Below are 70,012 nucleotides of genomic sequence, written 5' to 3'. Positions count from 1 at the left end.
GAAAAGTGAGCTTCAGGGTGTAGGCCAGCGGGTGCTGATAGACTTTCTACTAGGCCTAAAGGCTAAAATCACAGACTCTGAGGCAAGGAAACTAGGGAGATCAGCCTTGCCCTGGATGCCTGGTCTATCCTTCCTTCTGTCTTCTTCCCATACCTGACAGCACACCTTGGCCTTTCGACACTATGAAAAGGGCTGAAATCTCCTCAACCCAAACAAGGGAGGTCCTCTGTAAGACAGTGAATGTGCTTGGCTAGAGGCAGGGAGGGGAGGCTACCCTGTCTGCCCTTACTTTCCAGACAATCAAGGGCAAAAGCAACAAAAGGGAATCATAAACAAGCAATGCCTTTTACATCTGTTTGTATAGGGTGACCACAGAACCACTGGCACAGCTCGTAAAGACTGGGGTGTCTACGTGCCCTCAGGTAGTATAGTAAAATGTTAAACTGAAAACAAATTAATCAGTAAGAAATTCAGTTATGGTATAACAGAAACAAGATAACCACCCATGAAGCTGTCATGGTGATGGGGCAGAGATATATGGAAAAGCCCATCACATAGTTTTAGACAAGGGAGAACCAGGAAGAGAAGGCACCACTTAGATGCCTCCCAAAAGGTTGCACAGTAACAAGAAGAGAAAAAATACCCTGAGAGTAAAAAGAATTCCTGCACTGAAGGGAAGCCTATAAGTTGGGGGAACTTTTGTGGGGACCACTGTGGAGACCAGCACATCCTCTGACATGTGGTCTTAGCCTCCAGACCCTCATCTCTCTCCATCTCCTGGGGCCCTAGGGTGTCCCCTGGAACACTCAAGTCACCTCTCTCAGTGGTGTGCTAGGACTTAACACCTTAGTTTCTTCTAAAGTCACTGCTATCACCACAGCTCTTCTTCCAAAGAAAACATGGGTTACTCTGACACTAGCCTGAGTGGCCCTGGCAGGGTGCCAGTTATGTTTCTCATTGATTTGATCAAATACCTGACAAGTAGCACCTTAAGGAAGGAAGGGTTTGCTTTGGCTCACAGTTGGAAGGGATACAGTCCATTATGGCCAGGAATGCTTGGTGGCAGGGATATGAGGCATCTGGTCACACTGCATACACAATCAGGAAGAAACTGGGCTAGAAAACTCGCAAGGATGGCCTCCACTGACCAGTTCTTCAAGTGGCCCACTTTCCCCAGTGATGCTCCATCAACTGAAGGCTCCACAACCTTCCCAAACAGCACTACCAGTTGGGGTCCACGTGTTCAAACACATGAGCCTATGGGGGATATTTCACATGCAAACCACAAGAGCTTGGGAACATGAATATGGGTTACCCTAAATTATATGCCCACTGTGGGAGCTATGAACTTATAGTCCCCAGAGCAGAAGACAGTCATAAACCAATGAATTTACCAAATACATTGGTCGGGACATATGTTGGTAAGGACATATGTTGTTAGAGACATATGTTGGTGGGGACTTATATTGGTAGGGACATATGTTGGTAGGGACTTATGCTGTAGGGACATATATTGGTAGGGACTTAGTTTGGTAGAGACATATGTTGGTAAGGACTTATGCTGGTAGAGACATATGTTGGTAAGGACATATGTTGTAGGGGCATATGTTGGTAGGGACATATGTTGGTAGGGACATATGCTGGTGGACATATGCTGGTAGCCAGACTAGTTAGTTATGCAGGGAAATCTCTGCTATAGGCTATAGGTGCTCTCTAAAGACATTCTTAGCTTTTAGGATGGTGGAATCCAGCAAGAGATCTGTAAAGCTAACATACTCTAAAGGTCTTTCCTGACGCCCGGGATGCTAGGTCGGACACTGGAGTGGGTCTAATCTTTGTTGTCAACATGGCACATTCGAAGAAGGAACCTCAGTTGAAGAACTGCCTCCATCAGATTGCCCTGCAGGCACTGTAGGGACACTGTCTTGACTGATGACTGATGTGGGAAGGGCTAGCACACTGTTGGGAGGTACCACCCTTAGGCAGGCAGTCCTATGTTTATAAAAGAGCAGGCTGAGCAAACCACGAAGAATAAGACTGTAAACACCGTCCTTCTGTGTTCCTGCCTGTTTCTGGCTTGAGGTCCTGCCCTGACTTCCCTCAGTGACTGTCATCAGATATGCAAGCCAAATAAACCCATTCTTCACCAAATTAGTTTGGTCAGTGCTTTATTACAGCAACAGAAACCAAGCTAGAACAGCTATTTAAGAGGATATAAGCATCCGGGATAGTTTGACCCAGGACCTGCAACACTTCTGACTCTCCATCAATTCTGTCTGCAGAATCATCAAACACCCACGTGGCTAATTCAGTGAACTCCAGTTTTCAGTGCAGAACTGAACTGCAGGAATGAACCTCATATTTACAAACATGAGCTCAACTAAAAGGAATCTCAAGGACTCTTACACCCGAAAGCACTAAGGTCAACAAATCCTGACGTGCCCAGACTACATGCTGCTTCCTGGCAGCTTCCTCAGAGCTTCCTGGCAGCCTGCCACTTCCCTCATCAGGACGACTGCCCTTCTGAATCATTCGGGACTTTTTCTGGTGTTCCTCATGTTTTTATCTGGCACCCAGTCTGAGCCTCAGTTCTACATGAAGTTGGGGGATGAACATTGTCCCAGCAGCTATTATATCCTGGGGGTGGGGGTGGGGGTGGGAGGCAGGAGTGCTGACATCACAGCCAAGGATGGACCCAGGCAGACAGGCAACTGGGCTGACTCAGCATCCTCACCGGCATCCTTGGGGCGCTGTATACCTTGTCCAGGGAGACGAATAGTACCAGAGGAAACAGACATGGAGCTTCCAAATACTGTGTTGCTGGCATAAAAATATAAACTCTGCTTTGAAAAAAAAAAAACAAGGAAGTAATTCATAACACAATAGTTATGGCCCAGGAACTTGGATTCAAATTCCCCGCATGCCTCACCACAGTGAAGGTTTCCTGAACTTTCATGGTCACAAAATTAGAACACCATGAATCAACATGTTTACACAGTGCACAGGCACAGTCATGAGGAAGGCTATCGCAGCAGTGGGGAGGTGGCTGTCACAGGACTTAGAGCTTGTCTTTGCCGCATTCTTGACCATTGTGTGTGTTAGAGGGTGGGTGTGTCAAGCTTAGGTTTACATTCCAAGGGATTTATGAAAGTCATGAGGAGTTGGGTGACACTCAGAGGTTGAAAGTATGTGTTTGTCTTTTCATGGGACTATGAATCGCACAAGATTGATCATTTTGGCTCTAGCTCTATGCTATAGATTTTATACTCTATATACTCTATAATCTATACTCTATATTTTATACTATATACTATATGCTATATAGCTCTTGATAATGCTAGTGTTCTACCAGCCAAGGCAGAGGCCGCTGACTGGTCCTTAGAGGAGGTACAGTTCCTTCTGAGGACTGTAGTTCAGTGTCACCTTGGCTTGTCCCTGTTACCTAACACCTATCCAGCCCTGCACAATTCTGCATATGTCTAGCAGGAGCTCCCAGGCTCCCACTCGGTAACAGTCACAAAGGCTCCCTGGTAGTCTGGTATACAGTTAGGGTTTTCTAGGGCCATAAGGCATTAGTGTGTTGTCTGACTCCATGGGGCAGGGGGTCCAGCTTTCTCCAGACAGCCTTCTGGGCCAGACCTTCCCCATTGTTTGCTCACTTTCTCTTCCTCCCTCCCTTCCTGTGTGTCAGGAGTCACGAAGGTCCATGTGCACATGGATGAACAGGGACAGGTATATCCCAAACTCTCAAACATGGAGAGAAGGAAGCTTACATAGTTCCCTCTATAGCGTCACTAGAGACATGCCCTACCACCTCCCAAGTACTGCAGACTGTTGGGTCTGCTTTGATGATGAACCAACAACCTATAAGCTGACCAACAAGGCCTGCCTAGCAGCACACCATCAGAGAAACTGAAGGCAGAAACCAAGCCCACCCACAGCTGCTGGGTGGCGACTGCTAGTGTGGCCAGCCTGCGGCCAGCCTTGGGGCTGGAGGATCTGCCCACCTCTGTCTGGCATTGGTGTCTGGGTCCACCTGACCTTCATCTTACAAAGACACCAGTCAGACAGCATTAGGACACACACACACACACACACACACACACACACACACACACACACACACACACCCTGTCCTCGTTTCACCTCAATTACCTTGGCAAAGCCCCTGTTTTCAAATAAGGTTGTATTTCATCCTGGGGCCTTGCTGTTTCTTTGTGGCATGCTCTTCGATGAACATGTGGCTGGATGTGTGGTGCAGGGGTCGGGGGTGAGTTAAAGCTTCCATGGGAGGCGGTGGCCCAGGGAGGTCACAGGCAGGTGGTGCTCACTTTCCCTGGGCTTGCCTCACATTCTTTTCATGTTTAGCCGATCCTCCCTCCTCTTCCATTCAGTGTAGGGTTGACCCTGACCTCAGCTCCTGGAAAAGGCCATGGGCCAAGGCCACATGGAGAGAATGAGGTCACACAAAGACAACTTGTAAACACTCACCATCCTCCCCAAAAGGGAGAGTGGACAGAGCCCACACTGGCCTGTGGGCGAGGCACCGTGTGCATGGCTGCTGGGTTGTCTATTACTGTGTGCTACTTGTTTATCATGTGATGGACCAACCTGCAGCTTGCAACATTCAGATTGGGTTAACGACCAAGTCTTTCCTGTTCTACAGCTAGCACCCATTACAGTTATTAGTGGGATGTGATGCCCATAGTCCCATTTAACCAGGTGACTAAACCGAGGCACACAGGACAACCATGGCCTGGGACTTGCTATGTAGGCCAGGCTGTCCTTAAACTCATCATCCTCCTGCCTCAGCTTTCCAAGTCTTAGGATCCCAGGTATATGCCACTATATCCCCAGCATTTAATCAACCAGGAACTCTCCATTAATAGTTTTCTGTTAGTTAAGGTGATCAAATTTTCACAATTTTGATCTGTCCCATTCTTTTCTAGCTATTCCATTTGAGGTTGTCTTTCAGAACATTAAGCATTAATGAAGTGGCATGTCTCTTCCCCCACCAACAGGAATAAAAGAATACCCACCAAGTGTTCTCTAGGCAGCATCTGAACACCAAATGCTACCCCTGCAAGCTGTGTGCCTATCCATCTAAAGTCCCACACTCAGTGTGAGATGAACTAAGTGGCAGGGTCTGTTCTAAACATTAGAAAAATGCTAACCAGGCCCAATGTGTGCTGAAGTATTACGCAGCCACAAAAAAGTAATTGAGCAATATTGGCAATACAGGTTTGCAAAGCAAAACTGGACCCGTGCAGGTGTAGAACGCAATTTCCTCACACAAGAACCAGAGAAGGAGGGAAGACACCAGCCTAAAGTAGCTGCCTGCAAATGGTGGGTGTATTTCCCTCTAAATTCTTTCCTACGTCTCCCAACTTTCTATAGCGAGCTAAGGTTTGCCTGTTGACACAGTCTGTCCTTCTAGCTCCAGCACTGTGGAAGGATGGGTGACCTTGTCTGAGACACACTTGAGCTGCACAGCCCTTCTCTCCATGGGTCCCAGCAGTTGTGTCCAAGGGCCAGTTGCAAAGCACCATGCGTTGAAATGTAAAAGCAAAAGTGCCCAAGTTGAGGCATCTACGAAGCCTAAAAACACTGTTCTGACTGCCCTGCTCCCCCGATCCCTGCCACATACCCACCCCCGCCACACACTCAGTGTCCTCCCAGTGGCATGATAGGGAAAGGAGTGGCTGCTGCCTGTTTTGGTTGGGTCATATCAGCTCCTTCACAGCCCCACAGGAGCCCAACACTGAGCCAAGCTGAGCCCCCTGGGAAAGGCTGGTGTTGGTGTGGGAGGTCATGTTGTATTGCTATCGTTTCAACAAGCTCACAGCTGCACCATAGGCAGTAGACTTTGCATGTCACAGGCCCCGTGTCTGTCTGTCTGTCTGTTTATATCTCATTCCTAGCTAGTCTCACAGCTGGTCAATCACTTGAGTGAGTAAGCCCTTGCTGGCCCCCACAAGGGAGACCTGAAGATCTGGTGGTAACATGTAAGGCTGTAGTAGTTTCCACTATTAAGAAAGATAGCCATTTTATGAGGGAACTGAGAACTCCTGAGCTGGCTTAAGGATAATCACACCACATCGGTGTTAGACCTGCTTGTGAGGCTGCCAGACCACTTCTTTGTTGTTGTTGTTGTTGTTGTTTCGCTTGGCTTGGGTTTTTGAGACAGGATCTGGGACTACTAACAGTACTGGCTGCTCTTCCAGAAGGTCTTGAGCTCAATTCCTAGCACCTACATGGCAGCTCACAAATGTCTATAACTCCAGATTCACGGGATCTGATGGTCTCCTCTGTTCTCTGTAATAACAGAAACACAAGCAAGCAAATCACCCAGACATAGAAAGTAAAATAATTTGTTTCTTAACATCAATAGGGAGTTAAGTATGGTGGCATAGGCCTTTAGTCCCAGTGTTCAAGAGACAGGTAGGTAAGCCTCTGTGACTTCATGGCTAGCCTGGTCTACATAGTCAGTTCCATGATAGTCATGGCTACATAGTGAGAGTTCCAGAAAATGAATGAATGACTGAGTGAATGAGGTCCATGGGGGACAGGTATAACCTTACCTTGTTGTGCATGCCACTGCCAGATGAATAGGCCCCGGGCACAACCATGTCCCAACAAAAGTTGTCCAGGATTCTTGTGTACTCTCTAATGACCAGTATAAATTCTTTGGGTCACTGAGTTCTGGCCCTAGAGCTGGCCCTAGAGCTGCCCCAAGCAGAAAGACACACGTCTCTGGCCTTATCACTCTGCACCCTCGCTACCGTGTCCAAGGGCAACTTCGTCTTCCAGACGTCTAAAGCCCTGAGACATCTCATTGCTTGGTTCTCTCCTTGTCTTGCCCTGAGCTGGCCCATCTCTTCTTACTCATGATCTGTGCACACACTGGTTACCTAGGAGCTCAGAGCACACCCTGAACAAGCAGAAAGGAAGTGCTCCCAGAGAAGATGGATGAGGCAGAACAACATCCTATGTCACACTCCTTTGACAGATGTACCAAGAGAAAGCCACCCTCACAGCAGCCCTGTTTGCTCCCTGAGAACACAGGGATGGTGCCTTTGGAGCTGCTGCTCACGATGTGCTGTGAAGAAAAGAAACCCAGTAGTTGTGCCCAGGATTGGTTTGAGGCAGCCTTGTCTGTAGGTTACGGCCGTGGGATGGTTTTGTAGACAAAGTCCCTTGTGTTTGTTTTGTTTTTGAGGTGTTGGTTTATGGTCTGTGGTTTTGTTGTGTTGTGGCACAATCATGTATTCATGGTACTTACAGTACAGTCAGTTCTCATTGCCAACACACTGATAACGGTCAGTTCCCGAACGCTGGGTTTCTCACTGGTGCTGAACCTGGTGCATGTTGGGACTAACCATCAGCTCATCTTCCTCAACCTAACCATGGAGCCCGTTACAGAGCTGTTTAGTCTGTGGTGTTAATTCTCTGAGTCATCATTTTGTCTGTCCCTCAAATAGATGTCATTTTGGTAAAATTTATCCAAAACACCAAAATAAACACCTCTAGCATGACAGCACTTGAAAGCTTCAAACACTCGTTTTAAGTAATCCAAACATAAGAACAAATGACCCAGCTCCCTGCAGTGTGCCTGATGTCCCACAGCTGGTGCGTAGGCATCCAACTTCCTCCTATTTCCTCAGAGTGCATTTAGCTGTCTTTCCTCACACATCTCTGCTCTCATAGACAGAGTACTAAGCCATGCTGGGTGCTTTAGCCTTGAACACTCAGAGGGCAGCAAGGCTTCTGAGTGGCCTCCTGACCACTCAGCAGCAGTGTATGGATGGGCTAAGAGTCTTGCTGTAGAGGAATTTTAAGCCAGCAACATGGCTGCTCTGTTCACATCCAAAGACCTTCTTGGTCTGTGTGATACACCCCCCAACACACCTCAATCACTTTAACTGGAATCCTTTAGTACACACCTTTAATCACAAACAATGATATCTAATTGAGGAGCAGACGAAGTGAAAATCAGAGAAAGATTTGAAAGAATGTGTCAGAAAGGAAATGCCCAACTCTTAGGAGAAAAGCTATTTAAAAGCAGTTCAGGGAGAGAGTTAGCTTGTCGGTGAGTTGGGAGTCAGGGCAGTGGGGTTGAGTTCATTTGTGGTCTCATTCAGTTCAGTGCAGGTCAGCAGAGGCAGCTGAGGTCAGAGAATAAGAAGGAGTCAGAAGATTAGAACAAACTGCCAAAGTTAGTTTGAGGCCAAGCAGAGCAATTCAGTGAGAAGCCCAGAGAAACCAGATTGAATCAGTCAGCTTGCAGAGGAGTTTGAGCCGGAATAGCTGACTTGAATCAGTCATCCAGAATGCAGAAAGAACCAGAAAGGGTGAGCATATTCAGCAGTAAGCCTCCAAGGCAACAATTGCACCTGGTGAATATGCAAGACCATAATGTGTGAAGAAGAAGAGAGATCCAGTGTACTGCAGGCACCTGCCCTTGCAGACATCAGCAGACACCATATTGGATGTGGCAGGGGAAGACGTCTGGTAAAATGAGAAGGCAGAGTTGCAGGGTAACCTCTGAATTTCAAGTTTTAGTCTGGATTTCAGAGACAAAAAAGATATCCTAGCAGGGACATATGGGGCTTTATAGCTTAGGAGGTTCATGTCAATGGCGTGTTTTTCTGGATCATGGGGTTCCTGAGAAAAGATCCTGTCAGACAGGGGTAAGAGCAGAGACAAGAGACATAATTTCAGACCTAACACACAACCTATTTGGAACATTACATATAGGGAGTGTATGTGTCTATGAATTAAATGTGGTAGCACATGTCCTCCACATTTAAGAGATGAAGGCAGAAAGATCAAGAGTTCAAGGTCATCCTCAGCTACACAGTGAATTCAAGGTTATCTTAAGCTACACAAGCCCTGTCTTTAAAGAAAGCACTATGGATTACTAGAAGCTGGGCTTAAGAATATGTTAGTTACTGGGAGAATGCTTCAAAATGAGGAGAAAGAACCTGCACAAACAAAGAGACCAATAATAGGAAGCTGTCAATCAGAAGATCAATGTGGGAGGGGCAGAAAGCCAGAATGGGAAAGAGTAGGGAGCAGGCTAGAGAGAGGGGAAGGAAACAAGAGAACATGGAGGAAAGAGACTCAGTCCTGCTCTCCAGGCATTTGGTGAGGCGTGAGCCCTCTCAGGAAGGGCCTTGGACTTGCAGAGGTGTGGAGGTATCTATGCAGCTTGACTGCAACCGTTGGTTTATTTAATTAGAGCAATCATTTCAGGCAGCATCAAGGAGCCCTATTGGAGCTCCATACACACTGCCTGCTTGGAGGGGGCTGCTCACCTCGACCCTGAAGGCTATTTTTATCCTCCTGATCTCAGTGTGATTAGGCAATTTAGCATGGGAAGCAGATCAGCTTCAGATGCTCTTTAACCACTAGGGAAGGGCTTGCAGGCATGAGCTAGGAGTGAGTGCAGTGTGCCAGCAAAGAACACAGGAGAGTGCTGGGAGACTCTGCTCTGCCCCCAGAGGGGACTGGGTCAGAGCAGGGTCCACAGAGGAGGGGGGGACAGTTCTGTGCTGCCCTCAAAGCCACCTGTCCTATTCTGTGACTGTGTATGACAAGATACTGGAAAACCGAGTTTATCCATGTCTGACCAATCACCTCTTCTCTTACCTTAATCCGTGAAAGGTGCTCTCTGCTTTTCTAGCCTTAAACCAAAAGCCCCACCCTGTGTGGTAGTGGCCTTGGCCTTGATTGATTGACTCCGGGTCTTATCCCAGATTGGCCTTGAACTCAGTGTAGAGTCAAGGATGACCTTGAACTTTTGATCCTCTTGCCTTTACCTCCGGAGTGCTGGGATTCTAGGCATGAACCACATCCATGCTTGTTTTCTTGTTTTAGTATTTTAGTATTTTTTAACTGTGTGTGTGTGTGTGTGCGTGTGTGTGTGTGTGTGTGTGTTTGTTCTCTCCTTTCAGCATATGGGCCATAAGAATTGAAATTATGTCAGGTTTAGTAGCCAGTACCTTTCCCTGCTAAGCCATTAATTGGCTGTTTGTTTGTTTGTTTGTTTGTTTGTTTGAGATGGGCTTACACTTCTTTAGGTTTGAGAATTTCATGCCTGCACTGTGCTTTAGTCATATCTACCCCTCACTCTCCAGTGCTGTTTTAGTGGGAAAGTATTAAGCCGGAGGGAGGAAAGTTCTTTCTTTCCTTTCTTCTTTCAAATTTCTGAAACTCAAGAACCAGCAACATTTATAAGTCACAAAACAAACCAGGTAAACTTGATATTCCCACTGATCCTGTGCTGGGGAAGAGCATTGGGTATAGGTGGGGAGGGGTGGAGATTAGGAAACAAAGGACAGAGGGTCAGAGCTCTCCCTGTGGGTGAGGCAGGCCCTGAGCCAGCCCAGGAGGGACAACAGTCCTGAGCCCAGCTGGGAATGGCTGGGTACAGGGAAGGCAGACATGACCCAGGACAGCATGATTCCAGACGCTCGCTTAGAATCCTAAGTAATGCCATCTTCTCAGTTGTTCTCCATGACAGACTGCAGCAAAGCAGGCCTCTGTTCTCCTGAAGGCAAGTGCCCAGTGCAAAAAGGGACACACAGACATAACTTGCCCATAATCTGTTCTTTCCTGTGCCTCATGTCTCATCCTCTGGTTATGTCTACTAAAGTTGACACCAAGGTTTCCCTCAAATCGGTGTGTGTGTGTGTGTGTGTGTGTGTGTGTGTGTATGAGTGTGTGTGAGTGTGTGTGTGAGTGTGTGTGTGAGTGTGTGAGTGTGTGTGTGTGCGATGGAGGGAGGAGTACATGTGGGTGTATGTATTTGTGTGTGTATGTGTGTGTGAGTGTGTGAGTGTGTGTGAGTGTGTGAATGTGTGTATGAGTGTGTGTATATGAGCGTGTATGAGTGTGTGTGAGTGTGTGAGAGAGAGTGAGTGTATGTAAGTGTGTGTGTGATGGGGAAAAGAGTACATGTGGGTGTATGTATTTGTGTGTGTGTGTGTGAGTGTGTGTATGAGTGTGTGTAAGTTTGGGGTATTTGGCAAATTGAGGAAGATGCAAGTCTCTGTGTTTTGCACCTGCTCTATGGAAATCCCCAATAAACTCATTTTACTCGTGGGAATGAACCTGAATGAACAATTCTGTGGGCTGTTAGAAACATTTGGGGTAGATGTTAATTCACATCACCCTGAAAAAGTCAGGCGACAGTTTCCTCAAGACAGTCTTCTTCCAGCAATATTTAGGGTCTACAGCCTCACAACACACATATGCACCTGCACACACACACACACACAGGCACACACACGCACGCACACGCACATGCACGCACGCACACACACACACACACACACACACACACACACACGCATCCACACCAGAAGCCTTTTACTGTGACGACACTCTGAGATCCAGTGGCTACTCTCTAGAGCCTATCCATTTGGCCAGAGTGTGCAGTCTGCATAGCCCCCAGAGTAGAGAGGCACATCCTATGCTTCTGTTTTCTGATCAGGAAAATGTTAATTAAAATATGAATTATGCCTTCTTTCTCACAGCATGGAGGTCATGAGAGCTCAATCCAATTGCATGGGCCAATTGTACACATTGGGCTAAGGGAGGAACGGGAGATGGCCCTTGTGTGAAATAATTAGAAAAAAAGCCTATCTATGAAAGAAAGAACCATGGACTCTTTTTTTTTTTTTTTACTATTGCCTGACTCTTTAATTTTGTATTTAGAAATAGAGGTCCATGTCTGGTGTGGTGGTGCATACTTTTGATCCCAGCAACTGAGGCAACTGAGTCTCTGTGAGTTCGAAGACAGCCTGGTTTGCAGAGCAAGTTCCAGGAAAGCCAGGGCTACAGAGACAGACCTTGGTTTGAATAGGTTTAGCCCCCGCAGACTCATGTGTTTAAATGCTTGGCCCACAGGGAGGGTCATTATTAGCAGGTCCTTGTTAGAATAGGTGTGGCCTTCTTGGAGGAAATGTGTCACTGTGGGAGTGGACTTTGAGGTCCTATGCTCAAGTTCCACCCAGTACTTGAGAGTGACACTTCACGGTTGCCTTCAGATCAAGATGCAGGACTCTTAAGTGCCTTCTCCAGCACCATGTCTGCCTGGACCCTGCCATGCTTTCTGTCATGATGATAATGGACTGCAAGCCAGCCCCAATTAAATGTTTGCCTTTAAGAGAATTATCTTGGTCATGGTGTCTCTTTGCAACAATGGACACCCAAACTATGACACCCTGTCTCGAAAAAAACAAAAGAAGAGAAGGAAGAAAGAAGAGGAGGAGGAAGAAAAAGGGAGGGGGGAGAAAGAGAGAGAGAGAGAGAGAGAGAGAGAGAGAGAGAGAGAGAGAGAGAGGCAGCAGTCCAGAAAACCAAAAGCTCAATACAGGGCATGTGCTTAAGATATCTGGAAAGCTAAACAACAGAATGAGCTTCTGTGAGCCCACGAGTGCAATGTCTGTGTCATATCCAGAAGGCAGCATTTCCCAGCCCTCTACCCTCCAGCTCTCACCTTCTGTAGGGTCTGAACTATGAGGCCAGGGAGTTGGGGGGAGGGGTACCTGGGGCTAGAGTGGGGTCAAGGGAGACAGACAAGAGCAGGAGTGGAAACAAGGTGTGTCCATATCCTGGAAATCTTACCTGGCACACGTAGCCCTGTGCCCTCACTGTCCCCATCCTCCAACAAGAGGTCATGTAGCCTGGTAGCCAGGTTAAACTTCCTCTCTCCTTATAAGGTCGTGTCTGGCAGCACCTGGAATTTCTTCTTACACAATGAAGAATCCCCAGCACACTGGCCTGGCCAATGATATACACTCTCACTGACAGCCCCTACCCAAACCCCAAAGGTTTAAATGGCTTTTGTTCCCCCATTAAACAAGCAGTCTCACTGAAGCTGTCTCCTGAGAGTCTGTTTTCATTGCACAATGACAAATGCCTGTGTCTTCTGCTGCTCCGGCCATTCCTGTCTCCCTTTGCCTCCCAGGATACACCCGTTGCAATTGCAGTCGATCAAGTGATCAGGCAGGGGAAATGAAGCCTGAATTGCAACGGGGTGGGGGTGGGAGTGGGGGGTGGGGGGGAAACTAAGGCTGTATATGAACATAATATTACCCCTGACCAAGGGGAATTATTATTAATAGTGTTAACACCTGCATTCAAGAGATTTTCTTTTTAGAAATCACTTCACTCTAATTAATGCACACACAGCTTGTTTAACGACAACACTCGAACATCCATATGGCCCAAACCCTGTGCCGAGGCAAACAACCAGAAGGATCAACCTGAAACTATGGAGCTCCACTAAGTTTCGCATCTGTATTCTTAACTGTGCTGTTGATTTTTATTATGGTTCATGGTGCCTTATTATCTAAAGAGTTTGATTCAATTATTAATTATGGAAAAAGATAAGAGTACAACAGATGAAGCTGGAAGCTCTCTATCTTTCGTGACTCATCAGTACTCTAGATCCTCCCTCGTCAGCTGGTACTACACTGCCCTGATCTCATTTCTCACTTAGATACTGTGCTTCCACACACCTGTCTACATGTATATGTAATAGGCCAGGATGCATGTATGACAAACGATGTTGTTTCCTCTTTCTGAGTTTGAGTCACCTCACCCAAGTATACTACTTTCTAAGTCCACCTACTTTCCTGAAAATTGCATAATTTCCCTTATAGCTAGATAATATTCTGTATATGTAACACATGCTCATCATCTTTCATCTCTTGCTAGGCATAAATATTTATTTTGTGAGGAAGTTGTACAGGAGGGGATGTAGAGACTGCTCTTGGTTGCCTTCTTGACTGGGTTACCAGATGTCCAGCACTAGACGAATGAATGTGTTTCTGTATGGCTGTGAGGACCGATCTGCAAGGCAGTGGCTATGTGAAGAGTTTGCCTGACTGTGGGCAGCAACATCCACCAAGCTGGTAGCTGGTACAAAGAAGCTGGAAGAAGGCAGTGTGCCCACTCGCAAACCCTTCTCTCCCCTGAGTGTTTACTGCTGTCAGCCACCTGACTCCAGGTTCTTTGTCCGTAAACACCAGTGACTCCTGGAAGCTTTCAGACTTTCCGGGCAGTATTAGAACTGCTGAGGCTGTCCCTCAGCCTCCAAGGCCTGGCTTTCCTTCTGTGTCTGCTCCTGTATTGAACTTACACTCTCTGCCTCCAAGCAGAAACCACACAGCTCTGAGGTGGGACAATGTCCCAGTGGAAGGGCATCCTGAGGCACGGGAGCTCAAGGACCTTACATCTCTGAGGTGGGACAGTGTCCCAGTGGAAAGGCATCCTGAGACATGGGAGCCCAGGGACCACACACAGCTCTGAGAGGAAGCCTCCTCAGCAGAGGGGCTGCAGCTCCCAGGGTAGGGGATCCCCAGACGAGCTCAGAAGCTCGGGAGCCTCGGCCTCGCTCCTTCTCTTTGCTGCTTCTCTTCTCCTCTTCATTGCTTCTTGATGGCTTCTTCCTAAAAGAGAGTCACACCAGGCAGAAACCCTCATGAAGGAGATTTATTGGAGGGTCCAGGGTGTGGAGGGATGAATCCAGGGATGGCTGCCCTCTGCTCCTGGGAGTGGACAGTGGGGAACTGGACAAGGGGGCAGGGCTTCTATAGGACTTCTGAAGAGTGCAGCTTCTCAGGGCAGAGATTTCCAGAGTGACTTCAAGTGATTTCAAGTCCTGGGTTTGGGGGCACTTAGGGATTGCTGGAGTTTCCTGTTTAGGGATTGGTAGGTTTTTGTGCTCAGGGATTGGTGGGCTTTCCTGCCTAGGGATTGGTGGGTTTTCCTGCCTAGGGATTGTCCTAGGGTTTTACTGCTGTGAACAGACACCTAGACCAAGGCAACTCTTATAAGAACAATATTTAGGGGCTGGCTTACAGGTTCAGAGGTTCAGTCCACTATCATAAGGCAGGAGCATGGCAGCATGCAGGAAAGTATGGTATAGGAGGAGCTGGGAGTTCTACATCTTCATCTGAAGGCTGCTAGGGGAGACTGACATCTAAGAAGCTAGCATAAGGGTCTTAAAGCCCACACCCACAGTGAGACATCTACTCCAACAGGGCCACACCTACTCCAACAGGGCCACATCTGAACGTCTTGACTCTACCTCCAAGGTGCTAGCATTATAGATGGGCCCTCACCACAACACCAGAGTGATTTGTTTGTTTGTTTGTTTTGCTGGAGACCCTTTTCTTGGCAGTTTTGTGGTCAGCCAGTGCCATGCTCGTGGGGCTGAAACATTTAGAGATGCACCTTATTAGTGAGCACCTGTCTTGGATTAGCTTTTCCTAGGACAGGAGCCAGTTGGTGGCAGAAGACTGACTCTTGAGTCCTGCCCAAGGGTTGCAGGCCTCAGTGGGCCATGCCAAAGCCTCTGATTGCAGACGCTTTTCAGTCTTGACAGGTATCAGGTGTTAGCTTAGATCCTTCATTGGTGAAAGTGCCAGAGGCCACTTGAGATGACCATGTTCTGCAAGAGAGAGAGAGAGAGAGAGAGAGAGAGAGAGAGAGAGAGAGAGAGAGAGAGCATGAGAATAAAGTCACCTGGGAAAACAACTCCAGTTGTGGGACAAAGATGCCTCAGAAGCTGTCCCAGAGATGTATCAACTCTCTATGAAGGAAGAACCCTAGAAGCCACAGGGACCAGGCTTGGTGGGCAAGGTTTGTGGCCTGGAGACTAAAGCTGAGATCATAAAACATATTCTCTGTGGGGCCTCTGGACATGCAATTGTGTGTCACCATAGAGTCTGGGTGGTGTCTAATTAAAGGACATGTTCCACTCACAGAAAGGCAGGAGCCTGGGAGGCCAGTGGTGTCCGTGAACCTCAGTGACCTCATAACCCATCATTAGCTTGGCCCAGAAGCACGGTCTGTCTTCTTGAAGGCATCCACCTTCCTGCTCACAGAAGCAGGTACTCAGCCAGAAGGAAAAAACAAAAAACAAAAAACAGTTCCTCCTCTCACGCAGAAGACGGCAAACAAGCTCTCATGCAACAACCTATATTTTAAATTTTGAGTAGACACACACGACTGTATGTGTTTATAAGGAACGATGTGGTATTCTGATTGGTTTATCAGTCGGGCACTGACTGAACAAGGCAACTAGCATACCCTACTCTCAGCTGTCTCCACAGTGACATGAGTGGGCATGTGCCCCACTGGCAAGCTCTGAATAGCAAGGAACCAGGCTAAAGGCTGAATCTTGAAGCTATGGGGCTAGGAGGCTGCTAAAGGTGGCTCCTTGTCAGTCCTCACTGGCGCTGTCCTGTGATACGCCAGACACACAGTCATGCCAGCCACTTAGATGCTGGCTTTCCACTTCACTATTTGACTATCTCTAAGGTGACACTTCAGCCTCTATATCCAAGGTTTATTTTCTGACTTGGCTGGCTTGGATTTTAGAGACAAGATCTCACCATACAGCTCAGACTGGCCTGAAGTTCACAATCCTCTTCTTTTAGGTGTGCACCACCTTACCCAGGTCAACGTTGAGGCTGTGGTTTCTGAGGTACAACCTGGGAATCCCAGTTTTAGCAAGTTTCTAGGAATTTCTAACATGGGTTGTTGGAAACTACTATCAAGCTAGGACAGGACAGTCTAAAAACATCTTGTTAATGATTAAACTGGGACAACAACCATGAGGGGGAGGTATAGCAAGCCACACACAGGGTGACATTCTTCAGAGGATCAAGAGAGGGTTGATACTGGCCACTCCTCCGTGACCTTGAGTCACACCAATCCTAAAGCATCCCAGGAGTGTGAGGAACACCTGTGCTCTACAATTCAGACTGAAGAGCAAGCTCAAGTCTTTTTCCTGTGCCTTGGATTATTTTCAAGTGCATGAGTTGGCTCCAACAGACTAATTCTCTTCAAGGTCAAGGTTCATAACTCTCCTTTTTATTGTTGGCCTATCTTCTTCCAAAAGGAATGTAAGGGGCTGTGGAGAAGGTTAGTCAGTAAAGTGCTTGCTGTTCAAGCATGAGAACCTATGTTTGATCTTCCCAGAACCCACACAATATATGTGGGTTTGGTGGGACACACTGTAATCTCCGTACTGGAGAGTCAGAGATAGGCAGTTACTAGGGGACTTGCTGATAAGCTACCTAGATAAGTTGGCAAGCTCCAGGTTCAATGAGAGAGGCTGTCTTAAGAAATAAGGTAGGGCTAGAGAGATGGCTCAGTGGTTAAGAGCACTGACTGCTCTTCCAGAGGTCCTGAGTTCAAATCCCAGCAACCACATGGTGGCTCACAACCATCTGTAATGAGATCTGATGCCCTCTTCTGGTGTGTCTGCAGACAGCTACAGTGTACTTATACATAATAAATAAATAAAAGGGAAAAACAGAAATAAGGTAGAGGGGTGGGAGAGATGGCTTAGGGGTTAAGAGCACTGATTGCTTTTCCAGAGGTCCTGAGTTCAAATCCCAGCGACCACATGGTGACTCACAACCATCTGTAATGAGATCTGATGCCCTCTTCTGGTGTGTCTAAAGACAGCTACAGTGTACTTATATATAATAAATAGATAAATATTCAAAAAAAGAAAGAAGGTGGAGAATGATTGAGAAAGACACTTAACAATGACCTCGACCTCCAAATGCACACACACAGGAAAGCAGACCTTGCAAATTCATGGGCATAGCATGGGAGTGCACATACCCGTGAGCACATTCATGCACACACTGCAGGAGCAGAAGTGGCGTGGCGCTGCATTCACAGCATCTCCTAGCGTTCTGTAGTCCTGCCTCATTCTCTCACAAGCACAGCCAACAGCCTCTAATATTCAGACCTCATGCCCTCCTCAGTAAGAAAAAACAGATTTCTAAAATTTGTTCATGGCTATGTAGAACAAAGATTCTACATCTCATTTCTCAGGCAGCAAATTGAGGCTACATCCATGTTCAGGACATTGTATGAAAACAGGCTCAGCTCAGGGGCACTCAGGAAGTGTACCAGAAGGAATGACCATTCTTTCCTTTCCTAGAATAGTAACCTAATGGCTGTCACTCTGATAGCCAGTGTATCAAAGGGTGTATACTTCCCTCTCTCCACTGACTATTACCAGATAAATCATAGCAGGGTAAAGTTTCCCGTAGTCTACTGAATAACAGGCCCAAAGTGCAGGAGCTGGAGGGTGCTGGGAACTCTGCCAAAGAACCCCCTACAGGTAAAAAGTAAGGCTTCCTTACAGGTTTGCATGTATAGGAGGAAACATATATACACCAGGTCTGCTAGTACTTCAAATCTCAGGCAGTGCTGGGGTTCTTTGCGTTTATCCTCTGAAGATAAATGGGTGATATGCTATCCAAAACAGAGCGTTAGTTGCCGAGACGGGAAGGAAGCGAGTGAGGAGTTACCGTGAAGGGGCATAACATTCAGTTGGCACATGAAGTTGTGGTCTGCTCTGTCACAGCTGGGGTGCTTTAGAAACACACCTGGATGTGGTAAGATGGCTCGGTGTGTTATGTGCATTTTACAATAGTTGAAATAAAACTTCAGAATTGGACTTTTCCTCTCTGCATTTGCCCCTTGTCTACCCAGACTCTGATGGTGGAAGGTCTCTGTGCTGTTGAGGTCTAGCCAGAGCCCGTAGCCCTGTCTCAGCCCCTTCCCCAGCTCTGGTCTGGTCCTAAGTCTTGAACCGCCTATGGCTCCACCCCTGTTCCCTCAGAAGTGTGGATCTTTTTCATGTGACTTAAAAGACATTTATGAGGCTTCAGGGATCTAAAGGGCTGTTTAAACTTAAAAGCCAATCTTAGTAATGAGCTTTAAGAAAGCACATTAATTCTTAAAGCCAAGGTGGGGCTAGGGCAGAAAGGCTAACCCCAGGGCCCGAGGGACCAGTGAGGAGGGGTGAAGGAGCGGTGCTGTGTAAGGCTCGTTCTTGTATGTAATGATCATTTGATGAGCACTTAGTGTGTGCCAGGAGTAAGCATCAGGGCCCCTGACTCCTGGTGTCCACAGCATTGACACAGAGGACACCCTCAGCGTGCCTCCGGGGCTGTGTCTCCTGAGAGATGATGCCCCTTTGTGGTTAGACATCCTTGAAGCTGCAGATAGGTTGTCTCCGCTGCCTCAGAAACTCAGGTGCCAGGACATCCTCTGCACATCCCCCGTGGGGACCTGACCCCATCACAGTTCACTTGCTCTGTGCTTTGGACACCCACCCCACCCTGTTTGGTGGCCCAACTAAAGATTATGGGAAGAAGTATACTATCGAGGAGACGTGGGCCATCGAAAAGGTCATCTTGCACCATGAATATCTGTAATAATGTCTCTAAAATTCACCACACAGAACCACTAGGGTATCCTTCCTCACCCCTTCCATCTTGGGGTTGCCCACCCCAATCTCTCTTCATATTTGTTGGGTTTCAAATCTCGGCCCATGCCCGGACAGAACACGCCAAGCCGCCACGGTTCCACGTGGAGAGGTTTAATAAGAGAAGAGCAGAAGAGAAGAAAGGCGGGCCATGGGCACGTGGAGGGGGGGATGGGGAAGGGGACAAGAGCAGGGAAGAACAAAGAGCAAGAGGGCTTAAGAGGGGAGAAAGAGAAAGAAGAAGAAGAGGAGGGAGCAGTCCCTTTTATAGCGTCAGGCACAGCTGGCTGTTGCCAGGCAACTGTGGGGCGGAGCATACTTGGCTGTTCCCAGTTAGCTGTGGGGGTGGAGCTTAGACAGAATACCAACAGTATTTGTTTTGCTAAATAAAAAGCTGTCTGTGAGGGGCTGGAGAGACTGTAGGAAGTATGTGCTCAGTGGTGAAGAGTGCAGTCTCTCGCAGGGGCCGGAGTCTGGTTCTCAGCACGCTTGTCAGGCTACACAACTACCTATACCTGCGGCTCTGGGGATCCAAGCCCTCCTCTAGCCCTCCTCTGGCTTCCATGGCTACCCACATACACATGCAGATACACACGCAACTGAAAATAAAATGAACCTTAAAAACGGCTTGCATTTTCAATTGAATGTTTAAAATGTGTTTATAATGTGTATGTGGGGGGCAGGGAGTGAGACAGTCAGGAGAGGGCATTAGAGTTCCTAAAACCAGAGTTAACAGAAAGTTATGAGCAACCACATGGGTGCTAGGATCCAGATCCTAGCCCTAAAAGAGCAGCGATGAATGTCTTTAACCACTGAGCCGTCTCTCCAGCCCCTTAATTGAATTCTTTTTGAGACGACAAATCTCGAGGATGCTAAACTATTGTCTTCTCAGATCGCGGATCTCTGAATAAAGAGCAGTTTTAAGACTCGATTCTGTCCCTGTTCATTCCCTTCTACAAGTGACAGGCAGCAGAGGCTGATCGCACTGCGGGACACAGCCGCGGCCCGTTTCTGCAGGAGTCTATTATGCCAGCTCTGTCCCAGGCACCCATCTGGATGGACTTAGGCAAAGTCCTGACATGAAATTGGGCTAAAGGTTAAATAGCGCACAACTCTCAGCTGATTAGAAACACAAGAGAGCAATGTAGGACAGGAAGTGGGCTCTGGGGAGGTGACGTCATCTCATCCAGAACCAGGTGACAGGAAAGTAAAAATGGGAAAGGCAGCTTTAGAGAGGATTGACCAAGCAGGCAGGCAAGGCTGCCGCTCCAGGTCTGGGAGGTCATCTTGGTGGGAGGGGGTAAGGGTGTGGCCACATTTGACCTGGCTACTCTGCCAAGCAGAGCGTGAGGCTGAGCAGAGGCAGGGACATGAGATAAGAGTGGATGTCACAACTGGTCAAGGGTCAGCATGGGGAGGAACGTGGAATATGTCCCTGAACTTGTTACTGTTCTTAGCACTGGCAAACACCAGACAAAAGCCACTAAAGGGAAGAAGGGCTTGTTTGGGCTCAACACTTGCGAACGCAGTCGTGAGGATCCTATCCAGGATGGTGCTGCCAGTTAGTTAGGGTGGGGTAACCACTTCAGTTTACCTAATCTAGAAACTCCCACAAAGTTGCTCAGAGCTTGGCTTCCGGGTGATTCTTGTTTGTTTGTTTTTGTTTTTTGAGACTGGGTCTCTCTATGTAGGATTGGCGGTAATGGAACTTTCTCTACAGACCAGGCCAACCTTGAACTCGTAGAGGTCCTCCTGTCTCTGCCCTCTCAGTGGTATGAGTAAAGAAAGGCCTGGCTCCATGGTGATTCCAATTCTGTCAAATTGACCATCAAGATTAACCATCAGTTCCCAAAGCACAGAGGGCCAGTTTGGCCCGTTGGTTTGGATGTCCAGAGTAAGCAAAATGGGAGGTACTTTTCAAGTGTTTGCCTGAGTGGCCGAATGTGAAAGCTATTTGCCTGAAGTCACTGCTCCCCATCTGTAGAATAACCCCCCCAAGATCCTCTGTGGAATATCCTAAGTCCCCCCAGGCTGTAACCATGAGGCACAGCGGATGGGTGGCTGTAATAGCACATCACTTCCCACAGCTCCAGAAGTCAAGAGGCAGGCACTGTGAGATGCTGGGTTTATCACCTCAAGGGTTGCAGGATGCCCTCAGAGGGTGGAGGCAGCACCTCTGTCTCCTTTACAAGGGTTCCAATTCCTTTCTGGGGGCTCCCACCTCAGGCCCATTTCCTCATATTCCCTTAAAAGGGTGAAGGGAAGTGACAGGGTAAGTGCCACTCTTGTGGCATAACGGCAGGTTCTATGTCAGGCTGGTTAAAGAAATGCTATACCCGAGTCCTCAGTGGCACCACGCGGGTCACAGGCCACCTGTTCAGGGAGTCTGCTAGGAGCTAGACCCTGCTTTAGTCTCCTGCCCCACCACTCTCTAAGCACTGGGGATCTCCCTTCTGTTCAAATTGGTCTGCTGCCAGCTTTCTAACACCCCTATGCACAGGACTCTATCCAACAGAGGCATTCCCCAGAACCTTCCAAGTGTCCGTGCTGTTAACAAGAACCAACTCCAAGTGGGTCAAATGTGGCCCCACAAACAGAGAGTAAGGGTCCCCTCTCCAGTGCCTCTCACCAGCATTTGTTAGCATTTGTTTTCTTGATGAACAGGCTGACGGGGGTAAGATGCAATCTCAATGTATTTTAATTCAAAGTTCCCTGATGGCTAAGATTCTGAACACTTTAAATAGTGTTCACTAAAGCTGGGAAGATGGCTCAACCACTTGTATTTTTTTGAGAAATACATTTATTTCCTAAACCATTTTTTATTGTATTGTATTACGGTTTCTGTTCCTGTGAAGAGACACTATAACCAAAGCAACTCTTCTAAAGGGAAACTCTTAGCTGTGGCTTAATTACAGTTCAGAGATTTAGTCCATTATCATCATATCAGGAACTATGGTGGCATGCAGGTTGACACTGTGCTGGAGAGGGAGTTGAGAGTTCTACATCTGGACCAGCAGGCATCAAGAAGAGAAAGTGACCTTGGGTCTGGCTTGAGCTTCTGAAACCTTAAAGCCCACCCACAGTGACACACTTCCTCTAACAAGGCCACACCTACTCCAACAAGGCCGCACTTCCCATGAGTGCCACTCCCCAAACCTATGGAGGCCGGCTTTCATTAACCTTTATGGGATGTTTGGTCAGTGCTTAGCTTCTGAAGTTCTCTGAACATTCTAGATACTAATTCCTCTGCTGAGGTAAAGTTCCCAAGGATTTTCTCCCAATCTTCAAGCTAGCTCTTCCCTCACTGGCAGCTAGCAGTACGAAAACATTCAGTTTCATGAACTCCATTTTGTTGGTTGTTGACTATCTCCTGAGCATGGAGTCCTAGTCAAAAGTCCTTGTCTACCCTGTCCCTTGATGTGCATTCCCTAGTTTGTCCTCTTGCTGCTTCAGGTCCTCTGTCAAGGTCTTTGATCCACTTGAGGATGGTTTTGTTGTGCAGTGTGACAGATAATGATCTAGGTTCACTCTTCTCTAAGTGGATGTCCAGTTCTCTAGACATGTGCTGAAGAGGCCATCCTTTCTCCTATGCATGCTCTTTTCATATTTGGCAAATCATGTGGATGTGGTCATGTGACCCCCCACGTCAGGGCCCTTTCTCTATTCTATTGACCCGTATGCCTGTTCTGTGCCAGTACCATGTTCTCATTCCTTGGCTCTGTAGTATTATTTGAAATCGGGTGTGGTGATAGCCCCCAAAGTGGTGATATCCCCCTAACCCCCATTCTTGCTCAGGACTGCTTTGGCTATCTGAGGTCTTCCATGCTCCTATATGTATTTTAAGGTTATTGCTTATATTCCTAAGAGGAATGCTACTAGAATTTCTATTTGAGATTGTGCTGTATCCACAGATTTCTTTCATTGGGGCAGTCATTTCCCCAGCTCCCAGGATACACAGAGGTGGGTTTATTTTATGGACACTAGCACACGTTCTCATTAGAGGTATGTTGTCCCCAGGTGTGACATAAATAAAGCTAATGGATAGGGTCACTTCAGCTTGTCTAATGGCTCAATGGGTCTGTCAAGGCCTCCTGGTCACTCATACTCTCCTGGAAGAGAAGGCTGAGTGGACCACCCCTCCTCTTAACTCACCATAAGTACAGGGAGGATGCCAGGAACCAGAGTCCCCACAGCCGTGAGGAGAACTTCCATATTCACCCACACTGATAGTGTCCATCATGAGCAGAGACAGCGGCCACTCTCAGGGTCCCAGGGTCCCAGGGTCCCAGGGTCATCCTCTTCCGTGGCCTTTGCTCCTGCTAAGGGGTGAGCTATGTACCCCTAAAGCTCACATACCACAGCATTAACCGTTAATACCTGGGAAGGTAGCCTTAATAAGTGACAGGCTATTACGGCCAATGTAAAAAGCTAGGAGGAGGACACCTAGGAGGAAGACAAGACCTAATTCCATGATTTCTGTCCCTGTAACAAGACAAGTGAATAAAAAGAGAACGTACAGGGAGAGAGAGAGACAGAGACAGAGAGACAGAGACAGAGAGAGACAGAGAGGAAGGAGAAATGTCATCTGCACACTAAGGTACATCAGCCATCATTACAGGTGGAGAGGCCTAATGGGCTAATCCTTTGAAATTGGGTCCATCCCTTTCACAGTCACAACTGAGACATTATTTACAGTGCTGATGCTGCCTTCTCTGCAGGACCAGGCAGCTCCCATGGTGAATTTCTGCCTGACTCCATCTCTCCCAACACCTACTACTAAGCAGGTAGCACAGGAGGAGGTGTGGAAAGGGAAGTGGGTGGGGACACAGATGGGGACATAGGATAGAGACGCTTATAGGAAAGGAAGGCTCTCCAGAGGTTCTACAGAGTGAACCCATGGGCACTAGGCATCTTAAGGAAGCAAGGGCAGCAGTGGAAGTCTTGGGACTTGTCAGTGAAACAGGCGGTGTCTCTAGGAAGTGCGGATTCAGCAAAGCAGACCTGAGACATCAAGGCTCATTCTTTCTTACTCTGGCCTCTGGTGCTTACTCTGTTAGCTGCTGTCCCAGGAGCTAGCTCAGAGAATGGAGAATAGATATTATATTCTGCTCTGCAGGTGACCACAGGCCAGCAGATCTTTGTCCCAGTAGATCTCTCAGTGGTTGGACACCCTCCGGATCCCCTTACCCCCACATGGTGCTGGCATTAGGTCTTGGCATTAGCTATCAGTGCTGAGACAGCCCAGCTGCCATTTCTCTTGGTTCAGCCCAGTCTTGTGACATTATGTGGGGTGACTCAGCCAGCTTTCCGGAATGGTACGCTCTTTCCAAGGGGTGTTGCCACTTTGCACTTGGGAGACACATCCAAGTTCTCAAAAACATCCTGTTTCTGAACTTGGCTCAAGAGAGGGAAAGCAGAGAAGACTGAAACCTGATCTCTGAGCAGCACTGGCTTCTGGGAGGAATCAGGGTCAGCCAGAGGGCAGGGAGGGAGAGTGGCCATGGAGGTATGTTTGACTAAGGGGCAGGTATCCAAGATGAGTGGCAGGTGTGAGAAGAGGGGCTCACATGCCACCTGCAAGAAGCATCTAGAAAACCGGAGCTGGGACTCAGAAGCCATCCAAGTCACAGAAGCTCCCCGACGTTGCCACACTGGCCTGTGGTGGTGACAGAAAGAAGCAGATACCATATCCAGTGGGCTTTCCTAGAGGACCCGGAAGGACAGAGCTGGTTCCTAAATGCTGCCTACTGTTTACATGGTGGGAAGGAGGTCAGGTTTCACAATCCTGTCTGAAAACACAAGCTCTCAAGTAAACTCGTGCTTGCGACACTGCACCTGAGGAGGGACGCTGCACCTGAGGAGGGACGCTTCTGTGGTGCTGCTGCCTCTCCCTTTCCCCTGCATGTCAACGTGCCAACTGCAGCAGCTGGAAGAATCTGCTGACGGCATTTGGGACGAGAGGGCATAGCAGAGCTGTGACAGTGAAGCCTGCTACGGGGTCAGGATTAATATTTTCTTCATTAATAATATCCTAATCTGCATGATTAATATGTCACTATCCATGAACACAGCCGACTAATGGTATAATTGCTGAACAGAAATGCCACCTGCTGAGCAAAGAGAATGAGATGAACAGTCAATAAACACACTTATATGAAGGAGGGATCGGTTTCCCCCTGAATGTCGCCAGCGTCCAAACAACTATTTGAGGAATGCAAGGAAGAGTATTCTCCAGGGCTCTATGGGAGGAGGAGCTCTGGGCTTACCTGCCACTCCTACACTGCCATTGGACAGATCTGAAAATTCCAGACAAGGCTGATGATAGTCCGCTGGTTGAGCTCCTTGCCTGGTTTCTCCAGCTGGCCCCAGGCCAAGAGGCGGGATGTTCCAGGCCACAGTGGTGCCACCCCATCAGCCCAGATCCACCTCTGTTGACTGCAAACCTCAGCTATTTTTGGCCTGCCAGCCTGTGTCAGGAAGTGCAACAGGATGACAGCACAGAGAGAGACTCCGTGGGATGTCTTCAGCTGCCTGCTGGACGACTGCTGACGTTAGAAACCTCTTGGGAGCACTAGGCACGGAGGTCCCCTGGAGTCTACACTCCATTTTTGACCTGAACTTCTGAATGAATCAGCTGCCTGCTCTGCTCATGGCCATCTTGTTCCAAACCATCGCTCTGCATTATTTACACAAGCTAAGACAGGTCCAGTGTCACCAGGAGATCTGATCTTACAGAGCCACCATCATGGGTGTTGCTCTCTGTCAACCATCCTGTTACTATGTGGTACATGAATGTCTGATATTACATAGCAGAAACTGTGTGCAGAGAGTCTGATTTTGGTAACCTGCACAGACACATGCACATACACATGCATGTAGACAGGGATTTCAGTATACTCATACTCTAACTATAATAACTACTTCATTGTATACATGTTATCAAAATATCGTGTGATCTTTGATGTTGTTTACTAAAACTATATTCAATAAAACACAAATACATTGGCATTCGTGGGAGTTGGAATGATCTTAGAAATACATTTTTAAAATTCAAAAGAAATAATAAAGTTAGTCTTTATTTTATTTTTGAAACAGGGTTTCTCTTTACAACAGCCCTGGCTCTCCTGTCCTGGAATTTGCTTATAGACCACGCTGGCCTGGAACTCACAGAGATCCTTTTGCCTCTGCCTCCCAAGTGCTGGGATTTAAAGTATGGGCCACCATGCCAGGCAAACTTAGTCTTCATACTATGCATTATTTGACCCAGGCTATCCCAAATGTTATCTCAGCAGATAGTTTCAGGTTTCCCAGTTACCTACTGGATATCGCTCATTAGTTTTCATCCTAAACCTTAGGATTTGGTGTACACACAGCAGACTAAATGGTGGTATCTCAAGTGCCCAGAGGTCACATTACTACATCACCCCTGACACACAGCTCTAGGCCTTGCCACTAGATATCATGGGTGGAATGTTTGTGTCAGCCTAATAAACCTCCATGCTGAAGCCCCGCGATGCTGAACTTAGGAAGTGAGACCTCTGAGTGGTAACTAGGGCCAAATCAGTCATAGGGTGGGGCCCTCATATTGCAATTAGTGCCCTTATTAGAGACAGACATCCTCCCTCTTCCCTCCCTACCCAGTACAGACTCAGAGGAGAGGGCCATCTACAAACCAGGAAGAAAGCCGTCACAGGGCTGTCCATGCTACTAGGAAATCTTGGTTTGGACATGAAGCCTCTCTACGCACAGGAGGCTAACTCCTGCTGTGTGAGCCCTTTGTCTATAGTATTTGTTTCCAAAGCCTGAGTTTAGGCACAGGCTCTGCTTGGCACAAACCCAGAAGAATGGGCATCTTTGATAAAGAGCCACAGCAGCAAAGACTGGGAGGTCAAGGACCTCAAAAGCCAAGCTCATCCTGCCTCCTTGCTCATGACTGGGGAGCAAGAGTCACTGGACTTGGTGCTGTGTGCAGAGACTGAAATGTTAGTTCACAGGCCTCTGTCGGTAGGCCAATTAACATGCGATGATGCCTGAACAAAGCTGAGATCATCACTGTAGGATTCAGACAGAAGGTAGGACCACTGCAACCCGAGGAGGGGAGGGACAGCAGTTTCAAAGGCTTCTGCCAACACGAGCACGCCTTTTCTCTAGGGCTGGACTGTTGTCCAGAGTTAGGTGTTTGCCTAATGTTCAACAGACTCTGAATTTGAGCCCCAGTGTTACACACAGAACTGTGCCATGCCAAAGGTCATTCTGGCCTCTGACCACATCTTTCGTGACTCCACTGTGGTTTCAATTGTCCCTGAGTCCCACACCAATGACCCTGTGCATTTTCAGTCATTACCTTTTTCCCATTGTTAGACATAAACAAATCAGAGTCGAAGACAGGAAAGGCTGAGGTCTGAGACTGCTGGAAAATTAATTGTTCATCGTTAGCGTCAAATGCCTCAAGACCAGAACTCTGCATGCTGGAAGGGAATCCCCAGACTGTTGTGCTTAGCCTGTGGCTCCAGCAGCCTCTACAGGACAGATGAAACTGTATCATAGGACCTCCACCCCCAACCCCCACACACCCAGGTATACTGTAAAAAACGAAAGCACTTGAGGACCTCAAGTCATCTAAAAAGCCTGAGAAGGTCAAGTGTCCTTAAATAAGCACTTCAGGTCCTGGGACCAACGGAACACAGTCAAAGGCATCTGGTGTTGCTATCTGTGTTTCCCTTTAAAACAGAAAGTCTGCGGTCCACAACAAGCACAAGAAGCGAGGGCTAAAGCTTCAGGCTGCACAGTGCCTAGATAAAAAGTGAGAGTCTCTGGGATGTTGAGGGAAGTGTGCATAGCCACAAAGGAGCTCGGTGAGAGGGAGACTGTGTGAGAGACGCCCTCTGTGCCTAGTGCAAGGTCTCTGGGGGACTTGGTCGACTTCAAGGCAAAGTTCAGCATTTGAGGATGGAAATGCATTCAGGAGCTTCTGCCAAGAGGCCAAATCACAAAGCAGTCTGCTCACAGTGCTGGAGTGAGGCTTGCCTGAGAGGGCAGGGCGGCCTGATGGTGAGCTTGCTGGGTGCTGCTCATCATTCACACAAGAGGTGTGAGTCATGGCTGTCTAGCGCTAAGGGACTCAACTAAACAGGGCACCAGGGGGCTGGGCACAGCTAAGCCAGGTCAGTGCCCACAGCCAGTCCTCATGGGCTCTTTCAGAAGCCTCACTCATTTGTCACCTCGGTCACGCCCCAGAGCCTAGCCTATACCTCCATCCACAAATGCACTCTTAGCTCCGTCTCCATCCACAGGGCCCCATGCCCAGCCTGGCTGAGTCTTAGAACTGTCCCCAGCCTTCCCAGGATCACTGGGTAGTTGGACGCAGCCTGGTCTCTGTAGCAGCCCTTGACCTTGCTCCCTGCGTTGGGAATGGCAGGCTCTTTGAAGGCAGGAGTGGCCCTAGAATGTAAGCATCTCTCCCGTGTGTAAGGGTTAGCTGGGCTGCACTTGGCTGCAGATCCAGCTCAGGATAAAATTTGAATAACTGGAGTTTTCTAAATAATGCAACCATTTTGACTTCAGTTTACACCAGATTCAGATTTTCTGAATATGAACTAATGCCATCATATCATGGGGAACTGACCTATGGCTTTATATAAAGCTAGCTTTTTTATGTGCTGTTTGGGTTTGGATTGTAGTTTTTTTAACATAGGTTTTCATGTAGCCTAGGGTGGCCTTTATCTCACTATATGGATAAAACTGGCTTCCAACTCCTCATCCTCCTGTCTCTATCTCCAGAAAGCTGGGATTATAAGCACAGGTTGGCCGGGTATGTGGCTTTCACTCATGTTCGAGAACTGAAGCCTAAATTTAGATAGATTTCCCTTAACCATCCTTTATATTTGTATGCACTGGTGAGCATTCACACAGATAGGGTCACAAACATAGTATCCAGTATCTGATGGGCCTACTAGACCCCTATAAAGAAGACACCCCACAGTCCAACTGCTCACCACCATAACAGTACTCATAACAGTACTATTTCTGCATTGGTGACAAAGTAAGACAGAGGGCAAGATACCCCCACTGTACCAGGAGTCATAGGCCCATCAGCAGGTTTCACAGGGATATACAAGACATCTCTCTCTCTCTCTCTCTCTCTCTCTCTCTCTCTCTCTCTCTCTGACACAGTGTCATCTGTCCTCATGCCATCGATCTTTCTAAAGTAGGGCCAGTCAGGACCAGGCAGAGGCAATGTGACCTACAACCTCCTCTGGCACCCTTGGCTTGGTTTGAGTTGGCTGGGCAGAGCTCTCATCTCTAGGGTAAGGAGCAGGCTCACCACTCCTTACTGTAGTCTCTCACAAACACGCTCAGGGCCCAGAAAACCACCTCTGTTCTAAGGAAGTGCCACTCACACATTTGAGGAAGCAGAATTGCCCAGTGGCACACATCCCAGCCTTTCTCCAGGACCCCGGCATTCTCCCAACCACCCAGCCTGCTTTAGCCTTTATGCTTAGAATATGTAGCCAGCCTTGGCCCCAAGAGAGACTGGTGGCAAGTTTCTGAGCCTTACGTCCTCCGGCAGGAGGCTAGCGGCCACATCTTGTCCTAGGAGTTTACAGACACTGACTAAAGGACCGGCAAGAATAGGAAGGTCTATATACTAAATGAAACCCCACGCTGTCCGCTGAGGCCCTTCCCGAGCTCAGAAGGACGGAGTTGAGCTTCCAATATAGTTAACACCCAATCCGCTCCTCCCCCCTAGCTGTCAGCCATGATGGAGCTGAGACCCAGTGAGGCTTATGGAGACAGCTCTGTATAGGACATGGTGCTGACCATCCTAGGAAGACCAGTACCCAGCCTGAACAGCCATTGGAGCTTAGCTTCATTTGTTCTGAACAACATGCCCTGTTTTGCTCTGTACAATGGTCTGCTGAGCCCTGGCCACTCCCTACTACATCCCCAAGAGCATATCTGCAGAGAAGAGCCCTTGATATGGCTCCTCCATCCCAGCCCAAGTCACAAGTGCTATCACATTTGCCTGCAGCCCAGCCTAAGGGGACTGTGACATTCAGGGAATCTTTCCTAGGCCCTTGTTTCTCCAGGCTCTAGAGCTGGAAGCAGAATGGAACTGTCCCTTCTGGTATCAGAGGGACCTTGGCCCATTCCTGCTCGTAGTCACATTCACACAGACAGCCTGGGCTTCCCCAGGCTGTAGCAAATCACTGCCTGACAGAGGCTGGGCGTTAGGGAGATATGAGTCACCAGGGAAGCACAGCTTATGTAAACAACAGTCACTCAAGTAATGATGTGCTCACCCACAGAAAAGTAGTGAGTGGATCTGTGAGTTTTTGTTTGTTTGAAACAGTGCCACTCTGGAGTCCTGACTGATCTGGAACTCATAGCAATCCTCCTGTCTCACTCTTCCAAAAGCTGGGATTATGAACATGCATTACCACACCAAGCTCAGTATGCTTTTGTTATTGTGTTCAAAATAGTGTCTCTGGTAGTCCAGACTGGTCTCCCACTCATTACGTAGTTAGGGATTCCCTTGAACTTTTGATGTCTGCTTCTGTCCCCCAAGGGCTGGGATTATAGGTGTAAACCCCTCACATTCAACTTATGACCTTGTCACATTTTTATATGTAGTGTATGTGTGCGTGCTATGCATGTATATACACATGTGTGTGCAGCACAGGTGTTGACACTGCGTGTCTTCCACCCATGTACTCATTTTACCTTCAGAGACAGGGACTCTCACTTAGCGTGGCTGGTCTTGCTTGCTGGCCGGGATCATCTGTCTCTGCCTTCCTCCCCAACACTGGGGTTTCAGATGTGCCCAACTGCGTCTAGCTTTTATGTGAGTATGGGAGACCCGAACTCCTGCCCTTGTATTTGTTGAGTAGACACTTTGCTGAATAAGCCATGACTCCCAGCCTTGAGTATGTGTAATCTTTTGTTGTTGTTGTTTGGTTTGGTTTGGGCTAAGTAGATTGTCTGTCTGTCTTAAAATGCACGTGTATCTGATACATGCAATTGAGAAACATTTTGTCAGGCTGCATTTTCATTTTATTTTAAATTTCTGCTTATGTTTTCAAAAGAAAATATCCATTTTTTAAATTAAAAATGTACCAAATTCAGACCTGCAACAGCTTCCCTTTTTCAAAAATTTGAAATTCCTCTCACTTATCTTTAAAACCACTTCAAAGATAAAGGCTACCCTGTTAAACATTTAAAATAAACCTAACGGCTTCATGGTTCTTGGGTTTTTAATATTATCTTTTTTAAAGCATCAGCAGCTGTGGTCTAGGAAACTAGGTCATGGTAACACACTGGCTCCATGGAAGTTCGCAACCTTCCAGGTCACCAGTACCCGGCTGGCACCATGGAAACTTCACCATCTTCTTTATAACAGAGAGCAGGGACTACAAGAGGGGCCGTGCTGCTTGGGTGTTCTGTGCCGGTCATCATATCAAGAAAACCAAGCTGGACCCCAGCACTTGACAGTCTTCGGCAGGAAGGGGTGGACACATTCCTGGGACCCAGGTCTTCCTGGTAGGAAGGTGCTGATGGCCTGAGATTGACAGCACTTGGGCCAGAATTGGTGAGTGACTATGTGACTGAGCCTGTAGTGTTGTGTGGTGTGGGGGGCAGATCTGGGGACAGTCTCTGGTCCTATCCAAGCCCATGGGCCACTCTTGAGGTTCCTCTCCCCTCCCACTCCCTGTTTTACCTCCATTTATGGCAAGCCTGTGACTCCAGCCTCCATCACCTCCTTCTGTGAGGAAAAGGGCCCTTGAGTCAGCTGGAGCTGCCTCTGGCACTGACGTCCAACAACCATGCATAAGACACTGGTCTCTGTCACCCGAGTGACTTCTTGTGGCTTCCTTACTGTAACAGAGCTAGGGAATGAGAAAGGTATCACATGGCCCTGTGACCCTTTGACCATTCCTAGGACCAAACCAAACCCAGAGGGGTGTAAAGAGAGAGTTGGGGGGGGCGGGGAAGGGGGCTGAGTTGTTCTCCAGAACCCATAACAGAAGGAAAGAAACAAATCCCCCAAATTGTCCTGTGCACACTGAGACAGGCATGCAGACACCCAGACACACACACATACAAATATACTAATAAATAAAAAACAAAGTTCAGTGAGACACTCAGCTTCAAAAAAAATAAAAAAATAAAAATATGGAAAGGCATCCGATGTACACACACACACACACACACACACACACACACACACACACACACACACGAAATAAAAAGAAGCCAGTACCAGAAAGCAGGCAATATTTCCAAAACACAAGAAACAAGAAGGGAAGTGCCATATGTCAAGCCATGTAGCAAGCAGGCATGCTTGAGTCTGTCACAGGGTGTGGCCAGGAAGTATATGGCCCCAAATTCATTTTTAGCAACCCCCCCAAATCAACCAAACCCCCAAAAAAAAAAAAAAGACTGAGCAAATAAACAGGAAGAAAAATGCCTCTTCCTTACAAGAGACTCCCAGTCAGTGCAGCCACTCCCCAGGAGGCGGGATTCAAGCCCCTTGGCTTTCTTACCAGGGTGTAGCAGGCTGGGGGCTTCCAGACCAGGGTGTAGCAGGCTGGGCTCCCTTTTCTCCCAAGGCAGTTCATTACATCTCTGCGTGGATAGCTTCCCCTCACAGGCACTGGGCCATCTTTACAGGACATAAAAACAATGGCACTGGATTGCCACCGTTGCCATGGTGACAGACAGGAAGATGCCTGGCTGTGTTGAGAAAAGGATGATTTATTTCCTGGACTGGACATAGAGTTTACTCACTACTCATACACTAAAACCTTAAAGTACAGTTTTCTGGATACTTTTACTTAAAACCTCCTGTTGGACTTGAAAAACTGAAGCTGAGGCTCCCGGACTGTGGCTCTGGACCATGCAATCCTTTCCTGGGTCTCTAGAGAATAAGGGAGGCCCTTCCACAAGAGTGGTGTGGGAGCGAGGCCTTATGGGCTTCCTGGCCAATCAGATCTGAGAGCTCAGATACTTTCTGGAGTGTCAAAGCTGAGGCCCTAGGTGCTGAACATCTCAAAGTGAAGGTAGAAAGTGGCCTCCACCCTCACGGGGACATTGACTAGCAGAGACAGAAGCCACTGCATCTTGCTCATTTCCCTTCAGCTTTTCATTCAGTTAGAATGTAATTCCCTTATGGCCTCCATAAACCTTTCCTGTAGGTTATTCTCTAGAGACCCAGGAAACTGAGAGAGGGGTAGACACAGCTACTGGGAGGGCCTGGCTGGGATGTGTGGGATGAAGGACCTTTCTAGAATATGCTTGGCTTCCTGGGAATGAACAAAGGAATTGGGGGAGGGAAAGGAACCTGACAGAAGGCTCCAGTCCTACATTTATTAGGGGACCTCCCATTGGCAGCTTAAGAAACTAAGGGCGTTGGATCATTTGCGTAACAGGCACCTAGACAGTAATACATTATAAAAGGAGGCTTCCTGGATTTTCTTTATAAAATCTAAGTGCCAGAGGGATATGGCAGCACACTTCTTAATCTTAGCACTTGGGAGGCAGAGACAGGTGCATCTCCAGGAGTTCAAGGTCAGCCTGGTCTGCATAGCAGATTCCAGGCTAGCTAGGACTACACAGTGACTCTTTCTCAAAAACAAAAGTTTCAAAGATCTAGGGGCTGGAGAGATGGCTCAGCAGCTAGGAGCACCTGCTGCTCTTGCAGAGAGTCAGCATTTGGTTCCTGCTACCCACATCAGGTGACTTATAACTGCCTGTAATTCCAGTGCAGGAGACCCAATACCCTCTCCTGGTCTCTATGAACTCCTTGTATACATGTGCTACATATAAACTTATGCAGGCACACACATGTGCAAACAAGTCATAAAGTACATGTGTTCTAAAATGTACATCCGAATCCTTGGTTATTTTTCCTCCTTGTTGTCTGTATGCCTTTTTTGAGACAGGGTCTCACATAGCTCAGGTTAGTCTCAAACTGGGTTACATACCTGAGGTTTACTTTCAATTTCTTATCCTCCTGCCTTAACACCCTCAGGACCAGAATGATAGGCCAGGGCCTGGCTGATTATTTCTTAAAACCAATTAATGTGTTCAACCCTCTCAATGTTAGAGACTTTGAGAAGGCCATTTTCTTCCCCTCCCAAACAGAAACGGTCACATGTAACAGACCCTACAGCAGAAAATCTGGTTCTGTGCAAACGTGCCCTGCAACAGTCAAAAATTTCAGAAACAAATCCATGTTTCATTTTCTCAACTGAAGTCTAGAAGAGCATTAGCGTCACTGAAAGGCCATTAGCCCCTGTGCTGTGACCCTGACCCTGCCAGGCACTGCCATCGAACGTCACTCCAGAGCACATGCACTGCCCCTGCCTGCCAGGAACCACCCCAAATCACAGACAGTTCTGCCAAGAAGGCTGGTGGAGAGACCCAGTCCTGAAGGTTTGTGGGGAAAGTACAGGAGGGCAATGACCCTGTTCTGATGGTCCAGTTGGCCCCACCTAGCTGGGACTCAGAGCCATGCCAATCCAAGCCTTCCTGACCAGTTGGATGTGACCAGCTATATCTACTGCTTTCCTTATGACTGTACCCAGATTCCTTACAAAATGGATTTTTAAAGGAAAGACAAGCAAAGCGATGTGACTGAGAGATAGTGTACATTTTCAGGTGGATATATTTATTAAAATGTTATTTATGCTTGCATAAGAGAAGACAAAAGAAATCACTCAGGGTGCCTGTGTCTTTATGAGGGTTTTTTTAAAGCTTTGCTGTGGATAAGCCAGGGGGCAGCTGTTCTATGCCTGCAGGGTAGCTGCCTGTGGGAACAAGGTTGCTGCCTGCTGGAGGGCTGCTGGGTGTGTGCTGCACTGAGGCACAGAGCTTCTGCTTGCAGACTTGGCACCTTGTCTTGAAATGGCTGTCAGAGAGAAGAGAGCGGATGTCTGCACTGGAAAGGTGGCTTCCTGGTTCAGAGCAGGATGCTCTTCCAGAGGACTCCAAGGTTCCTGTTGACTGTTTCCTTGTGCTCACTCGCCAGTGTCCTGGGTCTCCCCTCAAACAGAGGATGACCACTCCCTGATAACCTAGCACCTATGTTGCATGACTCATAGCCATCTACAACTCCAGGGGAGCCAAGCATCCTCCTCTGCCTCCATAAGCACTGGACACACTGTTTGTAGGTACATACACTCCAGCACACACACACGTACACATTGTCTTAGTTAGGATTCCACTGCTGTTATAAAACACCATCACCTAAAGTAACTTGGGGAGGAAAGGGTTTACTTATTCTAAGAGTTTACAGTCCATCATCCAGGGAAGTTGGGGCAGGAACTCGAAGCAGAAACCTCAGGAGGTGATGCTAACTGAGGTCATGAAAAAGTGCCAGTTTCTGGCTTGCTCCCCATGGCTTTCTCAGCCTGCTTTCTTAAAGTGCTCAAGACTTCCAGCCCAGGGATGGCACCACCTAAGGTGAGCTGGGCCCACCCACATCAACCACTAATTGAGAAAATGTATTCTAGGCTTGTCCACAGCCTGGTGTGTCTTATAGACTAATTTTCTCAGTTGAGGTCCTCTCTTCTTAGATGACTCATTTGTATCAAGCTGACACAAAAATAACCAGGATAATATTAAATAAATAGACAAGTATTTCTAAAGTAACTCTGACTTAAAGGAAATAAGTAAAGAGTTAACTCTGAGTGAAGTCTGAGTGACTTTATGTCCCAGGAACATGGGCTCAGGTTACCCTGGATGACAAGTCCAATCATGGAAGAAGAAGAAACATGACCATTCTAGCTGCAGAATGAGAGAAAACAATGAAGCAGTATGTTAAAAATGACACAGTGCGGGAGATGCCAGGAGGGTGCACAGCAGTGGTGGTGGAAAAGCCTGCCCTGGGTTTCCACGGTCTCTGGCTCATGGGCTTCTCTAATTTTTCCATTCTTTAGACCATACTGTATGAAAATCATCCTGGGCCACAAATCCACATTTTGCTTATGCTGGTGGGGGCCTGAGGGACATCTGCTCAGCTCAGCGGTTGTTTCCCTAGCCATTCACAAGGATGCAGGGCCGGATTCAGAGGGTGGAAACGAAAAGGAGGCCTGAAACCACCTAGAGGCATTTTGTCTGGCTGCAATTCAGCTCTCCGCTGTGACCTAGTTGCCCAAGGTTAGCCTACGGGATCTCTAACACAAAGCTAAAGCTTTGCCCAGGTCCTGTGCTCAAGGACCATGTGATCCAGTGGTGGCAGCCATGTCTCTTTTCCATTTTAGAAAGAACACTGAAGCACAATTCTGTAACTCAACCAAGCCAGAGTCCCTGACACGGAGGCCTGGAACCCCAGATAAGGACAAGGAGGACAAGGAGGACAAGGAGGACAAGGAGGACAGGGAGGACAAGGAAGGAGGACAAGGAGGGCAAGGAGGCTGAACCTACAGGTGCAGCAAAGAGCAGCTTCCCACGGGGCTCCTGCCTGAGCTAAGTCAGTGTTCCTGTCCTGCTGTGCTAGCCAATCAGCTCCCTGTTCTCCAGGGCTAGTAGAGATTGGGTCATGAGTGCCAGCAGAGGAGAAGGCACAGAGGGCCCCAAGGATACTTACTGGCTAGCTTTAGTGCTACCCTGTTGAGTCCTGGGACTCCCCGGGAATACGGGACAGCCATATCATGCTAACCAAGCAGAACATACAGGCGCTGGACAGGGAGTCCCATGCCATGATATGGGAGCTGGCATGGTTCTGGACCTGTACCTGATCCAACCTTGAGAAGAGAAAGGAAAGGAGGAGAGGAGAGTCAAAGCAATCTAGCCACTACAGATGTGAAACACAATGCCAAGGAGGTAGTATTTTCTACTTAAAATTCAGAAGTATAAAAAGTCCTTCAACCAGCCAAGCCGATGACTCAGCTGGTAAGATGCCTACTGTACAGGCGAAGACCTGAGCTCGGATTCCTTACCATGCATATCAAACCCCTGCAGCCCTGCAATCTCAACGCTGCGGAGGCGGAAGGAGGCTGGTGCCTGAAATTCATCAGTCAGCCTGCATGCACGCATGCACATATGCACACATGTGCACAGATACACACTCTGTCTCTCTCTGTGTCTCTGTCTCTCTGTCTCTCTCTCTCACACACACACATACACTCACATACACATCTGCATCTACATGCACATAAACATGTATACACACACATCTGCATCTACACACCCATATAAACACACACCCTCTCTCACATACACCTGCATCTACATGCACATAAACATGTATACACACACACATCTGCATCTACACACCCATATAAACACACACCCTCTCTCACATACACCTGCATTTACACTCCCACATAAACATGTGCACACACATCTGCATCTACACACCCGTAAACATGTACACACTCTCACATACATCTGCATCTACACACACACACACATAAACATGTGCACTCACACATATACTTCTGGCCTCTTCACTTATATCCTCTCCATAGACTCTCAGCTTATCATTTTAGTTAGATGGACACTATTCTATTATTAGCAAGAATTCGTCTCTTTTTTCCAAGAGTTTATGCAAAAACCTTAAAATTTTCTAAAGCCAAAAAGAGTGAGGAGGAGCTGACTTAGAGATACTCTGAACACCACCAGGTAGGTAGATGGGTACTTTTATGTGCAGTTGGTAAATGCCTCCTGGTGTTTACAGAAACTGGAGTTTAAAGAAGCTAATGGCTTAGTTAGGCTTCCGGGTGAATGGTCTAGTCAGAACTTGAACTTACAGACTAGGCTTCCTGCCCACTATTCTGATACCATTTTGCTGTTAGGGCCAGCAGAGGATTTCTGGGCAAGTCAACAGAGAGTGCCCAGAGAGCTGGTGGGGAGTGGGCCTGGGTCTCCACACTTACACAGTGACAATCTACATAATGTCATACTGGGATATGTCCACCTGTGCATGCAAATCTTGTTTCTCAATATCTAACCTCTTTGCAAGGTTCCTGCACTGTGTCATTTCTCTGATAGATGGATTTTCGTTGTTATGAAATGTTCCCTTGGCCTCCACATGCCTCTTATATTTACAGCACCTTCTTGGCCTCGTGGATACCTCCCGTCCTGGCTTTCCCTGCAGCCCGCCTGTCTTTATACTCTGTGCCTCTCCAGGATCGGAGACAGCTTAGCGCCAGAGTACCTGGCTAGTGTGTTCGCAGCTCTGCTTTGATCCCGGCACTGTGCACACATAAACTAACCCACTGTGTTTCCTGTAGCAGGAATTCCTCCCGGTGGCTCCTGCACCTTCCCGCCTTCCTCTGGGAGGTTCGCTGTCCCACGGTGGAGCTGACCACACTTGGATTTCTTGCTTCTGTGAAAGACCCCAGCCTAATAGCAGTAACGGAAAGACTAACAGTAGTAATGCCATTTTACAAGGCTGTATTTAGGAAGACTGGTTCCGAGAAAGGTCAGAACACTGAGTATACAGCGGCTGCCACGAAGGATATGTGTGGAGAGCCTGGCGACAGGATGATTGCGGTTGAGCGCCTGACAATGAAAAAGAAAAGTGGAAAGCCCCGGGAGAGGTCCCACACCCTGGTGGGAGGCCGAGTCAGCCATTATGTTCCAAGAAGACACTATAGAGAACTTGCCCCCGGGCTGACCCCTGTAACCATGCATCTGCTTATGTATGCTTGCTTCTGCTTCCCAGAACCCTATAAAAAGCCCATCCCTGGTTCTGCTAGGCACGCCAGTCTTCCGAATTGACTGAGATGCCCACAGATATCTGTGTATCTTGATCAATAAAAATCCTCTTGCTGATTGCAGCCTGTGGACTCGGACTGGTCATTGGGCTCGAAGATCTCCCTCCTGAGGGAAGATTCTCTCTGAGGGTCTTTCATCTGTTTTCTCCCCTTCCTGCTGTCTCTGGAGTTGATCTTTAGGATCCTTAGGCTCATACTGCATTTAGCCTGCATTTAGCTGTCTGTTTCCAATTGGCTTTTGAGCTGTTTCCTAATACACTTTCCACTGCCGATAACACACCACCAGAAGCTGGAGCCGGGGCTGGGGATTTAGCTCAGTGGTAGAGCGCTTACCTAGGAAGCGCAAGGCCCTGGGTTTGGTCCCCAGCTCTGAGAAAAAAAAAAAAGAACCAGAAGCTGGAGCCTTGGACAGAAGCGGGGTCCGTTTTGGCCCCAGGAGTCTGGGGCAAGGTCACGTCTGACAATAGCTGTCATGCTGGCAGAATCCAGAGGCTAGCAGAGCACCACTGGGCAAGAAGCAGGGAGTCCCCTAGTCCCAGGAGCTGTGCCTGTGACCACAGATCTACCCACTCTTCCATTAGTAACTGGTGAATGGATCCCAGTGTACAAACAGGAGCTTCTTAAAGGCCCACCCCGTTCCACCTTTTAATATCTCACACGTCCAACCAAAGCTCAATGTGTGTTTCAGCAGGGACAAACCATATTCAAACCATAGACATATCTTTTCATGGTATTTAAAAGGTTTTTCTCGTGTTATGGTAAAATGTGTGATTTAAGATTTATACGTGGTTAAAGCTAACTGCTAAGTGTATACTTGGGTGTCATTAAGGACAGCCACAGTGGTGCACACCCATCACTACCTAATCTCCTATCTCCACAGCCATTCTCATGCACCCTCCTTTTTGTCAGAGTTTCCTCAGTGACTGCAGTACACATCCTTGGGCCTCCTCTTAAGTTACCACCGTATCAGTTTGCATAAACTAAAACTTTGCTACACAGGTCCACTCGGCCTCACTGGCCTTGTTCAGTACCATATAGTTCAATACCCCATGTTGGTGTGGGTTTTCTATTGAAACAGCCGCAGGGGTTCTGAAGAGACAGGCAGTAAGGTAAGTGCACACAAAGTGTGCTTCTAACCACCTCAACTCTCTTGTGATACTTTGTTCCTGATGTCCGCAGGCTGTGGCTCATTTAGCTACTTTCATAGTTGATGGGGCCAGGGACAATCTCACACTCCCACAGCCAAGAAGTTCTATCTGCCGTGTGATGTGTCTGTGCAGCCTGTGTGTTTATGTTCATATATGTATGTGTGCACGTATGTGGAAGCTAGAGGTCAACTTCGAGTATATTTCTCAGTCACTCTCCAGGTTATTTTGTTGAGACAGGGTCTCACTAAGCTTTCTGGTCAGCAAGCCCCAGGGGATCCTGTGGACTTCACCTCCCCGGGAATGAACTTAAGATGCATGTCACCACACCTGGATCCAAACTCAGGTCCTCACGCTTGCAAAGCAAAATACTTTACGACTGAGCCATCTCCCTAGCTTGCCACATTCTGTCTTTAAAACCAAGGTAGTCAAGGTTTTAGATTGCCAGCAAGGGCCTAAGAATGTTGTCTGGATTTTACAAATTATGTCACAAATCCAAAGAGAAAGCCAAGTGGCCCAAAAAAAAAAAAAAAGAAGTGGACCATCAGGATACTGGAGTGCTGAGCAAGCCTGAGAAAGTCGTGTGTGTGTGTGTGTGTGTGTGTGTGTGAGTGTGTGTGTGTGTGTGTGTGTGTGCATGCATGATACAGTTAATGGACCAGGCATGTTCTATGCTGCAGGGAACGCCACAGAGAGAGTACAAGCATCCCAGCAGAAAACATGGCTCTCTTGGATGGCCTCTCGGTTGAAACAGATTCAACTCACATCTCTTTTTAAGACAGCTGTCTTCTGCGCTTTACTTCAAGGAAGGAGGATCCTGGGGTCTGAAGCTAGCCCAGCTGGTCTCCAAGAGTAGGACAGTCCTCTCTACCTCTATCCTGTTTCTGAAGAGACTGTTAGATTATGGGCATTAACCTGCTTCATTTCCTTGGAAAATGAGCTCACTCCAACACGGGCTGATTGACAGGCCTGGCACTGCACACACTTCTTAACTTCCTGCTCCTCCTCTACCATTCACTGCTCTTGCAGGACTTTCTTGGTTGGCAAAGTCTCTCTGAAGACAGTCTTTGCTCTCAGAATTGTTTCCTTCTTAAACTTATGAACATCTTTCTGCTGGTACCTATAATCTCAGGTTTCAATTAACTTATAGAAACTTTGCAGATGTTTTTTCTTTCTTTAAGAAACCTTGGCCTCTGCTTCCTCTAACTTCCCTTTGGGAGGGGGGAAAAGGGTGTCTCTGTCTTGCAAAAGTGTCTGCTGCAAAGCAAAGCAAACCACTTACACGAGCTTTCTGTGACTGCTTATTGGCAATGCTTGACTTGGGGTCTCATGCAGCCCCAGCTGGCCGGTGAGCCACACAGCTAAGGATGACCTTGAATTAGTAATCCCTGACTCCACCTCCCAGACTCAGTTGCATGTAACCCAGCATACACCTGAGGGTTATTTCTGTGGGGAGTAATGAGTCTTCTTTTTATCGCAGCTGGGTTTTCAGTGAATTAAAAGGTTTAGAAGGCACTAGAGAGATGGCCCAGTGGTGAAGAGCACTGGCTGCTCTAGCAGAGGTCCTGGGTTCAGTTCCCAGCAACCACATGGTGGCTCACAAACATCTGTCACTAAGTTCTAGCAGACCCAAAACTCTCTCTGGCCTTGGCTTCCCCGGGCACCAGGCACACACGTGCATGCAGGGGAAACATTCATACAAATAAAATAAAAATTAAATTAAAAACATTTTAATAAAAAGGTAAGAGGGGAGCTTGGGAGGTGGTTCAGCAGTCAAGAACACTGATTCATCTTCCAGAGGACCTGAGTTCAATTCCCAGCAACCACTTAGTGGCTCATAACCATCTGCTATGGGATCCAATGCCCTCTTCTGGTGTGTGTGAAGACAGTGACAGTGTACTCATATAAATAAAATAAGTAAATTTTTTAAATGTAAAGGAATACAAGATTTTTCTGTTCTGTTTTTACTTTGTGTTTCTTATGGTGGTACAGGCAGAAGACAGGGCATCATATGCTATGTAAGCCTCTATTGTGGAATCACACGGCACGGCCAGCCAGATTGTGTCTTTTTATTTTTTATGTGTGTAGGTGTTTTGTCTGCTTACATGACAGTATACAACATTCATGCCTGGTGCCCTTGGAGGTGGGGGGTTGGAGGGATGAGGTGTGGGATCCCTTGGAACCGAACTAGAAATGGTTGTGAGCCACCATGTGGGTGCTGAGAATCAAACCTAGGTCCTATAGAAGAGCAGCCTGTGCTCTTAACTACTGAGACATCTTCCCAGCCCCCAAAACTTGATATATTTAATAAATATCTCTAGTTGTGCAGAAGGCAAAGACTTTGAGTTCAGAGCACCCCAGGATTAGATGAACCCCCAGGAGCTGTTGAAACATGGGTTCTGAGGAGTTCTTGGTAGGTGTGAGCCTCAGCTTTGCTGAAACCTGTTGACCGACAGACCTGGGACAGCAGCTGGGGACAGCCATCCATGTTCTGAACACTGCGCTCCTCTGTTTCCACAAGCATTTTCCTGGTGTCGATTATTAAGTCCTCGGCTGTGGACCCTCAGGGTAGAGTAAGCGTCTGTTACATACATGTCATCTCAGCACATAAAACTGGTAATAAACCATGTCCTACAAAACTACTTTTCCTTGATGTTGTAACTAGCAGTTTAACTGCCTAGCAGAAGAACCAGGATCTTCACCCAGGAGGCAACTACGTTTTCCTTGGGGGCAAAACAAGTGCCAGTGACAACAGATGCCAAGTGATGCTGAAAGAATGAGTGTACGCAAACCCAGGCACAGGAGAAAATGGATTTCTGACAGGACAATGTTTACCTGAGGCTTACCTAAGCCTGGTTTTGAATCAGCCTACATCCTGCATCGGGGCCACCAGCAGAGGGCTGGGGAAAATGTAAAGTTCTGGGCTGTCTTAGCCTCGGGGTTCAGGTGTAGGACTTGCCATGGGTTCAATGGCTGAATATCCTTCTCTGAGGCCCACAGACCTAGATCCCAGTTTTGAAAAGCCCACTTTGGGGGGTTCTTTACAAATCATCTACTCCCGGGTAACTGCATGTGGCTGGTGCCTCAGTTCAGACAGAAACGGTGATGTTTATCATTGCCAACTGGACAGGACCTAGAAGCACTGAGAGGCAAACTGCTGAGCATGACTATGAGGATCCCCTAGACTGGGTTTGCTGAAGTGAGAAGCACTACTAGTGTGGGCTATCCTGGACTAAAAACAGGAGGAAGTCCGCTGAGCTCACCGTTCTGCTTCCTGACCACAGGAGCCTCACACTCAGGCTGCCACACCTCCCCTCCTGTGATGGCATACACCCTCAGGCCAAAATAAACCCTTCCTCCCATAAGTTGATTTTGTCACAGCAACAAGACAAGTGACCCTTGCAGAAGACACAGACCTTTGTATGTCACCTTTGACATCGGGCTTCTCTTTTTTCCATTAAAAGAACGAGTGAATAGGCAGAAAAACAAGATCTGTCTCCACTCGGAGTTCCCTCCAATCCGTCCCAGTCAGCTACAGTATGTTCTCTTTAGAACATTCTATTTGTCTACAAGGGTGAGCTGTGAGGACTCAGCCAATCAGGGCAGCAGTCCACTCCTCACCACCCCAAGCTATTCTGACCCAGAAGTAAAGTGCTGCCAATAGGTGAGAGGCAGTGAACTTGGGCTAAAGGGTTCATTGTTCCTGTGTAACTCATTTTTCCAGCACTCCTGGGTGTCACCGAAGCTAGCAGACACCTGGCTGGCCCCCAGGTGCCCTGAGCCTATCTACTCTTGATTACAAGCGGGTAGGTCCGGTGCAGCTTGTGATGTCCCGTGGCAGCCACACCCCCAGCCTCCCAGTGGGCCTCCCCTTTGCCCTCTGGTCAGAGAATAATGATGACCTTGAGAAGGAGGCAGAGAGGCTAATCTCTTTTTTTACTCTCCATGCTAGAAACTTTTACACCCTTATCTAAGCATGAAATCAGTCCAAATTATAATTCCTAGGATTCTGCTTATTGTAAAAATTAAATCCATGGCCTAGATTAAATTGCTATTCAGCAAAATTTAAGATATAGCAAAACCAAAGTAAAGGAGACACTAGTGCATATTCTGGCCTTACTTATTAACAGCACCGTCTTGCTTTAAAACTGCTATTGGATACTGAACACCACAGCAAGGCTGAAGTGCAGCATGAGTGGATAGCATCTCTGAGGCTAGCGATGGACCAGGGCCCTCACGTCCTAAGCAGACCAAGCCTGCTAAGATGCACCCTGGCCCTCCTTCATATCATTTGACATCAGCTCTGGCTAAATAATAAGCAGATGGAGTAGGAGACACGGCTCCATGGTTGAGAATACTTGCTGGTCTTGCAGAGGTCCCAACACCAAAATGGTGGCTCACAGACATTAAGATTCCAGCTTCAGGAGATCAAATGCCATCTTCTGGCCTCCAAGGGCACCAGGCATGCATGTGGCAGACATACATATACGCAGGTAAGACCTTCATATAGATGAAATAAAATAAATCTAAGAAACATTTAAATTATTACATTACATAAAGTAATGCATTCGAGAACACAGGTAATCAGTGGATGAAAAGCACATCAGGAGCCATCTGTCTCTGCGCAGTTGATGGAGGTGAAGATAGGAGAGGCTCTAGTCATATCTTGCACACAGCGGCGTCAGTGCTGAAACCTGACGAAAGAAAAGAAAATAACAGATGCAGTCAACCTTCCTAGTACAGGACCCTCACAGCCATGCCTCCAGTCAACCTTCCTGGTACAGGACCCTCACAGCCATGCTTCTGATTCTGGATTGTATGACATGGGTCATGAACATCCAAAGACCTAAAGCAGGCTGGGAAATCCATGATACACACAGCCTGTAGAGCCAGTAAATATTCTCTAAAGTCCCAGGAGAACTGAGTTGAAAGACAGAACACAAAGTAACATAGACCCAGGGAGGTGACCCAAATCTGTAATCCCAGCATTCCAGAGACTGAGGCAGGAGAATTGATGCAAGCTTGAGACTAGCCTGAACTACAGTGAGCCCATATCTCAGAAAATAAAGAAGACAAATAATGCCAGTCACCAAGGTCTGGCATTATTTTGGACGTGACTTTGCATGAGTAAAGTGGGAAAACAGTAGACTAGCTACAAAACTACTGGTCAGGATTATTCCATGAATTTAGGGCCAGAGGGAATGCTTAAGCTCTTGTCTTGACCTTTCCCCATTTTCTGACTACTTACAATAACACGTGTCCTTCCTCTTTCTCCTCCTCCCTTTCTCTTCCCCATCTTCCTTCTTTGGGAGACAGTGTCTCATGTAGCCCAAGCTGGCCTCCGGATCCAAATGTATGAGTCTGATCTCTTAACTCTCCTGCCTCTACCTCCCCAGTGCTGAGATCAAAGTTGTAGGTCACTATACCTGGCTTAAGCCAAACTTTTTTTCCTTTAAAAATCTGTTTGTTTTCTGTCTTTATGTAAATGACTATTTGCCTATATCTATGTGTGTACCCGTGGACCTGTGGAGGCTCCTGGCATTGGAGTTAGGGTAGTAATATCTGTCTGATCTGAACTGGGTCCTCTTCCAGAGCAGCCGGCGCTCTTAACTGCTGAGCCAACTCCAGCTCCTCCCTTCAGACTGTTAGTCACGTGTTCTGTTAGGAGCGCCGACACTGCCGGTGTGGCTGGAACTCGTTGAATGGACAGTGTGTTTCCTCTCTATGGAACTTAGAAAATACAGTTTCTAACCCAAAGCTGGAGTTGGTTTGCGTGGTGTTCCCAGTCCTGGAGGTTACAACTGGTCCTCCCCGTGATCTCCTCCTCCAAATGGAAGACAGTCCGGAGTGTACTAACTTGTATCCCTCATAAGGGTGTGTTGAACTCTTATGCCATGTGTTCTGCTCACATAGTGTTCACATAAGCTCACAGGCTGAAGGCTTTATCCCTGATGTACTGTATACAGAGGTGAAGCTTCGAGGAAGCAAGTTGGCTTATAATTTGATGGACACTTTGGTAGTAGCACTTATTTGAAGAGAATGGGACCTTATGGGCTACATCTTGTTTCCACCCCTTCCCAGCACCCCTTCCTGAATGTCACGAGGCCAACAGCTTGACCCCCTTACCATGACACGGGAACAAAGTAACAAAGCCAGCTGACCAGGGCTGGACATCAACAAGCAAAACATTCCTTTCTTACTTGACGTTGTTTGTGCTTACGACTGGGTTTTTAATCACCCAGAAAACACACCTCTAGGTGTGGCTGTGTGTCCACAGAGATTTAATTGGAGAGGGAAGATCTGTCCTAAATCCCTAGAGATGGGTCCTGTGGGCTGGGCATCTGGCCTGAATAAAAAGAGCCAAAGGAGAAAGCCAGATGAGCACTGGTGTTTACTGTGGATATGATGTGTTCTCAGTCCCTGTCCACTACTGTAATCCCTTCCCTGCCATGATGGTCTGCATCCCCTTAAACTGTAGACCAAAATAAAGCCTTTCTCTTTAGGTGGTCTCTTGCCAGTGTTTGATCAGAACAATGAGAAATTAACATACTTTTCTCAGGCATTTCATCACAGTGGCTAAAAATCTAACAAAAATCCTGGTAACTGCAAAGTGACTTTGTGAGAAGTGGGGTCTCTGAAGGTATGATGTGCTGAGATGGGCGGGTGGGTACTTGATCCAATCTGATGCCCATTGAGAGGAGAGAGCTGAACAGAAAGAACACTGAGTGTAAACACAGACATGGCAACAGCAAAGCTGGAAAGAGTTCAACCGCACACGAGGAGCAGGGACTGTGCCAGAACCCTCAGAGATGGTGAGGCTGGGAGGACCCTCCCCAAGCCTTGGGAACACAGGCCCTTGAAGACCTATTGTGCTTATTATGTCAGAGTCTTGTCCCTCAGACTGTCCTAAGATGGTCAGGTGTCTCTGCTGTCCTAGGTCTAAACACCCAGGGCGCTATAGTTGTTTTGTTACCATACCAGCCGGTCCAGCAGGCCTGTACCACTGCAGAATTCTCAGCCTTCAGAAGCCTGTTTCCCAAGTCTCGGAGCCATCCCAGAGAACCTGAGTCTGAACAGAGGGTTAACAGGCTTACCCAGGCATTAGATCTTTTTCTTGCTGAGAGGGGAACAAAGGTGTTTATTCTGCTAGACCCTCCCAAGACACAAAATTCCCCTGGATCATTTAAGGAAAGACACAGACTCAGCCAGACCTGAGAACATCAGCAGGTGATGAAAGAATAAGACGGGCAGCCTAGGAAAGCCGTTCACACTGCTGGGGAAAGAAACATGGCTGGACAGCCTAGGTAACTTGAGAGCACCTCAGAGCTGAGCTAGCCAGGAGTCCATACCTATCTTTCCCCAACTCCTGCCAGCACCTCCTCTAGCAGGATTCAGGGATATGTTCAGCTGTAGGTCCTAGGTCAGGTAGGCAAGATAGTGAAAGCAAGAGTAAGTGGAGATCACCAGCATGGGTGAGGGGGGCTTCTGTGGTCGCTTACCCCTAGAAAAGTCAACCAGGGACAGCCACAGATGCAAGGGAGCAAGAAATGCTGATTATGCACTCAACTGTGAGCAGACACTAGCCTTCAGTCTAGAGAAGAAATGCAGGGAGTGAGCATGGGAGGTAAGGTCAAGAGATACCAGAAAGGAAGCTTCAAAAGAATAGGGCTTTGATGAAGATCACCCTCCATTCCTTACCCATAATGCTCTGCTAACCTTTCTACTCACGACCCCTTTTCACCTGAGAAAATTTTACACTACCTCAGTGTGGTGGTTTGAATGAGAATGATCCCCGTAGGTTCACATGTGGAATGCCTGGTCCCCAGTTAGAAGAACTGTTTGGGAAGGATTAGGAGGTGTGGCCTTGTTGGAGGAGGAGTATGTCACTGGAGGTAAGCTTTGAGGTTTTGAAAGTTGAGGTCAGGCCCAGTCTCTGTCTCTCTCCCCTACCCTTCTCTCCACCTTTGGCTTATGAAATCTAAGTCCCAGCACCTAGCCTGACTGCTGCTATGCTCCCTGCTATGACAGTTGTAGACTCACCATCTGACACCAGAATTCCTCAAATAAATCTGGTCATGGTCTCTTCACAACAACAGAAACATAACTGAGACTCTAGGGCAATAACAGGTATAACAATCAAACATTTACAGAGATATTTCTTTTCAAACAATTCTTTTTATACCTCTAATTTATTGTCTCTTAAAGAGAGAAGCAAATTTACATACTAATGAGGTGGCTGTGCTTGCTTATGTTTACATAAGGAATTGACTTATGGCCAGACATTTGGAGCACAGGATGGAGACCATCTTTGGTGGTTTCCAGAGGTGCGTGATGCTTGTGTACATTTGTGTGCAGTGAGCACTTGCGTGCACATCTGCATCTGCACGAGTGCATTGATATGTACACCTGTCTACAAATGCATACGGAGGTCACAACACTGATGTCAGGTTTCTTCTCTCTCTCTCTCTCTCTCTCTCTCTCCACCTTATGTACTCACCCCTGGATTGACAATCCAGTGACTGCAGCTGGCTGCCTTGCTTCAGGGAATGCTCAGCTCTGTGTCCCCAGCACTGGAGTTACGGGCCCACTAATGAGGCTCATCTGACATTTAGTGAGCACCGAGGTTCAAACTCAGGTCTTTACTTATACACAGCAAACACTTTATCCACTGAACCATATCCCCATCCCAGATGAATATTTTGATTTTCTAATAATCAGTACTAAAGTCTTCCCTTCACATAAATATAGAGTACATATTCTGCCCTAATCCAAACCCACCATTCATCGATCAATTGTTTAAAAATCTCCAGTCAACTCAAACAGGAGTTTTTAAAATCAAAAAATCCAACCCAAAGAAACATCACTTTGATACAGCCTAAGGAATGATGGCAAGAAAACAAGGTTTGTTTCCTGAAATTAAATGGTTGTATAAGAACAAAGACTTCTGTATGTACAGAAAAAACACAAGTCACAGCATACAACAATCTCAGACCTGCGTAGAGTGTTTGGCATTCTCTGTTCTCTGGTGCTCTGTGCTGTGAGAGCATGAACAATGAACTCACAGGCTTTTCCCACCATTTTCCATTTTCCCACCACTACCCACTAGTGGCCCATAACTTCAAACACGCCCATCTAACAGCATGTTCCTCACATCCTCCCTTACCCATTCTGTTCCCAGCCCTGTCTACTCTTGCCCAGACTGATCATGATTTTGATAGCATCCCTGTCAACCCAGACTAGAGCTGGCAACCTCTACTCTTCCTGTCTCCCTGAAGAGGCTCGGACCTTCAGTTCCACAGTGACCCATCTTGTATGTTGTACAGTCTGCCTTCTCCATGACTAACATTCATCACTGGCCTGACCTCTTAGGGCTCCATCTCCTGATCCTCAGGGCCCACCCTGAGTCCAACTGAAGAACAGGATGTGGTCTTTCTACTCTCCTTCTTCCTAGATACAGGAACTGACATACACAATGGCTGCCTGTATTATTGTAAGACTCCCCTGCCAATAGTTACTGGGAAACTGACAGACTAGAGGAAGCTGTACACTGTAGAGTACTTCAGAGTTCTTAGAGCCATTGTCTTCCATGCAGCCCTGAGTACACTCTAGAGGGCTTAGCAGGGTTAGTTCTGAGAATGGTGTACCCTGGCCACACCCTGCCTCCTAATCAAGTGGAAGCAAGAACCTGTGTCTACCCCTAGGGCCATGCACCAGGGCAGCCTAGAGACAACCAGAATCTCTCTAGGTCTCATGACTCAGCCCTGAGGGGTGTGATAGTTTACCAGTCCGTGACCTTCATCTTGGGAGACAGAGTGGGAGGCATGTGTCCACTCCCATATTTTATACAGCTCCTCATGCTACTGGACTAGCTCCTTCCTGCTGCCCAGATACCTCCCCATCACAGCCAGGTAGACTCCAAGTCGTAGCCTTCCTTCCGGGCTGCAGAGAGCATGAGAGAGGATCAATCTGCATACCCCCCTGCTAATAGCAGCAGCCGGCAGGGTACGAGCTGCTTCTAGAAGATATCAGTATGTGCTAATACTCAGCAAGCAACCTGGGTCCCTCTCCTCAATCAGACACAGACTCATATGCCAGGACCTATGAAGGTCACAGACCATACAGGACAAACCACCATAGCCCAGGCCTGGACTGGTGCTGCACTGACAATGGAGACCACATGGCATATTTAAAATAACACCTGCCAATCTTGTGGTTCTTGCTTACAGTCCGCATAAGCCGCTGCAGTTTCCCAAGGGATAGGAAGTGGCTGTGAAACAGGAAGTCTGTTATTAATCTCAGGATTAACTACTTAAACAACGCGGAGCTTAAACATGACCTTGAGCCTGTGGTATTGATTTGAGTGCATGCTAGCTTTCTTAAGGAGACAGGAACAGGGAGGAGAGTATGGTCACCTCTATGAGAAAGGGGAATGGGAGTGTCTGGAGTACCCCTGGCTGCCTGGCATGACCGTAACTGTGCATGTGCCTGCTTACATCCTATAGCACAGACTTAGGCCTGGTTAGCACGTGACCACAGAGAGAAAGGATCCCAACTAAACTACCATCAACAGAAGCAGATGAGCAAGAATAGTGTCGGGGATGCCAGATCCCCCACACTAAAAGCCATGCTCCCTGGCACGACGCCCAGGCTTCCCCTCAGCTTGTTTTTCCAACTCTCTCTCCTTGCTCAGTTCTTGGAGTCACATAAGCAGAGGCTGCTTTCTGCCTAACTGGGTTTGCTGGCTCCTCTGTCCACCTACTGGCTGGCACTCCTCCCAGGCTCTCTAGTGGCTAGGGTTGAACTTGAGCCTTATACATACCAAGCAGCTATGGCCCTGCTTCCATTCACCACATCCCATCTTTTTCTTTCTTAAAAGTGAGTTGCCCAGGATGGCCTGGAACGTGTCATTCTCCAGCCTCTGGAGTTGGATGACCAGCCTGGGCCACCACTCTGGCTTTGAACTTCCAGGGCTCTTGGCATAGCTTAAACAGGAGCCAATGTGCTGCGATTTGACAGACATGCCGCTGGTCCTGACACTCACCCTGTAAAGTGTGGCCTGGATGGCAAAGATATGTGCCAAAGCCCCCAAGACGAGGTAAGGCTCCACTCTATCACCCCTGGAAAGCCTCAAGCTGCCTCATGTTGAAAAATTATGGACTTAGAGGACACACACACCTGCATCTGGGTCCTTTAGATGCTTCTGATGTAAACATCAAGTTCTTGGAGATGACACAATCAATAGTGAGAGGGACAAGAGGAAGACATCCTGAGCCGAGGGAAGCAGGGAAGGAGTCAACAAGGGCAGAAACAGGTCTTGCTAGGGGTACACAGCCCCTCACACACTCTAGACCCCTGAGATGATAGAATCATATTGCTATGAGCTGCTATGCTTCTGCCCATCTACCTCAGCAGCCACAGGCAATTCACGGCTGGAGTATTTGAGCTCCTGACATCTGGTCACCTAACTGAGCAATAGGTAGGGAGGGGAAGGAGCCTGTGAGAGAGAAAGGAAAGGGAGAGGGATGGAGAGGCCGTTAGACCTGGAAGTGTGAGGGAGGGAAGGTGCTAAGGGTAAGAGGGGAGCAAGGCAAACCCCACTACTGCTCATTGCTCAGGCAGAGCTGGCTCCTCCTTAGTTGGGCTCATTTGGAGCCTGAGGTTAGGGTAGACACCTCACCTTTCCTTGAGTGCCAGAGGCTGGGGGACCAGCAGAAAGCAGACTGGTTCTGCAGTCTGTGCTGTAGACCCAGACATTGCTCTACACCTCTTTGCTGCTGCAGCCCTACCCCAACAGAAACTCGCCCCTGTCCTGTACTGGAGAGTTTGGAGTTTATGCCCCCTCTGCTGCTGAGGGGGATCTGCCCCTCTTCTCCCCTAATATGGGTGGTCTCTAATTAGGGGAGAGTGACCTCATCCTAGCTGTCTGTTTCTGTAGCTATGCTGTGTCCAAACAATAGTATATCCCAAGGGTCCACAGAGGACACTAAGTACCCAGTACCTGCCACCTTTGTCCCTGCCACACTGTTAGCCCCTGGCTCCCAAACCTGCTGAGAGCCTCTGTCAGGCACATTGGCCTTCAAAAGCCTTAGTCAACCACACCTTGCCCTCCTGGGCGGCATGCAGGCCAGCAGCCCAGCCCCAGGCTGGTTTGGACTTTGTCCCATATCGGTAGCATCTTCAACCCCACCCCAATATGGCTGGGCTCTTTACCAGCTGCCCACCTGGGACCTGAGGTGTCAGGTCGTTTCGATGGTTCGGATGGGCTGCTGCACCAGGCCCAGCAGCTGTCAGAGGGCAGAGCAAAATAGCCTGGGCCCACCTGTGCTAAAGTGTCAACAAGCTGAAACTAAACTGTTCTGACTTCCAAGAAATCAGGAGGCAACCGCCAAGTTCTCCAAACAGGCCCTTCCATAAGTCCCTGCCTTAAGCCTTGCACCAGTTAATCCTTGCAGACCGTGCCAGAAGGCAGTAGTGAGTGTTAAACAATCCAGTGTCTTTCTTCTGCTTCCGCTGGCCTCAGTCTGCCTGTCTTTAAATGGCCTCCTCTGCCATTCTATGGTTCAGGTGCTGCCTGCTCCCAGAATCGACAGCGCAGAAGCAAGTAACATCGGGAATCTAATTCCACACGGCTTCCTCCTAGGCTAGGGGCCTCTTCCCACCTGCTGTCTGCTTCTCCTCCACCTCACAGGGCTTGGGGCCGGATGTGACCCTATTAATTACCAGGCCCCAATCCTACCTCCCTGCTTCCACGGTCCTGCTTTTCCTCTACCAGCAAAAACCCAGGAGGCTGTCTGCTGACCTAGAGAGTGACACAGAGTTACCACACCTTGCAAGTGACATTGCAGTCACAGTTCTCCTAAAGCCCTCCACCCTAAGAAATCAGCTCCCCGCCCAACCTTCCCAACCTCTGCAACCTCAAATCCCCAGTCTGCCATCCCCCACCATCAGCACTTCCTCCCTGTGCTGTGGTTTTTTTCCTGGAGAAGTGTGAATAAATGTTCACTCATCCCAAGTAGGGCAGTGACTACAGACCAAAGAAACTATCCCACTGAGTCTAGATTAGAGCACCAGTGAATCTATCTATTCGGGTTAATTATAGGAGTGTGGATGACATAAAGTTGTCACCAAAGCACCCACTCCAGGCTGCAAAGATGGCTCAGTGGGTAAGGCGACTGCCCACCACCAAACCTGACAATTTAAACTCAATCCCTGGGATCCACATTATAGAGAGAACCCACTCCCAGAAGTTGTCCTCTGACTTCCAGATGCTGTGGAGTGAGCACACGTGTACACACACGCACACACACACACATGCACACACACACGCGCGCACACACATGTCTTTAGTTCTTATGGCCTACTCCAGCATGATTAAAGACGCACAGAATCTGCACCTCTTGAGCTCTGCGCATGCTTTGCAGACATCTCTCTCCCTCCCCAGAAACTGCTTGTATCTTAGATCTCCACATGGGCTCCATGAATTCCTAAGCCTCTCCAGCTTTCTGAGACTTGTGGTCCCACCCCTGCCTCCCTACCCACCCACAAGGCAGAGTTTCCCATTTTCAGGGCATAGCTACATAACACTCCCTGAGAAAAAGCCTTGTCCCTTGGCTCCTGTCTGTCCCCAGCAGACTTAGTGGCCAGAGTCAATCTGCTCAAGCCCCACAGCTACTGGACTTCCTCTCTCTTCCCTCTCACCTCTTCACAACCAAGAGGGGTCTGTGCTGTGACAATCCTGTGACTTTCCCTCCCAGCTGCCCATTACCTCCCGGGGACCCTCATAATGTGCCAGCGGGGCTGCAGAACAGTGTGGAGGTCCCTCTGAGACCTTGTGAGTCTACTCCTGCCATTCCATCCAAGAGAAGAGGAAATGCACACACAGAGTTATGCACACGTCTTTACTGCAGCAGTATTCATAATCACCAAAAAGCAGACACAACTCAAATGTCCATCAGCCAGTGAAGGGGCAGACAAAATACAGTACACTACACAATGGAATACTAGTCAGCCATAAAGAGAAACAAAGCATTATTGCTGAAAGAACCATCAAAGACCACACACTGAATGATTCTGTTTACAGGAATGCTCAAGAACCGGAAGCTCACAAAGGCAGACAGCTTCATGGTGGCCTGAGGCTGGGAAAGGCTGAAGGGGTAGCCGTAACCCTGAGCAACGCTGCACACATTCTGAATACGTGCACAACTACTTGACAGAGAGAGCTGTATAGTATGTAAATGGAGTTCAACTCAGAAGAATTTCGTGGTTATCCGGAAACAGGTTCTACTGTTATCAAATGTGACTCCAGAACGCACGCAGTATGGGGACTAGCAGGATGGCTCAGTGAGTGAAAGCCAGCACCCCAATACCTGGGACCTACATGGAAGGAGAAAAGCGGCCCCACAACCTCCTCTGACCTCCAATCACACATAACAAACAAATAAATGCCTATAAGCCAGAAACGGGGTGACGAAAGGTAGTTAGGAAAACCTGTTGTTCTCCCATAGTACCCAGATTTGGCTCCCGCACCCACATGGTGGCTTATAACCATTTGTAAGTCCAATTCCAGGAGACCTATGCCTCCTTCTGGTCTCCTACACGCATGTGAAACACACACATATATTCACACACACATTAAAAATTATAAATCTTCAAAAATAAAAACTAAAAAAAGCCCATACATTCCCGAGTAGAAACATATTTAGAAATTCATACTTTCGGTGTCTTAACAGCGTGTGCGTGTGTGTGTGCGTGTATGTATGTGTGTGTGTGCGTGTGTGCGCGCACGCGTGTATGTGTGTGTGTGTGTGTGTCCACGTGTATCTGGGTGCATGTACATGGAGGTCAGAGGTAGACATCAGAAGTCATCTTCAGTTGCTCTCCACTTTTTTTGAGCCAAGGTCTCTCCTCTGAACTCAGAGTTCACTTTTGGGCTATACCATCCAGCCACCATGCTCCATGGTTCCTCCCTAGTGCTGGGACGACATGCACTGCTGTCTATGTGGATCTTTATATAGGTTCTGGGGGATCAAACTCTCCTCCTTATTCCTGCTCAGCACTTTACTGACTGAGTCATTACCTTGCCCCAAATAGCGCTCTATTTTCTGAACAGTCTACAGTGAACAAGGGGTGAGGTTACATTAAAATGGCCAATCTGTTTCCTTATCTAGTCCATTTTAAGAATGCAAGTCACAAATGATTATTGATATTATCCCAGAAAGAATGGTAGGGCTCTAGATAAAAAGCAATGGGTGCCTGTGTGCTCCCAGGTAAGCCCTCAGTAGTTGGAAGCACTTGCTTCAGCAAAGCTGTAATGATTAACAGGAAGTGGTACAGTGGAGGAGCTCCACCTCAAACACATCTCCCTAGCAACCCCACTCATCCTCAGGCCCAGGGATGGGGACCCCTGATCTTCCATTTCCAGTATGCATAGGAAAACTAGCAGGCCCTGGAACAACTGAGGACACCCTTGATAGGCAGGATGCATCTCCAAGAGCCTTAGTCCCATCTCCTCTCTACTGTCACCCTATGTAACTTCATTCACTGGATGTGAGGGTAAACTGCTCATGAGCCCACAGCAGGCCCCATAGGACCCCAGAGAAACGGACCACAGGGTATATCCTTTATGGTCAGCAGAGCACGTTGGTCTGTGTACCACAACAGCCACCATGGCTTAGGACCACAGCTTGCTTTGTTCCAGTGCAGATGAGATGGCCAAGCAGCAGCAGAGGTTAGACTGCATTAATACTGGCTTGGGTAAACAGAAGAAACGACCAAGTTGGTAACAGAGCAATTGTCAGAGGCAAGCAAACACAGAATACATAAAGTATTATTAGAACCTCTAAGCCTGCCAGCAAGAACTATAACAGGGGGAAAAAACGTGGGAGGGTCTGTAAAGACAAGCAAAACGGCTTTTGAAAAATGGACCGGATTACATCTCAGTACTCACAAACAAGATGCATGGCGTTGGGGCGTGGGTGTAGGGTCGGAGCTACAGCCTGTCCCATCATGCCAGCTTCCTACAAGTGACTGGCATGTCTGTTCCTTAGGGCCAAGTTTCCTGTGAGTGATGTGTCTGTTCCTTAGGGGCAAAGTTGCGTGTATTTACACAGGTGTCGCTTTCTCAACATCTGGCTAGAGTACTTGCAGCTGATGAGGGGTGGTAGCGACAGCACCTGCTACACCCCACACCCGACTCACGGGCCTCTAACAACTTCCTGTCAGCTGGAACTGGGCAGCCCCTCCTGCTTCTTAGTGTCAAAAAGGCTCCTGTGTCGCTGGAATACAGCATACAGTACTGATGCCCACCACCCGTGTGTGTGTGTGTGTGTGTGTGTGTGTGTGTGTGTGTGTGTCCATGCAACTTCACATGCCTGAACTGGCCAGAGTGTGGAAAATGGCCAAGACCCAAATCACAACATTTCCTTGAAGCCAAAACTGCAAGCCCTTCCAAACAATGCATAGAACCACCAACATGGCTAAGAGAGGAGTGGACAGATTGTGAGGGAAAGACAGCCGGGTCCCCACAACCGTGTCACGCTGGGAAAGTGACAGCCCCCATGAACTCTGAGTACAGCCTGCTTAGGAGGGTGACTTTATTTTACACTTTTGGCACAGAGCCACACTCCTTACCTAAGGTCACACACACGGTGCCTTTTCAGGCCTGTGGCTTTAGCCCATAAGGTCTTGGCTAGGGGGAGCCCTGGACTGAACTGTGAACTTGCAGACCACCTGCCACTAGCCACCAGTCCAAGGGATCCCACGTCTTTTGAGCACTCAGGAGGGTTTACGCTCTCAGTGTGCGCCAGGACCATGAAGGAAAGGATCTGCGCGGACCGCTTTATCTCAGAAACCGAGGTCCGGCAGCGCATTGCAGGGCAGGGCTGGGTAGGGCAGCGTCGTACCATCTGACTCGCGAGCCACCCGTCCTGGTGCCCGCCCCGGTGCCTCCCCGTATAGCGCGCGCTTCAGCGCGTGCCGGGCACAGCCCCACCCCCCGGTGGCGTGTGCATACGTCATATGGGCCGCCCTCCTCCCATTGGCTCCCGCGGCCTCACCAGACCACGAGCGGACTGGCGCGCGGACAAGGCGGGGCCGTTGGAAGATACGCCCTCAGCAGGGCGCGCGGGAGGCGGATAGGCTGGGTGAGATCACGTGGCACCGGCGACAACCCACCTTATAAGCGGAACCCGCGCGGGGCCGCGGCCGCTCCTGGGCCGTCCGGGCGCGCTACGCGTGCTTTGGTGGCGTGCACCTCTCACGGTGTGCCTAGCCGCCGATGCCCAGGCTGCACGATCACGTCTGGAGCTACCCAAGCGCGGGCGCTGCGAGGCCGTACAGCCTCCCGCGAGGCATGATTGCGGCGGCCCTCTGTCCGCAGGGCCCCGGAGCCCCCGAGCCCGAGCCCGCGCCCCGGGGCCAGCGAGAGGGAACCGCAGGCTTCAGCGCACGACCCGGCAGCTGGCACCACGACCTGGTGCAGCGGAGCCTCGTGCTCTTCTCATTTGGCGTGGTCCTGGCTCTGGTGCTCAACCTGCTGCAGATCCAGCGGAATGTCACGCTCTTCCCGGACGAGGTGATAGCCACCATCTTCTCCTCCGCCTGGTGGGTGCCCCCGTGCTGTGGCACGGCAGCCGGTGAGTGTCCTTCCTTGTTCTTGGAGAGGGGGCAGTGAAGGGACACGTCAGCTGTTAAGTCACCCTCGGTACAAAAAAGGGAGGACGGAGAAGGTAGGGAACCCCAGACGCTGGCGAGCGACAGGCGGAAGTTGGAGGGACTAGTGATGGAGATGAGGTCAGGAGATAATTGGCAGTTTAAGTGGAGGAGTCGCAGATGTCTTGCTGAGCCAGAAGCCAGGATTGGCCGTCTGGAGAACTGGTGAGGGCAGCACCACGCGGCCATTGGCTGCCTGAGCAAACGTGCTACCTCGCTGGATAACTGAAAACAAACCATCACGTGCGCTCAAGAGGCAGTTGCCAGGGGACAGACTTCTCCGGCCTGCCTTCTGCAGATAGTGCTTTGTGGCTGGCAGCCAAAAACCCTTTGGAACTCTGTGGCCCAGTAGACTTGGGACAGGAGGAAGAGAGGAGCCTTTGGGCCTAAAGACACCTATGGTGTCACTTCTCAGGCCTAATGAAACTTGTGACAGTGCCTCAGACATCTTTTTTCTTTCCTTAATTATTTTGCTGGTTTTGCCAAAAATGTTGAGTAATTACAGCCCAACAGATCCCTGCATACCTTACAGTGTACAGCAGTGACAAACATTTGTCACCCCCCTCAGCCCCGCTTGTTTTTGTCCTGTGGAGGTGGGCAGTATATGCTCTCTGGTGGACCTTCCTCCAGTCTGGTGAGACACACCTGTACCTGTAGCCACAGGACAGCAGGAGCGCTGCCGCTCTGCTTTGAAGCCAGCTTTTATTGACTGTCTGCCGATGCTTTATACGCTGGGCTTGGTGCTGTGCTGTAGCTGAGTCATGGGTTAAGTGTAAGGAGCAGGACACTTGCTGTTGATTCCCAAGGCTGCTGTTTTGGAATGGGGGTAGCCCCTACATGTTAGGCAAGTCATCTGCCACCAAACTATTATCCCCAGCATTTAATGGTTCTTTGGGGAATAGGTGGAGATTTGAATTCTGCTTTTCATAGGACATAAGATTTGGTTCTTTGAATTTGAAAGTTTATCTTCAACATGAAGCATCACGTTTGTGATGAAAGTTTGAAGGAATTCCAGGAGTATGTGAAACGTGAGGCTGAACTGGTAAGCTCTACCATGAGAGGGTAAATGCCTCTCATACCACACAAGGCAGAATGGTAACCTCATTCTGAGGTCTTGAGCTTAGCTGCAACTCACATAGGCCTTGTGTCCACGGGACCTCTCCCACTTGTACTAGCTACAGTCCCTTCCTTCTTGTGTGTTAGTCTCCTGGTCTTTTCTGGAATGCCCAACTGTCTAAATGCTGCTGTCTAAATGCTTACGAGTCCAATCTAGGTTTGTGACAGTTCTAACTCTGAGAACCACAGAACCTTCTCTGCCCTTCTTTACTTACATAATCCTCATTTCACACATGAGGAAATAAATTCGAGGAGGCTTGTCCACTCAAGGGCAGCCTGGGACTGACAGCAGAGCTCTCCCTTCTTGGGGCCCTGCCCTCCTCACGGTGTGAGACTTGTCTTCACTGGGGCCAGGTCAAGGCCAAGAGAAAGCAGAGTGGGGTGGCCTTCCCAGCCTTTTCTTATGTATATACACAGTAGTGCTTTGTGCTACAGGTGACAAACTGCCTAGGAAAATGAGCAGTTTGGATCGGCTAATAATGACCACACAAGGACTGATTTTCACTAATGTGTCCTAATCCTGTTTTGTTTTTCTTTAATAGCTGTTGTCGGCTTATTGTATCCCTGTATTGACAGTCACCTGGGAGAACCACACAAGTTCAAGAGAGAGTGGGCCAGTGTCATGCGATGTATCGCGGTGTTTGTTGGCATCAACCATGCCAGTGCCGTATCCTCAGTTGGTATCTGTGTTCAGAGGATCATCTGGGTTGTAGCAGGGCCTATTGCTGCTGTGACCAAGTACTGCTGGTGGCCACCTCATTCCTGCATGTCAGAGTATGGCTTAGCCTTCATTTAGCAGGAATTCTGGGGTTCCATTCCTAGGGCCTTTGGGCTAACACCAGAAGCAGAGGTTTACTCTGCTTCTCAGTTCCTGTGGCACAGTGGACTTTCATCCTCACTTGCCTTCTACCCACTGCTGCATTATTCTGTGGTAGTGAGAGCCCTGTTCTGCTCTCCGTCACAGAAGTCCAAGGCTGGTCAGGAGGTCCCCAGGCTTCTACTGTCCATAGCTGACATACATACTCCCTTCATGCAGTATGCTGTGGTCTTGTGCATTTTCTATGAAATGGTCAGTTTGATGGTAAACTGTTCACATGCTAAGTTCCTAGAGCAACTTGGAGTAAAGGATACTGTTGAGTTGTATACCCACTTGGAGGCCCTTTCCGCTAGCCAGCTCTAAGAATGCTGGTTGACTCACTGAATTAACTCACGTCCCTACTGCCCACGGAGACCACATGGAGGTAGTGACGCTTATTTCTGCTCACTGAGAAGTAAGGGAGGGGTAGAAAGAATGTCTTAGTAAACTCGTGGCCAAATGCCAACCAAGTCTCCCAGTGTCCAAAGGTTCACAATTAGAAGCCAGTGCCCTGAGTGTAGTCCTCCCTCGGGGTCTCAGGATTGTTCATGTGCCATCATAAGCAGTCATTACTGTGTAGTGATACGTCCTATGAGTAGTTCTAGGGCTCAGGGGTCTGTTGTTGTTTTTAAATGATAAACTGTGAAATGTTTCCTTAACTTTTGGGTCACTAGAAATTAGATTTCGCCAATAATGTGCAGCTGTCCCTGACTCTGGCAGCCCTATCCTTGGGCTTGTGGTGGACGTTTGATCGATCCCGAAGTGGCCTGGGGCTCGGGATCACCATCGCCTTCCTAGCCACGCTGATCACTCAGTTTCTTGTTTATAATGGCGTCTACCAGTAAGTGTGCATTTAGAATATTATTTTGCTTTTATAATAACACCTGTTAAATGTAAATGTTTTTATGCAAAATAACATGAAAATCTTGAAATGTTTTTTCTCAATGTAATTGAAAACTCACCACCCAGCTGGGTGGGGGAGGGTGGCACACACCTTTCATCCCAGCACTCAGGAGGCAGAGGCAGGAGAGTCTCTGAGTTCAAGGCCAGCCTGGTCTACAGAGTGAGTTCCAGGATAGTCAGGACTACAGGAGGGAAAAAATAAAACAAGTCACCATCGACAGACAGCTCAGTGAGAGGAAAGTCAGGTGACCATAAAACATGATGCACTTGATAACTTTAGCCCACAACTGTCTCCCTTGCACACATTATGGAAGTCCTGATCACGGACTGCCTGAGTAGTAACGGCTGTTTCGTTTTTCCCCCTAGGTACACGTCCCCAGATTTCCTCTATATCCGTTCTTGGCTCCCTTGTATATTTTTCTCAGGAGGTGTCACAGTGGGAAACATAGGACGACAGTTAGCTATGGTAAGTGCTGCGGTTGCTGTCTTTGGACACATACATTGTTGGTTTGTGTCTTCTTCAGATTCATTAGCAACAGTTTATGTTAAAAATAAAATGGTGCCCGGCTGGGTCCTCCCTGAGTTACAATACATAGATTTGTAAACACTTGTCATACTAGAGAGCGACCAGAGTTTGAGAATGCCTACATGCATTGCTCTGTGCTCTGTGGTTTCTCTGAGTTCATCGGGCCACTAGGCAGCCACATTTGTCAGGAGTTCCCAAGCATCTGTTAGCAAAAGCAGTGGATGCAGACGATGCTGCAGTGGTGGCCCTTGTCTGGACAAACCAGGCAGCAGCTTGAGTCAGCAAGCACGGCCCTGCCAGACAGCACCTAAACCCATGCCCAGGCCAGGAATCATCCAGAGATCTTTGGAGCATGGCTTGAAAGGAACCATCTTGTTTGAGTACTGCCTCTTCCCCCTGGGAGAGAAAGCAGTGCCATCCCCCTCCTTATATCCAGGGCCACTTCCGAGGCAGTTGGGCAGCTGAATCCAGAGTCTGGTAGCAGGACTCTTCAGCAGGCAGCAGTTGCCACTTGAACACTATAATTTTAAAAATAAATGTGGACGTTAGTTCAAGTAAAGAGAGCTTTCCGGAAAGGTGACTAGAAAGAGACGCTGTACACAGAGATGAGCTCTGGAGTGTTCACTGAGTGCTTTTCTCAGTATTTGATGCTGTTTTTAAACAGTCAGCTGACACCCACTCATGAGGTTGAATTTGAAGGCCACTTGGATATCTGACAAAATACAAGTCATTGTTAAAGGATAGAACTTGAGGTGTCTTTCTCTTCTGTTCCTGCTAACCCTCTACCAATCGCAACCAGTCAGAACCTGAGTTCTGTTATCCATAACAGACAGTTAGAAACCCTTTCTCATTAAAAGTCTCGTAGGAAGCCAGTCTTGTCAGATCACACCTGTGATCCCAGCACCCAGGAGGCTGAAGCAGGACGGGCTTGAGTTGAGGCCAGTATGAGCTACACATAGAGACATTATCTTGAAACAAAATATTCCTCCCGTCCAAGCTGGATTAAAAATAACAAATCCATCTGAAAGCATGAGGGCACTTCTCCTTCTCACGACTGCCTCCCTTGCATCACACCCTGGTGGTTATCAGTGGAAAGAAAGGGCTTCGGGTGCCTCTTGTTTTGAGATTGGTTCATAGTCTGGCAGAGAATTTCTTGGGCTCTTGGCCTAAGTTGTCCACAAGCAGATTGAGTAGTTTCTGCCAGAGAGGAGTTGTGACTCTGGGGTAGCCTCTGTGGAGGCCATGGCTCTTTTGTCTGTCCTTTTAGGAGGTCAGCATGCTTGGGGAGGAGCGGATACTGATGCATGTGGGTCTGTATACCTGGAGATGACTGACAGAGGGGTGGGCTAAGCAAGCTTTGGAGACTGTCCTTCTAGGAACCCTGCTGCCCTCCTACTGTTTGTCCAGCCTCTCTGTTCCTGCGTGCAAGTCTCCTGAGCCTGGTTATTCACAAGGGCACCCGAGCCAGGGGCCTGCTTATAGCACCAGAGCAGTTCTTCTGGGCGCTGGCGTTGTTTTCTCTATGTGCCCTTTGTTCCATGTGTCTGAAATACAGCAGGCTCTTCGCCAGCCCGTATGTTCAGAGAAAAGGAATGCCACCATTTCTAGAATCTGCAGTTGTTGCTGTTTGCATTTAAAAACTTTTCTTAAAGTCAATTTTCAGATAGCAGCCAATTGTATATCAGCTTCTTGTCAGCTCACCTCACAGGACACTACCTGTAGAGCTTGCACCCTGCTTTTAGATTGAGTTTGTCTCTCCTGCTGTCTGCTGATGATGTCCATTGTTGTTATTAAGGGAGCCCTCAAGCTGTGAAGCAGAAGCCATTATTACTGTATGGAACCTGATGTTTGTTCACGTGTGTGCATTTGAACCATGCTACTCACTAGTATGTTATCCGATCCTGTAACATAAAGCCTGTGCCTGTCCTTCGTCCTGCAAATGCATATGAGGACAGTCGTATACAAGTTTGTACCCACCTGCAGCCTTGCTGTTTTGTATTGCACTGCTAGCCCTAATGGGCAGCCCAGTGCCCATGTTCCAGTGAGTCTCAGCCCATAGTTTTGTAGAATCAGTAAATAGTATAATTTGGTGGCTTGATTTTTCTTTCCAAGTAGCTTGTCAAGGGTCTGACTTAGGTTAGATGTGGTACATGCCTTTAATCCAGAATTTGAGAGACAGAAACATGGGTCTCTTGAGTTCATGGCCAGCCTGGACTATACTCAATAAGGAAGAAAAAAAAAATACCTAAACTACTTTAAGTTTGGGGGAACTTTGTTTTCTAGAAGGCATGCTACACTCCTAGGTGGCTTGACTCCAATCCCTTTTCTATCCATCACAGGATCTTAATGTTATTCTCTAAGGATGGCTGCTGACTGTGGGAGACCTGAACCCACAAGTAGATCCCATTTAAAATAGTACCCTCATTGCACCGAGCCAGCTCTTGGGTGCATCTGTCTACCTTGGTGTGGTCGGCAGTGCTCTGATAGTGCTCTCTCCTGTGCTAGAAGCTTAGTCACATATTGTTACTGTGCATAACAGGCTTTATGGAAAGGCATTAGCAGCACCACTCTCTCTGAGGTAAGGATTGTTGTAACTTTGTAGGGAAGGGTTAGGTCTGGTGGAGCTCACCCTGAGCCTGTGGCCAGCCCCAAGCAATTGTTTAGGCCCCATCATTGGAGCGCTGATTTTTCTTTTTCTTTTCCACACAGGGTGTTCCAGAAAAGCCTCACAGTGACTGAGTTTGAGCACATGATTCAGGGCGGAAGCAGAATGTGGAGACACTGGTCCTGGGTGTGGTGAAGAGGATCTTTTTCTCAATGTTCCATTTAGACTGGGCTGATGATAAATGACTCCTAAAGATGCGTTCACGTAGTCTAAATAGCAAGTGGAGGCAAGGACTACTTACCTAAAGTCTTACCTTGCTCACCCACCCTCACACCTGTCTGCACTGGAACATTCTATCCCAGGCTGTATGTGAGAGTTGGGTAAGGGGGCCGGTTTCCCGAGTATTAGATTTCACTCATCATTCAAAGCAAAATGCCATATTTCAAAGCCTTGAATCAAAATGAATTACCAACTAGCAGTTTTATATCAGTGCCCAAAGGAGAGAGGTTGATGGTGCTTAACAGAGATGAAGTATGTGCAGTAAGAATATTTATCCAGAATTAAAATATAGGGTTGTGTAAAGAGGGGCTAAGGGCAGCAGTAAGTTGGAGGAAGATCATGCTCCCCGGAGGACCCAGTGCAGCCACATCTCCAGGTCTCGCTCAGGCTGGCGCTCACACGTGGGTCTCATCAGTGTGGGAACTATGCTGTTTACTGACAGGAGGTTTGTAGACAATCTTACTGACAGCCCAGGACAACACAAAGTCAGGATTCTGCATTGCGATGCTGGACTTTTCATCTCAATTTAAGTGAAGTTTTATCCAAGATCTGGACCATCTAAGAGTGAATAGCTGTCTGCTGTTTCAGTCGTAATGAGCCGAAATTGTGTCTCTGTCACTCCAGAGTGGAGAGGACTTTTCCACAGCCCTATGGAGCTTGCAATCTGTGATTGCCTTGTAAAAGGTTGAGTGTGCACGTCACTGCGTTCGGTGCGCAGTGTCCTGTGTGTGTTGGACAGCGTAGAACACATGGGACCTTGCAAGTATTGGGTCTTCAACTTCAAGTGCAATGTGTATGAAACCAATCTGAGCCTTGTATTCTCTTAAATATTTATTATTTTTTTTAACCGCGCGAGCTGTTCTGGAGAAGGGTTCTCGGGTCATTTCAGAGCTGTGTGGAGGCACACTCAGCAATACTGTGTCAGCCGTGACGCTCCCCAGTCACACCCTCCACTACACCCTAGTCCTCTGACATACTCCAGGTTTGTAAGTTTAGTGATTTTTACTTACAAATTTACCCTTTTTTGCATTCTAAAATGTGTTTGTTTTAAATTATATGGAACTGACTTGGTGAGGCAGTCATTGGTCCCCGGGCAGGCAGAAGCTCTGCCTGTGGGAATCGGGTTTGGGTTCACTCTTGCAGGGCTCCTCATAGAGGCTTTGCTTATTTTGTTTTGAGGAAAATGTCTGGAGTAAACCTTTGTTTTCTGAAACTACTTTAGCTAAAAGAAAATGGGTTGTTCTAGACTTTGGAATGGTTCTTAAAGTTTCCTGGAAATAAAAATAAATGATTGGCACTTCAAAGACATTCTTTAGCCAAGACTTCAGTGTCTAGCAGAAACCACAAGTGACTAGAAGAGCAAGTGATCTTGGTGATGCACTTGATTGTATACAATGAGTATTTTTTCTCTTAAACTGGAAATAAATCTGTTAGAAATAATGTAGCCAAAAAAAAAAAAAAAAGGTGAATCTGAAGGATGCTTTTGCCAATAGTTAGAGCAGTTACACTGAACCAAAGTGACTGAGTTTGTACAGACGGTAATCCGTACCAAGCACACTCACTGTCCTGATCTGAACACCCAGCAAGGTTCATGTCCGTGCTAAGTTTGCAGCATTGTGTTCTTTTGCATTCTTTTTTTACTTTTATTAAAGGTTCAAAACCAGCTTTGTATTCCTGAGGTTTTCTTTCTGAGGAGACTGGCGCTTCTGCACAGAGGGTTGGATTTATGGGGAAAGGAGTTGTTCCAGTGTGATGCAATTTTGACATAACCTAGGGTGTTTCTTATATGGTAGGAGCTAAACAGAGCCCAGCAAAACTTAACCACTGCCCGTACCTCTACTGGTATGCAGAGTGACGCGGCAGGTTATAACGTGCTCACCTGCTCTGGCAAGCTACTGGCATCAGGGTTTGGGGTAGAGTGACTATGTAGAGAAGCCTCTGGTTCTCCCTGTGCTGAAACACAAAGCCTCCACCAGGCTTAACACAAAGATCCCCTCAACTCCAGAGCACCTTGCCGTGCTTAGCACAGCCCAGCTGCTGGAGCTTTGGGCACTTAGCACCGATGGCCTGTTGCTATGGCAGTTGCCCTAGTGCATTGTAACATGGACCCAAACCATAGGTTCCCATGGCATCCAAGTCAGGGTTGACACAGCAGTCACGGGATGTTGGAGTGCACATTCTCTGGCTGGACACCAAGCATTTGCTGGAGGGAACCTAGCGTGTAGAGGCTCAGCAAAGGGAAGCTCACTCTAAACTTTTTTTTGCAGGCTAAGCTTCACCTGAAATTTTACTGCTCTTTGTACAAACTACCATCTCAGGAAAGGCACAAAATGAGGTTGACAAAATACTCCTACTCCACTGAAGCCTTGTGAGAAGCCCAGTCAGTAGGGACTCAGGACGGACTCTAGCAACAGCACTTACCAAGTTCTTCAAATCTCTGTGCCCTTACATGGAGAGATGCCTAACAGATTTAATTGTCCTATACATTGTTAAAGTATGAAAAGGATGGCCAGCATCCACCTGCCTCTCTCACCCCCATAGAGCCAGACAACCTGTAGCTACAGCCCCTTTCCCCTCAAGCTTTAGCCTCTGTGGTACTAAAACCACACAGCCTTAGGGTCAGCACAAAGTCACAACAAAGACTCAAGTGCTCCAGGAAGCTAGCCCGTGCCCAGCCCACCTGCCTTCTGGTTTATGCTTGAGTTTGGGGGAGGTTCATAAACACAACAGATGTCAGCCCGCTATATTACCAGACAAGAAAGGCTCCAGAAATAGATGAGTCCTGATACCCAAAGAATACTCTGGATTTTCTCTTAGATACTTCTAAGACATACCTGAATATGTTTTTTGGTTTTTTTTTTTGTTGTTGTTGTTGTTGTTTTGTTTTCTCGGAGCTGGGGACCGAACCCAGGGCCTTGCGCTTGCTAGGCAAGCGCTCTACCACTGAGCTAAATCCCCAACCCTGGATATGTTTTTAAAGATTTATTATTTATAATATGTGAGTACACTGTAGCTGTCTTCAGACACACCGGAAGAGGGCATCAGATCCCATTACAGGTGGTTGTGAGCCACCATGTGGTCACAGAGAATTGAATTAAGGACTCTGGAAGAGCAGTCAGCAGATCCATCTTCCACCCCACCCACCCACCCACACACCCCTGAATTTTCATATTTACTGAGACAATTGTCAGCACCTGGGATGAGGAAGGACGAATAGCAAAGGGAGGGCAAGAGGGGCTTAGTCCATTGCTCGGGTGTGGGTGTTAAGGAAGGAGCAGCAGTCTTCAGGCTAGCAGCCAGTCTCAGTCCCTGGCTGTTAGGAACATGAGAAATAAATCCCCAGGCCCTCTCTGGGTTGTCTGAAGGAAGAAGGAAGCCAAGTCCAGGAAAGTGTCCCTGTCTCAGGGTGACTAGCCTCCACTCTTCATCTAAGGACAGAAGTCTGCATCATACCTCTGCTGATCTCACTGGGATTAGCCTTGCATTCTGGGTTAATTGCGCCTACCTGAAAAAGAGGTTCAAGTCCCAATCTCCTAACAGCTCAGACTTGCTTCCTATAGAGTCCTTTTACAATAAACATCCATTCTAGAGAACCCTGACTAATGAAAGGCCACCAGGGTGACCCTAATCCTAAATGACTGGTGTCCTTATAAGGATAGGTATTGGGACACAGGGCACTGATGGGAGATACCATGGAAACCTGTCTTGGTTTGAGTTTCCGTTGCTGTGAAGAGAAACCATGACTCTCACAAAGGAAAACATTTAATTGGGGCTGGCTTACAGTTCAGAGGTTCAGTCCATTAATGGTGGCACATAGGCACATATGATGATGGAGAAAGCTGAGAGTTCTAACCTGGATCGGCAGGAAGAGACAGACACTGGCCTGGCTTGAGCTTCTGAAACCTCAAAGCCCACCACCTAGTGACACTTTTCCTCCAACAAGGCCATACCTCCTCATAGTGCCACTCCTAATGGGCCTATGGGGGTGGAGGGCACTTTATTCAAACCACCATAAAACCCAAGGTTAGAATATCTGTGAGGACTGGACTGAGCTTTTGTAAGCACTAGGAAGCCAGAGCCTGTCTGAGCTGGAGAGGTATGAAACTCACCCTCACTTCCCAAGGTAACCAGGCTTACACCTGAGCCTACACCTCCTGACCTCTGGAGAGCCAGCTGGTTATGTGAAGCTTCCTAGAGCAACACCATCCAAGTTGAACCTCACCAGGTGCTTGCTGGGTGTGTGACCAGGAGGCACCAAGACTGCTTGACCCTCAAATACAGCCATGGTGTCTGTTAGGCTGCAGGACTGTGGAGACAAGCAGGAATGCACAGGTCATTTGTCTGGAAAGGCCTCAACATAGAGGGAAGGAGAGAGGAAGGGAGAGGGAGAAAAGGAGGAAGCCGAAGACAATGGTGGTGTCCAACCAGAAACACTCTAGATTCCACCCAACCCATGGGTTTCTAGCAGTGGTATCAAAGGGACAGCCCCAGGGACGACTGAAATGGAAGATACCACTCCAGTGATGAATGTCCTTGGCCACTCTCCTTCCTCTTCCAAAGAGTATTCAGTGCCGCAGACAGTTGTGAAGACAGGTGGCAACAGAAAACCTCTCAAGTCATTTCTATCCAAGATGGCCAGATATAAGAGATTTGAAGCCATGTCCTTTCCTGAGGGAGTCTACTGAGGAGAACTATGTATTTCCCAGCCACAGTGTGGGAGAAGAGGCTCTGTGGTCTCTCTGTGAAGGAAATGTGGATATTGTTTCATCTTAAATGAGTCAGGATTTGGAGTCTAACAAGGCAGAAATAGAACCTGCTCTCTTTGTGAACAGAGAAAAGTTTTCTAGCCTCAGTGGCTCAGACTTTAAAACCAGCAGCAACCAGGAAGGGTTCCAGTTCCCAGCCCTGAGCCTTCCTTTTGCTATTTATTGTAATGCTAAGTGCAGGCCCCCAAGACCTGGTAATTTTGGAGATGAGAGTCTGCAGGGCAGAGTCCTCATGTATAAAGTTATTTCTTTTTTTTTTTTTCTCAGAGCTGGGGACTGAACCCAGGGCCTTGTGCTTGCTAGGCAAGCGCTCTACCACTGGGCTAAATCCCCAACCCCATAAAGTTATTTCTGATTGGTAAAGAAAGACGCCAACAGCTAGTAGTTGGGAAGAAGAGACATAGGTGGGGTTTAGGTTTCGCTGTCTTGAGGTTGGAGAAGAACCGTGAGGAGGAGAGTGCAGCAGGAGGAAGCTGCTGTGGGTTAGCAGTGAAGAGAATGTCACCGTGAGGACTGGCCCGTTTGGAGTTCAGAGCAGCCCAGATGAAACATAATAGTAATGGCTTGGGGTTATTGATAGGAAGGCAGATTCCAGCCACCCAGCTTTTATACTGCTTAAAGCTTATTATAAATATGAAGGCTGTGTGTGTTTCATCCAGGAACTAAAAGGTCAAAGGTGAGATTAAAACCCGAGATGGGTTTCAACAACACTTCCCTACCCAGATCTACCTGTGTCCTTTTTGCCCTGTCCCACCCCCACCCGGGTACCTCAGAAGCTCAGAGGACAGTTGGGAGTGCAGGCAGAAGCACCTTACCCTTTGGCAGCCTCACCTACTCCAGTTTTTGATGACAAGATCCTCTGAGTCTAGTCTATGACTGCTTCTCCCAGGGCACCCACAGACGCCTCAGAGACCATGTGCATCTGCTGTTTGATCACCTTCACAGTCTGTTTCTACCCTGCCTGTCCCCAGCTCCAGTCCAGTCCCTGCTTCAGCTATTCCTGCTGATCCAAGCCCTGACCTGTGGTCCAGACCCTGCTCCCATGGTCCCTGCGCTTTGTGATGACCT

The 70,012-nt window shown here is 48.1% G+C and overlaps 1 protein-coding gene and 3 long non-coding RNA genes across 6 annotated transcripts; 2 read left to right on the top strand and 2 right to left on the bottom strand.

Moving 5' to 3' along the window:
• Positions 1 to 13,721: 13,721 nt before the first annotated feature.
• LOC102546740 (uncharacterized) lies at positions 13,722 to 33,049 on the bottom strand. 2 transcript variants are annotated; one of them, XR_015685895.1, is made up of 3 exons: positions 25,582 to 25,692; positions 15,250 to 15,466; positions 13,722 to 14,462 (listed from the first exon to the last, which is right to left on the bottom strand). It is a non-coding gene; the product is annotated as an uncharacterized LOC102546740 (long non-coding RNA). The 2 variants fall into 2 exon arrangements; XR_015685896.1 differs by lacking the exons at positions 13,722 to 14,462; positions 25,582 to 25,692 and adding exons at positions 32,034 to 32,202; positions 32,860 to 33,049 and having other exon boundaries at positions 14,490 to 15,466.
• Positions 31,617 to 39,100, top strand: LOC147994663 (uncharacterized). The gene is made up of 2 exons (XR_015685894.1): positions 31,617 to 31,904; positions 38,554 to 39,100. It is a non-coding gene; the product is annotated as an uncharacterized LOC147994663 (long non-coding RNA).
• A 3,032-nt stretch (positions 39,101 to 42,132) lies between these two features.
• Positions 42,133 to 57,991, bottom strand: LOC147994662 (uncharacterized). Its single transcript, XR_015685893.1, has 2 exons — positions 57,357 to 57,991; positions 42,133 to 44,878 (listed from the first exon to the last, which is right to left on the bottom strand). It is a non-coding gene; the product is annotated as an uncharacterized LOC147994662 (long non-coding RNA).
• On the top strand, positions 57,385 to 65,841 carry Insig1 (insulin induced gene 1). Of its 2 annotated transcripts, none has more exons than XR_015685803.1 (5): positions 57,385 to 57,817; positions 59,552 to 59,689; positions 60,540 to 60,706; positions 61,135 to 61,234; positions 64,004 to 65,841. XR_015685803.1 is itself a non-coding variant. In NM_022392.2 (5 exons), the coding sequence occupies exons 1-5, from the start codon at positions 57,460 to 57,462 to the stop codon at positions 64,031 to 64,033; spliced, it is 780 nt and encodes a 259-aa protein (NP_071787.1). In that variant the 5' UTR covers positions 57,412 to 57,459; the 3' UTR covers positions 64,034 to 65,626. The 2 variants fall into 2 exon arrangements, 1 of the variants encoding a protein (NP_071787.1); NM_022392.2 differs by having other exon boundaries at positions 57,412 to 57,817; positions 59,552 to 59,676; positions 64,004 to 65,626.
• The last annotated feature ends 4,171 nt before the right edge of the window (positions 65,842 to 70,012 follow it).

This window comes from Rattus norvegicus, chromosome 4 (genome assembly GCF_021556685.1).
Source record: "Rattus norvegicus strain SHRSP/BbbUtx chromosome 4, alternate assembly SHRSP_T2T, whole genome shotgun sequence".
In the NCBI taxonomy this organism is placed as follows: Eukaryota; Metazoa; Chordata; class Mammalia; order Rodentia; family Muridae; genus Rattus; species Rattus norvegicus.
This window is presented reverse-complemented; position numbering and strand designations above follow the sequence as displayed.

Coding starts and splice junctions, on each gene's coding strand:
- Insig1 (NM_022392.2), top strand. CDS start 57,460: ATGCCCAGGCTGCACGATCACGTCTGGAGCTACCCAAGCGCGGGCGCT. Junction 59,677..60,539: donor GCATCAACCATGCCAGTGCC/GTATCCTCAGTT, acceptor TTGGGTCACTAG/AAATTAGATTTCGCCAATAA. Junction 61,235..64,003: donor TAGGACGACAGTTAGCTATG/GTAAGTGCTGCG, acceptor TTTTCCACACAG/GGTGTTCCAGAAAAGCCTCA.